This window comes from Sesamum indicum, unplaced genomic scaffold (assembly GCF_000512975.1).
Source record: "Sesamum indicum cultivar Zhongzhi No. 13 unplaced genomic scaffold, S_indicum_v1.0 scaffold00125, whole genome shotgun sequence".
Classification (NCBI taxonomy): Eukaryota; Viridiplantae; Streptophyta; class Magnoliopsida; order Lamiales; family Pedaliaceae; genus Sesamum; species Sesamum indicum.
In genome coordinates, this window is record NW_011628052.1 from 268,260 (window position 1) to 340,348 (window position 72,089).

General features: G+C 32.9%; 5 pseudogenes; all 5 read left to right on the top strand.

Annotated features, from left to right (window-relative positions):
• Positions 1-26,423: 26,423 nt before the first annotated feature.
• Positions 26,424-27,275, top strand: LOC105179167 (annotated as a pseudogene).
• A 9,418-nt stretch (positions 27,276-36,693) lies between these two features.
• LOC105179168 lies at positions 36,694-39,747 on the top strand (annotated as a pseudogene).
• Positions 39,748-43,793: 4,046 nt separating this feature from the next.
• On the top strand, positions 43,794-44,468 carry LOC105179170 (annotated as a pseudogene).
• Positions 44,469-54,649: 10,181 nt separating this feature from the next.
• On the top strand, positions 54,650-55,450 carry LOC105179171 (annotated as a pseudogene).
• Positions 55,451-55,476: 26 nt separating this feature from the next.
• LOC105179172 lies at positions 55,477-57,440 on the top strand (annotated as a pseudogene).
• Positions 57,441-72,089: the final 14,649 nt, after the last annotated feature.

The following is a 72,089-nucleotide window of genomic DNA, read 5'->3' on the forward strand; positions in this document are numbered from 1 at the left end:
GATGCGCTGGGGACAAGCTTCAGAGAACTAGGATACAAATTCGAAAAGCAATATGAACAGAAACGAAACAGAAAAAAAATGCTATCCAATAAAAACAATGGGAAAAGAAACAGAAAAAAATATAAAGCGATATCCACAAAAAAAAAAAGAAAAAAAAAGTAGCAGAAAAAAACAATATCCCTAAAGCAAAAAGAGAAACAAATAGAAAACAAAAGCAATATTTACAAGAAAAAATAAGAAAGAAGCCATATCCACTCACCAACATATTTGTTGCTCGCAAGACATAACACACAACAGCCAATATTACTGTGTGTTAGGTACGTGGTGTTGTAGTTTGTTGTTTAATTGTGATGATTATTAGTTAATTTATTTTGGTTAAAGGAAATTCTTTCCATCTAAAACGTGGTTGTTGCAAGCAGCTAGTTACCTCACACAAGCTCAAATACCCCATAATGCTTGAACCAAAATAGCTTTTCAAACATAAATGGAATCAATTTCTCTATTTGTGTGTTTATCCATGGGAATTGCTATGTGAGTTGCTTTACCTACCTATATAATCCATTATGATTTATTATTCCCCTAAGTGTTGTTCTTAACATCTTAATTTGTTCTTTGAGTTTTGGTCCTTGGCCATGTAGATTATATATTATTATTGTTTGCACTTATGCTTGATCACTAGCATTGCTAAGCAATGAAGTAACTCACGGTTGCCTCAAAGCCAAACAGATCATTGAGGTTGTTCAAAATCTTTCGCTTGTTAGACTAGTTAGGAACTTGAGTGAATTTTAATTGTAATTTTTTTTAAGTTTTCGCTCTGCATTTTCTATTTACACTTATAATCATACACGGTAGACATGTGACTATATTTTTGGTTTTCGTTGTATATTTTATTTGTTGCAACTAGCTTATTCAAAATCTGTTGGATTGTTTGGACTATGATTGATTGTTTTTGGATGCCAATATGCAATTGGTTTAATCAACTTCATGTTGTTTTTTTGTTTCTTTTGTAGCTTTAACTATAAGATAGGCATCTTGGAAGATTCATGGGCTCTCAAGGATCCAAGGTCTAAACTTGACTGTGAATCGACAGAAGGTCAGGATGTTTGTGTCATCTATTGTTGTGAATTATTGTTAACTTTTTGTACTTTCGGAGTCCAAACATTTCTAGATAATAGCTTTCGAATGAAGAGAATTGTGAATTGCAGAAGTTCAATTGATTGGAAACCATGTATTACCCATGTATAGGATTTTATGCTTCTTCGTATCGACACCTACATAAAATCTAACGTCAAGCATAGCTATAAACATAATTGTTGTAAACTCGTAAATAGTGGCAATTTACATGCTGTTAAGAATCAAAAATTAATTTTCCAAATAACTGTAAAATCATTAGTGATTCTTGTAAATTTCTATAGGATTTGATTTTGAGATATTTCCTTATCCATTAGTCATATCATATTATAGTACTTAAAATCAATACTATCGTATGCTTCTATCTCTTTCCAGTTTGTTTTAATTATATTTACTCATATGTGGATATATCCCTATTTATACTATAGTTATTGATTGATTTAGTATTATTGATGTAGTTAGTTACTAATTAATATTATTTACTAGTATGGTCCCACAATTTGTTAAAATCATTGATATGACTTGATTATTATATTTTGCAGTTCTTGTACTATTTTAATTTATATGGACCATGAGATTGAGGGAATTCATTTGTTAACCGATGCTATTAATTGAATTTGATATTTCATTTGCATTTGTAGTAATCTTTTGTTTTCTATTGATGTGTTGAGAGAATTCTTGTAACGAAATGTTTCTAAGTAATTTTCTTAAACTTACTGAAAATTTCTTATAGTTATGTGCAATCAAGGGAATGTGGTTGTTTTAAGGTTTTCAACGCCTCATCTTGTTTAAAAGGTGATACTTCTATCCATACTCTTTTTCTGCTCTTATATCTATCTACGTAAAATTTCCCACAGCCACAGCCTGCCGCTGTCGCTTGCCACAGCCACAGCACACCAAATCAGTTTGTCCCCTTTCTCTTATTCTTATTCGTCCTCCCTATTCTTTAATCTCGTTTCCTTTTTTTCTTCTTTTTTATTCTATTTCTTCTTATCCTACTGTGTTTCTGTTTATTTTTGTTTTAATATGTCTGTTTCTTCATTCCTTATATTGTGTCCAATTTTGATACTATATAATGTAACAATGTAGGTATGTAGTTTATGTTTATAATTTTTTAAGTATAAACTTGGTCTATTATGTCAATCTTTTTTGTCAAACTCATGTGCCTGAAATTCTGAACACCAAAAGCACATACAGAAGTTCTGGGATCATTTTGTCTTGGTAAGGTTGGTATATACGAGTTAGTGATCTATGTTAAAGCTTTTGTTTTCTACTCATGCGTTGAGGGGGAACTAATATACCATCAATACATTGTTTTGTAAATAATAATTATTTGCATCTAAAATATTATTTATCAAATTTGAAGAGTAAAGATAATTACACAACCCTTCAAAAAAATTAATTAGTAACTAACCACATTATAAATTAGCAAAATAAATATATATTAGCATAATACCTTAACAAATGGTAAATAGATAGACACATTCACTGGAAATTCAAGTTAAGTGACCATTAAATCCAAAACATAATTCATCATTAAATATTTAAGACTACAATCAAAGTGGGTAAATGACGAACTAAGTTGCCTACTTATGTATTCATTTTAAAAGACACTATTAATGGAAGGTATACTAAAATTTAATAAATATAAAAAGTAAGTATAACAACTAATTTATTATAAAGTTATTTTAGTCAAACTAAAAATATTGCAAGAAACTTTAGAGCTATTCACAAATTTTATAATTGCAGATATATAGATAGTAAAGCCTTTATTCTATTTGAAATTAACTATAAGTTAACTTTTCAGAATCCAACTTGTATGATTCTACAAATTGTCAAAACAAAGATTTTCAAATCATATGAGGCGTTTGTAATAACATTAAGTTGCAAGAAGGGTTGTGTAATTATCTTTACTCTTAAAATTTGATAATTATTACCTTAGATGCAAATTATTATTATTTACAAAACAATGTGTTGATGGTATATTAGTTCTATCTCTTGGTCAAAGTTTATTACCTTTTCTAATCATGTTTCTAATTTATTATTAATTTATTTAAGATTAAAGAGTCCGGTGGAAAGGGGGCAAGGCTCTCCGTTCTTGGTAGAACCTCCGGAACCATAAGAATTCTTAGTTAGAATGGGATTCCAACTCAGCACCTTTTGAGTGAGATTTTGAAAAGAGTTGCTTTTTGGAGAGCACAATACGATGAAAGTTGTAAGATATGTTGGGGGCGGGGGGTTGGGGGGGGTTACAAAGAGAGTTCGAAAAGGTCAAATCTTGGATGATTCCATCATCTATGATTGAGTTGCGAAACCTTCTGGATAGGTATCCTACATCTGCACTAAATTCTTTCTGGTTAAAGAATTTCTTTCGAGTTGCTCTGGAACAATTAGGAGATTATCTTCAAATTATTAATTTATTTTGGATCGAACGTTTTTAAGTTCCACAATTTTTTCAATTTGATTATAGTCTTGTATATTTAATAATTTAATGGTTAATTATTATTTTGCTATTGATAAATGGTCCGGGAACAAAGTCGGAGGCATAATAGCATAAGGGCTGACCTATCGTAAAAGGCACTGGTGAGTTCTTTGTTTAATTATCTTCATGTGAATGGGTAATTTATTCCAAAAAATAACAAAAAAAAAGAAGGATGGTGGAATTATCCGAATTATAATTATAACTTAAAATTAATAATTTATTATATATAAAAATAAAATTTTCCTAGTTTTATTTCAAAAATTGGACTTCTCTACATTTTGATAAAATCTATATCAAATTCATTCAGGCAAGACCGAAAAACCCCAAAAGATTTGATTCCTGAAGCAACTATCTTGTCCTCAATTTTCCTTCTCCCTACTTCCTCTTGTCTAACTTTTTTCTTGTTATTTACCTACGATAGCATGAGAGGCAGAGGTTTTCGTTCGTCACTCAACGAGCTGGCACAAAAGCATAACACGGGAGTTTGTTGTGAAGAGCGCTATATCGTTTGAAATCTAATTGAATAAGCTAATTATATGTGATTTAAACTCAAATACACATAGATAAATCAAATTAAGTCTTGTCAGGTCTACATGACAATTTGAGATGATTCCTTGATCATTTGCCTTTAATCTACTATGTGTAAAGCAATTAAAAACTAACAAAAGAGGATAAGAGGATAAGACAATAAGAAAGAACAAGGGTGCTACCTGATCACGAAAACATCAAAATTGCATTACTCACAAGAATACAGCATCAACTAGCGGTGGAAACGAGCCGAGCTCGAAATTTTGATTCAAACTCAAGCTAGAGCTTTTTATTTTTTATTTATAATAAAATAAAAATTAATTTAGAATATTTATTTATTATGCTAGATTGACAAGTCCAAATTATTTTTAACAAAAATATATTCCAAACTTTCTTAAACTATTAGATGATTCAAAAAATAATAATTAATATAAAATAAAAAAAACCATAGTAACAAATATGAATTTACTAACTTGTTGAGTAAGATTATTGTTGTATAGAGATTTATAGATAACCATATTTTACTATAGAACATAGAGTTAACTATAAAAAAATTTAGAAATAAAAAATATTGAAAAATTTTGAAAAGCTCGCAAGAGCATATAATTCTTCTAGTCTTCAAGGCTTTTCACTTTGGGGGCTAGTATGATACTTGGGCTTCCGGAAGGAGAGATGTAAGAAAAATTACCAACTTGATCCTTAGCCCAAGTATTAAATTTGGTTATCTACTAAAATCTCGAGCTAGCTCGACTTTAGCTTGAGTCGAGCTCCAAACAAGCCAGCTCCACTCATCTGCCATCCATAGTATCAAAAGTACCATTGGAAGAGTATAAAGCAAATTAAACCCGATCTTGCAAAGAAAAGTGGAAAAATATGGAAAAAACGAACCTAATCGAAGTGTCATTTGCGGGAATTAGATGCATTCCAATACCATGCATGCGTTCAATTTTCAATGGCTCATAATACCCGATCATTGCACACAAGGAATCCATGGATATTGGACATTTGCATCCCCACTGTACCTTTTAGTAATTTTAATCTGTATCTCAAAAAGCACCGATGCAGTTTCCATTGCAATGCTTGTACAATGATGTATATCAACAACTTTTGCAACAGATGAGCTAAAAAATCTAAAAAAACATTTGTTTATAATCTAAAGAGTCGTGTCGTGCTTATGATCAATAGCCAGTGTAGAATGGATATCACCAAGATAACCTAATCAAATATTACAATAGTGGAGTACGAAACTCCTTAGGATACAAACCAATATTATAGATTTAAGGAATAATGACAATAAATAAAAGAATGAACAGAAATAACAAACGTGGTATGAAGTAGGCTCAAATTAAGCCAGGTTCGCACGAGGGAACACGGTCACAGTAAGTACTGTACCCAAATAACCGACCCATGGTAACACAACAAAACTAAAAACTTGACCACAAACTCCGATCATTGAGATCTCTTTACCACACTATCACAAAGACCCCAACTCATGTTTTCACAAAGACTGTAAGAATGCTTTAGGGAGATGAGCACTTTTTCTATATCTCAGGAAAAAGGGAATAAACTCCTATTTAAAGGATCGACAGAAGAGGTGGGGATGGAAGGCCTATATAGCTTTCCTTAAACCATTAAGTTGGTTTAGGAAAGGAGCCATGACTGCTGGTGAAACAAGTGAAGGAAAATTACAGAGGAGATTTGTAGAAATAGAAGGAGCAGTCGACGTATAAGAGAGGGAAGAATGAGGTTTAGGGTTAGGTGAGAGATATAAGTAGTTAGGAGAATGGGTCGGGTTACTGGGTCGGTTTTTGGGCTGTCAAGTGGGCTGGATAAGTGGGCTGCCAGGTGGACCTTTTCAATAAAGTCATTGTGCCACAAATATATAACACACTGCACCTTAGACCAAGACCTTTGTAAAGGAGGAACAAGGTTCGAAGTTTAAAGTTGGATCTGATATTCTCATCATAGCCTAAATACCCGCCTCAGTGTACCTGCACTTGAAAAATGGTATCCAACCTATAGTAGAGTTAGTCAAGAGTAAGATTTAAGATTTTCAAACAATTAACGAGTTTCTCAACAGGCAAACACTTAGTACCCATATCGGCTAGGTTTTCTCAGTTTTAATCTTTTCCAATTTTATAATATCTTTACCAAGAATGTCACGAATGAAGTGATATCTAACATCTATGTGTTTAGTCCTATCATGAAATACGTGATTTTTACAAAGTTGGATCGAGGATTAGTTGTTAGAAAAAATAGTAAGTTTATTCTGAGGAAAACCGATTTCTTTGACTAATCCTTCTAACCTTATTGCCTCTTTAAAGGCTTTAGTAGTAGCAATATATTCGCTTCAGTAGTAGATAAACTAACAATATGTTGTAGTTGGGATTTCCAACTTATGCATGAGCCAAACAAAGTGAAAATGTAAGATGTAGTGGATTTTCTACTATCTTTTTCATTTTCATAGTTAGAATCAACATACCCAACAACATGAATATAATCAGAGAATTTAGACAAGGTTATACCAATATCGTCGGAACCACATACGTACCTAAGAAGCCATTTTAAAGCCTCCCAATGTGGAGGTCCAGGGTTGGACATATATCTGCTAAGACAACTTATAGCATAAGTAATATCGAGTCTAGTGCAAACCATGAGAAACATTATAGAACCAATGACATTTGAATAAGGTATTTTGCTCATTTTCTCTTTGTTAAAATCTGTTTTTGGGTGATCTTTGCATAACTGGAAATGAGCAGCTAAAGGCACAGAAGTGGGTTTTGAATTTTTCATTGAAAACTTTTTCAAAATAGACTGTGTATAATTTTTTTGGTTTAAAAGTATTGAAAAATTTTCTCTTTTTCTAGTGATGTCCATACCAAGAATTTTTTTTGCATCACCAATATTTTTCATTTCAAAACTTTTAGAAAGATCCTTTTGCAGAAATTCAATCAGTTTTATACTAGGGCTTGCAATGAGCATGTCATCAACATATAACACAAGAAAGATAGGAATATCATTCATATACTTAAAATAGAGGCAATGATCATAACGAGTTCTTTTGAAGTTTAGAGAAAGTATAAACAAATCAAACTTCTTATTCCATTGCCTAGGGGATTGTTTCAAGTCATATAAAGATTTCTTCAGCAGGCAACATGGTCAGATTTGTTTTTATCAATAAAACCGGAAGGTTGATGCATATAAATTTTTTCGTCTAAGTCACCATGCGAAAAGGCAATTTTTAATCCATTTGCTTTAACTCGCAATCATAATGTGTAGTGAGAGCAAGAATTATATGAACAATAGTATATTTGACTATAGGTGAAAATATTTCGTTATAAGCTATCCCTTCTTTTTGAGTGAACCCCTTGGCCACTAATCTCTTTGTATTTTATGGGGTTTACCTGTTTGATTTTAAAAATGCATTTACATTCCACTATGAAACAGTTTTTGGGTTTAGGCACTAGATCCCAATTGTTATTATCCTTCAAAGATTTTATCTAATCGTTCATGGCACTAAGCTATTCTTTAGATTTTAAGGCTTCATCTACATTTGTAGGTTCAGAAATTTCAGCATTAGAGCTATATGGAAATCTTTAAGGTTAGAGGGGATCCTAGTTCTCTTGTACTTTCCCTTGCTAGTTGGTAATTATCTAGAGTAGTTTCAGTATTTTCAGGGATTTCTGTGTCTTGTTCTTCATAATTTTCTTCTATAGTTCCTCCCCAATGTTGGTTATCCTCCACCTTTTTAAAGGTTTGGTTCTTTTTGGTCTACTTCTATTGTGGTAAGACAAGGCATTTCGTTTTCATTGAAAGTGACATCTCTAAATAGGATGACTTTGAAACCAGGTTGACATGGAGGTTTTAGAGGAAGGTACGAAAGGAAAATGCACACGATGTTCTTTACTTATTACACATTCATCACAGAATTTAATTTTATCAACTTTGCCACTAAGTATTGCTTCTTTATTCAGTAGTTCCAGCCCCTTTTGACTAATATGACCAAGTTGTTTGTGCCACAAGGAAGTTCTATCATGTTCATTCTTAGATGTGGCAACGGAATCATATGTAACAAAACATAAATACAAGTTGCGTTTTTTTTCTGCTTTGAAAACAATTATTGAGCCTTTCATGATTTTCATTACACCTTTGCCCCATTTACCTTCTAATCCTTCCACTTTCAGGACAACACATGAAATAAGGTTATGGCTAAGGCCAGGAACGTACCTAACGTTTTTAATGGTTAACCTATAGCCATCTTTGAAATTTAAAGAAATGTCACCAAAACCTTTAATCTCACAGTGTTTTTCGTTTGCCATTGAAACAAAACCAGAATTTTCAATTTTAAGATTTGAGAAAATTTCTTTAAAGGGGCTCATATGGAAAGTGCAACCAGAATCAATTAACCATTCATACATATTCATAGAATGCACTATTAGTGTACAAGCATTATGTGATGCTTTTACTAACAAAATATATATGTACCTTTGTCCATATGAACAATTATTATGATCAACAAAATTATGTAGTCCTACTGATATATTGAGTAAAAATTCATGGCGGTACAAATAGTACGAAAGCATTAATATTCAATGCTTTGATCAATGAAATATATATATAATCCTATTTATACCTATTAAAACTGTTGTTCGTGCGATTAGCATGATCAACAAGAAATATATATAATCCTATTTCAAACTAGTTAAAACTTGCCGATGCATTTAGTAAGGTCAACAAAAGATGTAATCCCTACTCTAAATTAAACTCACTTCCATATTAGTATGATCAACGAAGGATGTAATCCGTACTTAAACTAAATTAATACTTACTTCCATATGATCCTTCAACATATGTATGAAAGAAATTTATTATCTCTACTTATACCAATTAAACTCGTGTCCGAGCTGTTAGTGTGATAATTAAAATGTTAAATCGTACTTATGAGTATAGGGATAAAAATACAGTATCTGTCTTGTAATTTATGGGGGGGTGTCATTATTTATCCTATACAAATTATGAAAATTAGTTTTTACAAGATCAAAATTATCAAAATTATAAAATTATAGAATTAAAATTACTAAAATAATTAGTATTATAAATAAAATATAAGTAAAAATACAACGGGCGTGTAGGTGTGTATATATTTGGAGTTATTGTTTCTTGTACTCTCTACGAATTATGTGATCTAGTGGATAGTTTTTGTTTGCGGCAAGATTTTGGTTATTCTCGATCTTCTCTTTAGTAGTAGTTTTTCAGAGATTGTTATGACTATATGACTACTTCTCCATGTTTTCGGAACATACTGGAAGGTGCAGATCTCAAATTTGCACCTTCTACCTACATGATACTTGTTGTTATCACAAGCTAAGCTTGTGAAAACAGCTGAAGGGAATAAAATAAGGTATATATAATATTGGTGCTATATGAAAGGAAATTATAAAATGAAAAGATTGCCATCTGACATATGTGACACAATGATTTCATCTTATTCTAAATGCATCATATCTTTCATTGAATTTGTAAAACAGCTTTAGAAGCTCGAGGTTATTTATGATTTGACATGGAACTTCAAAAATTTTGAGTTATTGTTGCTATGAGATCTTACAGCGAATGGTTAGTTACTCGATAGAAAATCTTTCTTGTAATAAGGAACAAGAGATTGGAGTCTAAGATTAATTGTGACAATGGAATAAGAACATAAAGAGCTGCAAGCCCTGTTGAACGTAGTTACAAATATTCTACTTGGATGATTAAAGGTTACCGGAAAGGAATTGAAGCTTTTCTTTCAAATGTATGGGTACTAAATGGTGAATTCAAGGTTAGGATTTCCCTGTTTTTTAATAAACATCTTTGCTGCAAGATTTTGTCTATTCTCGATGCTTATCTTTAGTAGTTCTTTGAATATTGTTATAATTATGATTACTTCTCCATCTTCTTCAAACATACTAGAAGGTGAGGATCTGAAATCTACACTTTCTTCCTACTTGATACTTTGCTACTATGGCAAGCTAAGCATGTAAGACAGCATAAGGCGATAAAATAAGGCATATAAAATTTTAGTGTAATACAAAAGAAAATAATAAAACGACAAGATTGGCTCTAACATATGTGACAGCATCGTTTCATCTTATTTTGAATGCATCAGATCGTCCATTGGATTTGAGAAATACCTTTAGAAGCTCAAGGTTGCTTGTGACTGGTATGTGATGAAAACTTTTAGTGATGACCTTTTCATATGTTCTTCAAAAGATATTATGTTAGCATGTCAAGTTCCTGCATGTTAATTCACCTTCCAGTGGGTCAAAAAATATAAGAAAGGGTGACAAATCTTGTGTCTGTTCACAACTTCCTACCGATCACTTCCAAATGTGTTGATGAAAGTACAGGCATGGTATCAACTTTTGCAGGAGTTTTATCTTGGTGTGCTTTCAATAGCAAATCTTTATCCCTGCTGTTTTTCTTGATTTTCATTGAACCCACATATCCATGTTTTCTTAATTTTCTTTCCTCCATTATATTGGTGAGAAGTGAAGAGGAAAGGGGAAACAGAGGTGGGACTGGAGGTGGGAATTTGATGGTGGAACAAGGAGAAATGCAGGTTATTTATAAAATGATGATAAAGTATATAAAATTACTATTATTTACTCTCAACTTCGTCTTGTGCATGCCAATAGAGGAAGACACCTCCGGTACACAGTCAAGGACGCCATGGGGTTCGCCACCTAGTTCACCTTATTTTTCGTGGACTCCTACTAGATGTTGTCCTGTGGTGGGGGGACTAATGGTGCTGGTGGTGGTAGAGTAGCCGCTAGTGTGGCAGGCTATTGCATCGTCTCATCAGTTACTGGTGCAGCTCTAGATGTTCCAGCATCATCTAGAGTCTAAGGGGTAAGGGACGGTGAGGTCGTGTCAGGCGGTGTGAGTGGTCGAAGGACTGCTTACCCAGCCTGGGAAGCATCCGACGACGCTGCTGGAAGTGGCAGGCCACGAGCACGTGCTACAGGAAGCGTACCACTAGAGATGATCTAAACAAATTATTGAGAAGTATTAGTATAAATTTTGAGATTATTGACATTAATAAGTAAATAAAAAAGAATATAATAATTCTTACACATCGAAAATATTATTATTAAGTTATGATAATTGTACTAATTAATTATTTAAAAATATATAATTCTCTTATACACATGTACAAACGGGCCAAGCATTGCTTTAAGCTTGTTTAGCCTTTCACGTTACCTTTTTGTTGTAGTTATTCATTTTTTTTTCTATTAGCATTATCTTTTGTTGACAGAAGGTTACAAAGGAACTATATATTTTTAAATAATTATTAATTACTGAAAATATTGTCCTCAATATATTTTCTATTTTTAATGATTGTCTAATTGTATTTTAATTTGAAATATTACTTTAATATTGTTATTGTTAACATTATTTTGTCAATAATATTATTATTGGGATTATTGGTCTAATTTTCTGATTATTGACATTATTGAGTAAAAATGGTATTGTTGGAAATTTTTCTAATTTTGTGATTATTGACATTGTTGTGTAAAAACGTTATTATTAGGAATATTAGCCTAATTTTTTTTTATTATTGACATTATTCTATAAAAATGTTATTATTGGAAAAATTGGTCTAATTTTTGTGATTGTTAATGTTACTATGTAAACCTGTTATTATTAGGAATATTGGTGTAATTTTTGTGATTATTTACATTACTATTTAAAAATATTATTATTAAAAATCGGTCTAATTTTTTTGATTATTTATATTATTATTTATATAATGTTATTATTGGGATTATATATTGATCTAATTTTTTTGATTATTTACATTATGATGTAAAAATTATTTTATTGGGAATATTGGCTATTTTTTTATTATTAACATTATTATTTAAATAATATTACTATTAGGATTATACATTGGTCTAATTTTTGTGATTATTTACATTATGATGTAAAAATTAACCTATTTATACAATAAACTTGACAAAAAAAATTAAGCAAATGATACAATACACACAAGAATTGCATAAATTACAAAATTATACAGTAAATTGCAGAAAAGATTACACTATACAATTACTAAATTACACAATAATTGCATAAATTACACAACTATTCAATTAATTCCAAAAAATTACATAAAATTCTATAATTGCAGAAATTACATAAAATAAATTTCTATAATTGCAGAAATTCTTAGACAACTATATATTTCTATAATTGCAGAAATTACATAAAATAATTGTTTTACAGAAATTTTTTAAAAATCACAAAAAATTGAAAGAAAATTTTTGAAAATCACCAAAAATTTATAGAATATTTTTAAAAATTATAGAAAAATATTAAAATCACCAAAAATTATGAAATGTTTTTATAATTTATTTTTTTTAAATTACAGCAAAATTAAGAAAAAAATTTTAAATTGCCGAAATGTTTTGAAAATATTTTATTTTACATTTTTTGTGGAAAATATGAAAACATTTATATAAATTACCTAAAATTTTTAGAAAAATATATTCTGAAAATACTTTTAGAAAAATATTTTCTGAAAATACTTTTAGAAATATATTCTGAAAATATTTTTTCCAAAACATTCGTTCAAAAATTTTCAGAAAATGTGGAAATTTTTTTTATGAAAATGGTGGGTAATTGAAGTAAAGTTGGAGGAAAAAAGGAAAGAGAAATGGGGAAGCAAAAAAAAGAAAAAAGGGGCAGGGGGGGGGGGAAGGATCACAAAAATAGCGGGGAAATGGGGGAACACTCACCTCTAGTGCCATTTTATGGCGACGAGGAGTTGGCCTAAGAGAGTAAGGGAGAGTGAAGGGAGTAGGAAAGAAAAAATATTTATCAAGTGTTGTATATATATTGATTTTTGGAATGGATATTTTTTAAAAAATCGTTTCAAATAACCAAGATGACGTCAATTCTGTTGACGAGCATTCTTTAAAAAACCGTACCTATTTTTTAACAGTTCCAAAAAAAAAGCCGTTGTTTTGGTATGTTTTTAACGGAACTATTCCTATTTCATAAAAACCGTTCCTAATTGTGTACCAAAACTATTTTCCCAAAAAAATCAGAAAAATTAAAAAAAAAATATAGGAAAACCCATGTCAAATATGTTAATAATCAGAAAACAGTAGAACATAAATTAATTAAAGGGATTGGAAACAAATAATGCTATGAATTAAATTGATATATGTTCAGAAGATCAAGTATATTTGTATATATAAAATTGTTAGTCTTACGTAGATGTATGTAGCATCTTATACTGTTGTATTGGATATCCTAATTAGACCGTTAAAATTTTAATCAGACTATTGGATATTATTAAATCGATAAAATAATATATTTGATGAAGTTTTGGACGTTTTTGTTATACGGATATTGAGATATCATATCTTATACATAATCAACGAGGTTAAAAACGATGCAACTTTCCTTTAAACCATTTGATTTTAGATGAGGCCGCTAGATATGTTCACATATGGAATTCTTATGAACTTAAGTTTGAAATTAATCAGAGTCCCAAATGTTAAGATATCTTAATCGGGATGTGAATGAGCAATCTGTGGACATATTTAGGAACGGTATTTAGAACTCAATCAGGAACGATTTTTTCGTAATCATTTTAGGACTAGATATTTTATACATTTAGGAACGATTTATTTAAATTCATCTTTTGGAATGGTCAAATATTAAAAAATTGTTCCGAAGTTTGATTCCCCTCCAGTTTTCATTTGGCGCGAAATTAAATTTTTTGGAACTTATTTTTGAACGGTCAAAATAAATTGGCCATTCTTATATTTTGATTTTTCCTTCTTCTTTATTTAGGATATTGTAATAGGAACGTTCTATTTTATTAATATTTGTTCAAAGTTGGAAAGGACTTTGGAACGACTTCTGAATTTTTTGACAGTTTCTAAATAAAAAGATATTGTGTTTTGTTTTTTTAAAAAAATATTGATATGGACAATTATTTTGCAAATTGTACTTTTAAATTAACTGATCAACTATTTTTATAAATTATTATGGGTAATTTTTTAATTTACACTACTTTTTATGGGAAAATACACAAACACTTGTTATAGAAACACTAACTGTCAATTATAATTATTGTCTTCTTCAGTCTCGTAATCCTCGTTAAAGCTATATGCGTCAGACTCATCATCAAATTCACTATTTCCCAATCAGGATGTACCTGCTCCTTGTCGATTAGCAACAAAAAGCTCAACTATTAATTGTATACCATTTAGATCATGCAGGTCACAATTATGGTTTATCTGTTGAAATTTGTGGAGTAGGTATTGTCTCATTCACTTCAAACGCAACTTCGGTCTATCGAGAGCATCAATGACTCTTTTGCTCTTGTTTTGCAGACAACCATCCAGTCCACTTTGTCTCTTTTCATACTAAGGTACTTCGTGTAGTAGACTTGTACTGCTGCTTGTGCCACGATAAATGGTTCGTTCGTTTGGTATACTTTCTTAAAGTTTACATCAACAAGGTGAGAACGAGAATGTGCCTTCATATCTCTCATGGGATCGACCCAATGATATTTAAACAAAACGATCTGCATATTTGGCATAAGTGGGTAATCCTGAAAGGTACCGCAAAGTGCAAGTGGATCTGCCCTGGAACGTGTAAGCGGAAGTGGCGATAATAAAATGTGTAAATTAAAAATGAGATCGCAATAACACTATAGTTCCAAGGGGTGTACCCTTGGAGTTTCGGGCATTTGATATAGTTAATAATAATAAACGACAATAAAATTAATGGGGCTATTGGTTGAATGAAATACGTGAGGTCTTGTACTCACACGCGTTTGCCTTTTACTGGAGATTGGGATTTTATTATTCTTTACGCTTTCTTTAGCTCAGTTCTTCTATAAGTCATTAACGACTTTCTTTAGTGAAGAAAGAAGAAGCGTGTTGGTTATGGCAGTTAGAGTATAAACGTGTATATATATCTGCACCTTCTTGTTCTTCAAAACAGAAAAGAACAGAGCATTCCTTTATAGAAATTTGTGAGCTAAGTTCTTTTACTTTCACCTCTGATTCATTTTGCTATCTCTCCAAATGAGTTCCTACTCTATCATTGCATCCGCTTGAAATTTTACACAGACAAAAAATGTTTCAATCAAAAAAAGAAAGTACTTAAACAAAAGGTGGATTCCTCCCATCTTTCTTCTTGCCCTTGTCTCCCTTGTCCTTCGATTGTGATAACACATTGTTCAATCGTGATAATGTAACATACTTCTTTCCATCCTTCTCCAAAAATGTACATGTTGACATATGAGATTTGGTCTCTGGTTGTAAAGGCTGTTTTGAAAATACCTCCTATCTCCTTGTTCATCGTGGTGGAGCTCTAATATTAACTTTTGGGATTGGTGGCTGCAGATGACATGGTTTATTTTGTGGAGGAGGCTTAGAGCTTTGAGCTGCATCTTGTTTCTGAGATGTGGAAGACTTGTATGATGGCTTCCATGGTTGTTTGTATGCAACTTTTTGTTTATACCAGGGTGGCTTCAATGGTTTGGGTATTACCTATAAGGAAAATGAAATAAACCTAATAAGTAAATGATAAACAAAATTCTTGAAATTACTTGAGAATTACTTACTGAAGCTGCACTTTGTTCGTTTGTATGATGGACTGCAGTACTTGAAAGCTCTTGTTCCTTCATGCCCTGAAAAAACAGTCAATATCAAGTATTAGAACATGTAAAATTAAAATGGAATGAATGGGTGCTGAAGTTTCTTACCACAAACTTGTTCTCCTCAAATGCTAAAATTTGTTCTTGCATCCCTTGCAAAAAAGTTATTAAGTAATAATGAATGGCAACTTAAAATTGAATGGGTACTGATGTTTTTTACCATAGAGTTGTCTCCCTGAAACGCATCATTTTTAGTCAAAATATCCTTGTCACCGACCTCCTTTTCAACCTGCAGCAAAATCAGATTTAGATAAGTATGAAATCAACACACCAAAATCAGATTTAGATATTCAGTCGTACCCTTCTTTTCTTGCTTGCATGAGCCTCTTTTTCTTTGATTTTTTGTATCACTTGACTAAATGCATTAGTGAATTGTGTATCTTCTTGCAGGTTCTTCAATGGACATAGTCGGGCATTGCGTTTCTCCTCACCGCATTGGCTGCTCTTGACAGTCTTCTGCACTATTTTCAACCTATTCTGCGGTTTCCCTTTACCATTTTTCTTCTACTTTGACACTATCTGATCAGGTTCCCTCCTTCTAGATTTTAGAGGCCTACCAGCCCCCCTACCAAAGTTTGGTTGCAAATGAGGGATGAATTATGTAGCAGTCCACAATTCTCTACCAACCATAGGCATAATTGCAGTTTTATAAACATTCTTATAAGATGTCCCACTATAGCACTCATTCACATGTTCACATGGGATGCCATTCAAATCCTATTTCCTGCAAGAACAGCTTCTCTTGTCCAAATAACCTGAATGTTGTGAACCATCAAAATTGCTTAACTGATAATGAGATGAATCAGCCTTTATGGGAATGCAATCTGCGGACTTTTCAATTTTAAGAATCCTAGGACATATAACACCAGTTCATTTCAGTTCTGCCCTATCCCTGTTCTCCTGTAATCATCTCATTAAATACTCTGTGATCTATTCAAGCATAGTGACAATAGGCTTCTCCCTAGCCTCCAAAATGTTCGTGTTAAATATTTCACAACAATTATTCAATAAAACATCACACTTAATATCAATTTTGAAGTGTGATCTACTCCACTGTGTAGGGGGTTTATCATCAAACCATTCTACAGCAGGTTTATCAAGTACTGACATTTGTTTCATATACAATCTGAATTCATTAAGGGTAGCAACCCTTGCAGCCTTCCACAAATAGTTTTTAAATGCCAAACCCCTGAAGCCTGCATTCTTCAAGTTAGAATCTAGATGTCTTACACAAAACTTATGATCTGGAGCAGGAAACACTTCCTCAAATGCTTAAACTAACCTCTTTTGCTTATCAGATATGAAACACCACTGATCATCTCTACCCACCCCCAAATCAGATATCAGAAGCCTTAAAAACCACTTCCACGTAACCCTCATTTCTTTTCCAACAACAGCATATGCAACAGGATAAGTATTGTTATTCGGATCAATGCCTACTGCTGTTAATAGAACACCCCAAAAAGGACCTTTTAGATGACATCCATCAACACCTACCACCTGTCTACACCCCCCATTAAACCCATTTTTCAAGGCAACAAAACACACATAATGAATTTCAGATCAGTATCTACCCCTACCACCCCTGTGGAGCCTTGGTTAGATTTCAGCAATTCATGTGCATAATCTTGCATCATGGAATATTGTACCTCAGGAGCACCCTCTATTGATTTTAGTGCGTTTCTTTTGGCTCTATACGCTTGATCTCGTGATACATTGACTCTTAAATCCTGAATGACATCAACCCTAAAACCCTTGATATTTCTTTTTGGATCACTTCTGAATTTTTTAATGTACTTTTCTACAAGCCACTTTGATTTTAAATTTTTAACATGATAGTCCCTTCCACAAGTGTGATTGGAATTGTATTCTCTTATCATAAATGTGCATTCATCAGTCATTTTGTGTGTATTTATCCTCCACTGACAATCTTCCTTAGCACATCTAGCATACATTCTGTTCTTATCATTCTTGGTGATTTTCAAATGCCTTCTTGATTTTATTGCATGGCTGTAAATGACATTTCTAAATTCAGATTTAGTGCTGAAGATCATATCTAATTCAAAGGTAGGATCATATTGTTCCACAGGATTGAAAACAATTTGACTATGTTGTTTCATAATCATCAGACCCCTTTTCACTCGGAAAGTCATCCTCACTCCCAAATAGGTCTTCTTCTCCCTTTTCATTGCTACCTTTGTCATGATCTTTATTTTTTTCTTTCTTTTCTTTCATATTAGTTTCTTCCGCAACTCTTTGTATTCGTTTTTCCAGAGCCTCTTCATCAATACACTCTCCTATTTTTTTAGTATTTATGTTATCATTTCTCAAATCATAGTCACTATGTTCAAATGATTCAGATTCTTTCAAATTTTCACCTTCTTTAGTTAACCCACCCTCCTGAGGTTGTGTACTACATTCACCAACCCTCTATCCATAATATTCCCATTAACTTCAACATATATATCGATTTCTTTTTGAAGAGCAATACCAATCACACATGAAACAAAATATCATAATTATTTACTTTCTAATACACATCTCCAAGCTTTGTGAAATATTTCCTATTACCAAAATAGCCCACCTCACTAGCCATTTCATTCAGTTTTCAAATAGATATTTCATAAACATCCTCATAATCAAATTTGTACATTACATTCCCCAAAAAATATAATGTAATGGTTGCTAACATAGTTTCATTACTATCTGAAAGAGAAAAAAAAGGAACATAAACAAACAAACGCAAAACAGAACAAGTTAAAATTCATACAAAATCATACATAAAAAAAAAACAGAACAAGTCAAAGCAGAACAAGTTAAAAAGTTTAATCAAAGAAAAATTCATAAAAAATAATACAAAAAAAAGAAAACATAATGGATACATTTACACATAATTTCAGAAAATGAACACATTTACACGCACATGGGCAACATAAAATATTCAACAGACAGACAGGGGAAAAAAATATCGTCCATTGTTACTTTCAAGACAATAATAACACAATGGGACCATAGTGTTGGAGATTTCGGAACAAAAACACAATGGACCACTTTCAATTTTTGGGACCACAAAAAACCCTACATGTCACGCTAAAAGAATTTTTTTTTGAAAATATAGAAATGTACAGTACGGAGGTGGAGGAAAATTGTTAAACTCAGGATCCCAAAGTGGCATTACTTCAATCGAGTTTCTTCCTCCTCAATCGATGATAAATTATTTGTGGGAGTTGAAAGAAAGGTTTTTAGGGTTCTTCGATTTGGGCGAATTGCGATTTGGGGGTGAATTTTTTTAACTGCTTCTATTTTACAACTTTCTTTTTTAACTCCTCAGTTTTTTACATTGTTGCCACGTCATTATTTTTTTTTCCCACGTGTCATGCCACGTATGCTGCTGACTGTGTAATTTTTTCCCAATTATCCTAATTTTCCCGCCTAAAGCCACGTCATTCGCCACGCAAGCTCCAACGTGTTTAAGTTGCCCACGTGGACGTCGGAATCCTAAGCCCCAAATCTCTCCGCTGTGTTTTTGGGCAATTTTGGTCGGAAGGACAAAAATTGCCAAAAAATCAATAATTACAGGACTGAAATTGTCAGTCATGTAGTTACAGTCCCAATTCTACCACCCCCCGTACTTTTGGGACAAATTTCGCAATTTTGCCTTAGAATTATTGTGAAATATAAACAAACTCATATCAATTTAAGGCTCATAAACACTACAATTAATATGATCAAGAATAGATAAAAATTATCTTAATTATAAATGTGAATATATTTATGATGTTTGTATCAATAAAGTATAATATAGTATTGTGCGATCCTATCTATACCAAGTAAAAATTAATGTCCCATCTATTTATTATGATCATCAAGTGAAAAATCGTGTACGTGCAATTAGTGTGGTCTACAAAAAAAGTTATTATGTTGATCAAGTCTAAAACCAATGTCCGTACAATTAGTGTACAAGGATTATGTGATGCTATAAACTAACAAATTATGTAGTCCTAATGATATACTGAGTTAAAATTCAAGGTTGTACAATTTGTATGAAATCCATTAATATTCTATACTTTGACAAACCAAATATATAAGTAATCCTATTTATACCAATTAAAACTCATGTCCATGCGATTAGTATGATCAACAAGAAATATATATAATCCTATTTGCAACTAGTTAAAACTTGCCGATACATTTAGTACGATCAACAAAAGATGTTATCCTTATTCAAACTAAATTAATACTCACATCCATATGAGTACGAACAACAAAGGATGTAATCCGTACTCAAACTAAATTAATACTTACTTCCATATGATGCATCTACATATGAACGAACAAAATTTATTATCTCTACTTATACCGATTAAACTCGTGTTCGAGCAGTTAGTGTGATCATTAAAATGATGAATTCTACTTATATGTATAAGGATAAAAATACAGTTTCTGTCGTGTAATTTATGAGGGAGTGTCCTTTTTCATCCTACACGAATTATGAAAATTAGTTGTTAAAAGACAAAAATTATCAAAATTATAAAATTATAGAATTAAAATTACTATAATAATTATATCAATAAAATATAAGTAAAAATAGGATGGGTGTGTAGGTGTGTATATATGTACACATATATATCCGGAGTTCTTGAATAAAGTTGAAATTAAATCAAATTATTCTCGATTGCATTTGAAGTTGATGAATAAATGTATAATATGAATATATTAGTGTAAGACTACTAACACGAATTGTGATCACATTTTAACATTTATGATACCTATAGAAGTGTATTAATCTTTGCTATATTCTTGAATATGAATGAGGAATAAGTTGTGTGATTAATTCTTGTACCATTTATCTAAGTTAATAAAACTCATATACGTACATTTATGGTGTTTCCATCAACGAAATATTTAGTCCTAGTTACAAATTAAAACTTTGTTTGTAGAATTTTTGTTAAATATAATCCAACTCATATCAATTTATAGCTCATGTCAGTACAACTAATATGATCAAGAATGGTTGCAAATTATGATAATTATAAATGTGAATATATCAATAAAGTATAATATAGTCTTTTGCGATCCTCTCTATGGCAAGTAAAATTCATGTGTCGTGTATTTATTATGTTCATCAAGTGAAAAATCATGTACATGCAATTATTGTGGTCTACAAAGAAGTTATTATGTTGATCCATTAAAAAACCAATGTCCGTACAATTAGTATACAAGCATTGTCTGATGCTTTTACTAACAAAATATATATGTACTTTTGTGCATATGAACAATTAGTATGATCAACAAAATTAGGTAGTCCTACTGATATATTGAGTTAAAGTCCATGGTGGTAAAATTAGTATGAAAGCATTAATATTCAATGCTTTGATGAACAAAATATATGTGTACTCCTTTTTATACCAATTAAAACTCATGTTTGTGCGATTAGCAAGATCAACAAGCAATATATATAATCCTATTTACAACTAGTTAAAACTTGCCGATACATATGTATATATATATATCCGAAGTTGTTGAGTAAAGTTGAAAATTAAATCAAATTGTTTGCATCACATTTGAGGTTGATGAATAAATGTATAATACGAATATATAAGTATAAGATGACTAACACAAACTTTGATTGCATGTTAACATTTATGATATCTATAGAAGCGTATTAATCATTTCTATATTCTTGAATACGAACGAGGAATAATTTGTGTGATTAATTCTTGTAATATTTATCTAAGTTAATAAAAATCGTATACGTACATTTATAGTGCTTACATCAATGAAATATTTAGTCGTTGTTACCAATTAAAACTTTGATTCTAGAATTATTGTGAAATAGGGAAAAGTATCATTTCAGTACGCTAAGTATGCATAATTTTAATTTTAGTCCAAAGCAATGTCCATATTTGTTTAGGTCCAATAACTTACGAAATTGCTTACTTTTAGTCCTCTGGTAGATTTTAGGACAATATACCCCTATGCAACTTTTGAAAGGCAGTTTAAGTCTATATGCACTCACTTCACAGATTTTTGTAGATTTTTGTTAATGCTCGCCTAGAATGGTATAAGAGCCTAGGTTTATTGAAGAAATATATAATTATATTATATTTTAATATTATTTATCCACTAATTGAGGAGACTCTTCAAGAGAAAATAGAACCGAACGAAAGTTCGAGTTACTCTGAAAACATAGAATATTTTCAGATTCTGGAAATACAAAGAAGAGAATTTCTCATTGAAATTCTTGACAAGTGTGACAACGGTCCCAAGAGGATTGATCGAAAACGTCTCAAGCCGGAAGAAGAACATGAGTGGCTGAGAAATTTTAGGGTTCGACAAGTACTACCAAGAAATGCAGTGAGACGTCTACACTCCACTGAAATCCATGGTAGAATCCCTGCTAGGAGAAACGGAACGGGTAAATTCCTACATAATTTCAGTTCTAAAAATTATGACTGACTGGAAAGAACTCAAGCCAGATACATCAAAGATCTCCTAAGATCTGAGGGAGATACAAATGAAGGTTCAAGACTATAGATATAGGTTAATCCATATACCTACGAAAATAGAATCTTTAAGCCAAAAGGTGGACGAGGTCCTTAAGATCCATCCCGATCTACACAAGGGCCTTACAGATCTGAGGGTAGAAATTACAGATCTAAACAGAAACCAAAGGAATAACGCTGAGACTTCAAGATCCAAACACGAGGGAATCATGGACGCCCTTGGAACAGTACCTCTTCTACACAAGAAGGGGAAGGCTATGAAGATTCCAAAGCCAAAGTCCAGAGAAGATCTTATTATAGCATCTTTCATATCTATAAAATAATGGAGGTAGCGAGAGCGGATCTATCAGATTTACAGGAATTGGCAGAATCCTTGGGCGATAGAATACACCTTAGGCGAGGAGAAACCCAAAAAGAGTGCCAGAAAATACACCTTGGGCGAGGATAGTGCTCCATCCCATATATCCATATGGCGCTATACTGAACCTGGATATTATCGATTTCTGAAATATCGAGAAGCTGATAGATGAATGGATTGTAGCAATCAAGATAGCAACAAATACCCTAGAGCTCGACAAAGAAAACTTCATAAAGCTTGTGGTGTTGAGTTTGGAGGGATCTGTGAAGATCGGATGGGATAATACCTTAGAAGATAGCAAAGCTAGCATCCTTGCGGAAGACTCGAAAGGTGCGATAGCAAACCGGCTGGGAAGGCTTATCAAGATACACTTCATCGGAGATGGATACTTCGAAGGAAGTAGAGTATCCACAAGCTCTCTTCAGCAATGAGTTAAGAAGTATTTGCGTAGTAGATGAATATATCTATTGGTTCCGTAAGTATTTCTTTAGAGTGGAGTAGCAACAGAAGTAGCAGCTCCAATGTTCTTCGCAATGATATGCAGTCCATAGAGGGAAATGTTGATCCAGTCATACAAAGTACCTGAAGGTCAACTAGATTCAGTGGCCTGAAGAATGTCTTTCCTTTAAGACAAACTGAAGGATTGGTGTTATCAAAAATCGATCCAGAAGAATATGAAAAGACTGAGAGGTAAAATCAAACGAACTCCTCTTTGTTGTGATAACAATGATTGTCCAACTATTATAGGAGAATCAAGCAAGCCAAGGAGTTCAAGGAGAACCTTTTCCCGATGAAGATCAGGTGGTCCAAGTCTAAATCTAGAATATATAAATCTGGACAAAGAAGAGGACCAACAAGGGTTGAATCCCAAGGATCTAAACAAATAGATACAAGATCCACTGGAAGAACCCCTACAAGAACTTTTAGACGGGCCCATACCCGAGCCAATCAAAGTTTCAAAGACTGCAATTGCTGGACTTGCAGAGCAAAAAGGACATATATCTCCTGATTGCTCGCAGAAACATGGTGAATTGTGAAAATTTGAAGCCACGAATGATATTTTTTATACAGTTTACTATGGTGATTTGGTACCCATCTACCAATTCGAAGATCTTCCTTCAGACAAAAACGTCTATAAGGAGGAAATAGAGATTGCTTTAGATTGATCTTCAACAAAGTCAGAATAATTACAACGAGAGAGATAGGCTTCAAACTTCCAAAAGCCTATCAAGATTTGTTTCCAGAATGCCGGTGTCAAACAAAACTATGGAAAGAATCATGGGACAAGATTCCAACCTCAGCCCATACGACGGATTTAGGATTGGAGGAATTGGGAAAGTCTTGAACCAAATAGGACTGAACCAAAGGAAGCATCACATAATCTATAAAGTCAGTTCAGGTGAGTTTGCTATACCTATGAAGCTTACTGGTAATGTGATGGAAAGACAACTAATTCCTAAAGAAGAAATTGTTGAAGAATTAAGTAAGCTTATAGAAAAAGTAGCTGTCACTATGAAATGGATCCACTTAGGAAATATTGAAGTAGTAATAAAAGCGCCTTTTTTAAGGAAGGAATTGATTCAGAAATACATTTATAAATAATAGGTAGAAGAATGAATAACGATGGTTGTCTTGGAATAATGATAGGTAATCTGTATGCAGGAAAATTGATGTTTGACATTAATCCTAGGATTGTATACAATCTAGTAGACCAAGATTTTAGTAGAGTCTTAACCCTTCATCAAGATTTCAAAAGAAAAGATCTAATGAAAGAAGGTAATAGACCATATTCTATAACTTATAGAATAGTTTATGCCCTTTCGAATACGCATCATTCAGATTTGTTTCTTACGAAAGAGTATTTTGAGATTCCTAGAATTTTCAAGGAATTCGCCAAGGTAATGACATCAGATCCTATTAGGATACTCAGAATAGTTGGTGTTGATATCATCATAAAAGATCACCCAGTTTTAGATAAAACACTTAGCTCTAGAACTGAGTTTAGTAGTTGAATGTCCTTTTCGGAACATAGAATTGCAGGCTATAAAGGACAGAAGAAAGAGTTATTAAAAGCTATGGATGCCTTGAAGGATGGAATGAAATACAAGTTATATTTGACATCACTAAGAAAAAGAATTTTTTCCCTTGTGATGATTTATATCATCTGCAGCAACCAGTTGTTGGAAAATGTGAAGGCATGTTAGAAATAGCAGGCCATGAAATTTTAGTTGCAGGTGTTGCAGGATGAGTAAACGGGAGTATGACTTTGGGGTTAAGTTTCATTGAAGATCATAAACCATGGTGACGAAAAGGTAACGGAATGGAATTCAGTCTTGATGGTGTTACCATAAGGATTGAATGACGTGCCCCTTTTCTATATACATATCTGTTAGTATGTTGTATGATCAATATAAGACAGAGTATTTTGGAGCTTATATTGATTCAGGTTCAGGAATTTGCACAGCAAAACCTGGAGTTATTCCCAAGGAAGCAAGGAAAACCTTACCCGTTATTGCACGAAGGGATTTTTCACAAAAAATCCTGATACTCAATAAGGGAATACGAGAAGCCAAGATCATAACTGGAGGAGCATTTGGATCACCTTGGTTTAGGGTAAAAACACCTCATATTTACTTTCATGATACTGGTGTCAATATCTTGTTGGGTAACAATTTTATTCAAATATTTGCAAGATATATGCAGGATAATCAAAGGAATTTGTTAATCAAATATTTGTCGATACCTTCAGTCGGTTCATTGTGGAAAAAGTGCCTTGTGAGTGTAATCCTTTATTGAGATATTGGATCAGGCTACTCTGAGCCTGTTAATCACTATACTGTTGATTTAATTATTTCACTATTTCTTTCATTTGTTATTATCTTTTAAGTTGTATATTGGCCTATAATAATATTACGGAGTTTCGTAATCCTATTTTTGTATTAGATAGGATTTTTTGATGATTTCCGCTCTACACTACTCAAACTAAATTTATGCTCTACACTACATCCCAAGAATAATTTTTTTTAAAAAAATAATTATCAATGGATTTATTGCATCTCTTATGGTACCTGCACGGTGTAGATTTTGACATCTTAATTATGATTAGTATTTGTATTATCTTTTTACGACAACTTTGCAATAATTAATGATTCTTTTCCTATTTCGTAAATACTAAATACAGTAATTTGGACAAAGCCTTACTCATGATTCATTTGAATTGTTATTTAGTAAGTGGATAGGGATAGGGGTGAAGTTATGAATGGCTTGATTTGTTCCACATTGTGTGTACGTACGTATGTATAAATACCCCCCTACACATCCAATGTTTCTTCATTTTTCAAACAATTGTCTAGGTAATTTCTTTCACATCAATGAAACTTTTTCGTGATTCTCTCTAGAGCCCAAAAATGTTTGAAGTTTTTCTTCAAACAAATCCTTTTCAAGAAGAGCAGTTCAACCAAGAATTGAGAAGAGCTTGTCACTCTATGATAGATAGATATTCTAAAGTAGTAGATTGTATTTGGTACATGTTTTGTTTGTTTTGTTTCAGAGTATTCTAACATGGGCCCCTTTTTCTTTTTTAATTTGTATGATGAAATTGACAGGTGTTAAAAAAAGTAAATGTAATTACCTAGAATCTCGATCTCCGCCTAGAAGCTAACACAATCTAGCACGACGAACTTTTCAGTTCGGGGCATGATGAACAAGCACCATGGGAAGGATAAGGTGGTGGTAGTATTAGGTGCCACTGGCATAGGCAAATCGCGCCTGGCACTAGACCTGGCCACCCATTTCGAGGCAGAGGTCATCAACTCGGACAAAATTGAGGTCTACAAGGGCCTAGACATAGTAACCAATAAGGTGAGCAATGAGGAATGTTGCGGCGCGCCACACCATTTGCTCGGAATCATTGATCCCGAGGTGCATGATTTTGTGCATCATGCATTGCTGGCTGCTGATGCCATCGTACAAAAGAATCGGTTGCCAATCATTGCTGGAGGGTCTAATTCCTTCATATAGGCATTTGTTAGTGACGACACTGAATTTCCCTCCAAGTACGCGTGTTGCTTTCTCTGAATGGATGTGGCGATCCCAGTCTTGCATTCATACGTGTCGAAAAGGGTTGATCAGATGGTGGATAGCGGGTTGGTGGAGGAGGGTAAGGTATTTTTTGACCCAAAAATTCGTGACTATGATTATGGGATTAGGAGTGCCATTAGGATCCCCGAGATGGATGTGTTCTTCAGGAGTGACGGTATTGTCGATGGTGCAACTTGGGCTATGCTTCTTAAGGCAGCTATTAATGAAATTAAGATGAACACTTGCAAATTAGCTTGCTGTCAAGTTGAACAAATTTTGAGGATGAGGGAGGAATTCCGGTGGCAGATCCATCGGTTGAACGCCACAGAGGTATTCCTTCGATGTGGTGGAGATAGCAATGAAGCATGGGAGAAATTGGTGCTGGAGCCTAGTACGAAAATTGTGGCTCGTTTCATTTGCAAAGAAAACATAGATCTGAAACCGACTGCATACGAACAATTAGTATGATCAATTATGTACCTTCATGCATATGAACAATTACTATGATCAGAAAAATTTTGTAGTCCTACTGATATACTGAGTTAAAATTCATGGCAGTACAATTAGTGTGAAAGCATTAATATTCAATGCTTTGATTAGCGAAATACATATGTAATCCAATTTATACCAAATTAAACTCATGTCCGTGTGATTAGCATTATAAAGAAGAAATATTTATAATCCTATTTGCATCTGGTTAAAACTTGTCGAACCATTTAGTGCGATCAACAAAAGATGTAATCCCTACTCACACTAAATTAAGAACACTTCCGTATGAGTATGATCAAAGAAGGATGTAATCCGTAGTCAAACTAAATTAATACTTACTTCAATTAATGTTTCTACATATGTACGAACAAAATTTATTATCTCTACTTATACCAATTAAACTAGTGTTCGAGCAGTTAGTGTGATCATTTAAATATTAAATCCTATTTATTTGTATCGGTATAAAAATACATTTTTTGTCTTGTAATTTATGAGGGGGTGCAATTTTTTGTCCTACGCAAATTATGAAATTAGTTTTTACAAGTCCAAAATTGTGAAAATTATAGAATTAATAGAATTAAAATTACTAAAATAATTAGTGTTATCATTAAAATATAATTAAAAATACTATGGGCATGTAGGTGGATATATATGTACACATATATATCCGGAGTTCTTGAATAATGTTGAAAATTAATTCAAATTATTCGCTATTACATTTGAGGTTGATAATTAAATGTGTAATACGAATATATTGGTATAAGACGAGTAACACGAATTGTGATCGCATGTTAACATTTATGATATCTATAGAAGCATATTAATCATCGCTATATTCTTGAATATGAACGAGGAATAAGATGTGTGATTAATTCTTGTAGCATTTATCTAAGTTAATAAAACTCATATATGTACATTTATGGTGCTTCCATCAACGAAATATTTAGTCCTAGTTACCAAATTAAATTTTGTTTATAGAATTATTTTGAAATATAATCCTACTCATATTAATCTAAAGCTTATGTCAGTACAATTAATATGATCCAGAATAGTTCCAAATTATCTTAATTGTATATGTGAATATATTAATGATATTTATATCAATAAAGTATAATATAGTCTTGTGCGAGCCTATTTATACCAAGTAAAAATTCATGTTCCGTGTATTTATTATGATCATCAAGTGAAAAATCGTGTACATGCAATTACTTTGGTCTACCAAAGAAGTTATTATGTTGATCCAGTCTAAAACCAATGTCTGTATAATTAGTGTACAAGCATTATGTGATGCTTTTACTAACAATATATATATGTACCTTCTTGCGTATGAACAATTAGTATGATCAACAAAATTATGTAGTCCTACTGATATACTGAGTTAAAATTCATGGTCATACAATTAATATGAAAGCATGAATATTCAACGCTTTGATTAACGAAATATATATGTAATCCTATTTATACATATTAAAACTCATGTCCATGCTATTAGCATGATCTACAAAAAATATATTTAATCCTATTTGCAGCTAGTTAAAACTTGCCGATATATTTAGTACGATGAACAAAAGATGTAAGCCCTACTTGGTATAATTGGTAGCCAAATGACTGATTAAAATGCTGACCTTGGCAGCCCAATTACCTGACCCACTTGGCAGCCCACACCCGACCCGTTAACCCGACCCATCCTATCTAACTACTTTATAACATTCATAAACCTTAATCTTCGTTTCCCTCCTCTCTGTTTTTTCTGCACCGTCTACTTCCTCTCCTCTCCAAATCCTCTCTGTGATTTTCTGCTTTCTCTTCTACGATAGCCATGGCCACTTTCCTAAACCAATCTAATGGTTTTAGGAAAGCCACCAAGGTTTTCCTTATCTACCACTGTTTTCACTCCTTTAAATAGGGGATTCTCCCTTTCGGCTAAAACATGAATCAGGCTGTTTATCTCCTTCACCATTCACCAAAGTTCTTTGTGAAATATTGAGTTTGGGTCTTTGTGACCGTGTGATACTGAAATCTAAGTCATCGGAGTTGTGGTCAGGTTCTTGGTATGTGGAGTTACCTTGAGTCAGTTCATTGTGGAAATGGTGCCTTGTGACCGTATTCCTTTACCGAGATATTGGATCTGGCTACTCTAAGCCTGTTACTCACTATACTGTTGATTTAATTATTTCATTATCTCTTGCATTTGTTATTATCATTTAAGTTGTATATTGGCTTGTAACAATCTTAAGGAGTTTCGTACTCCCATTTTTGTAATAGTTGGATAGGATTTTTTGGTGATTTCCGCTCTACACTACTCAAGCTAAATTTATAGTCACTTCCATATGAGTATGATCAAGGAAGGAGGTAATCCGTACTCAAACTAAATTTGTACTTACTTCCATATGATGCTTCTACATATGTAGGAATAGAATGTATAATTTTGATAATTTTAGTAGTTTATACTAACTGCTCGAACACTAGTTTTATTGGAGTAGAGATAATAAATTTTGTTGATATATATGTAGAAGTCTCATATGGAAGTAAGTATTAATTTAGTTTGAGTACGGATTACATCCTTCGTTGATCATACTGATATAGAAGTGAGTATTAATTTACTTTGAGTAGGGATTACATCTTTTATTGATCGTAATAAATGTATCGGCAAGTTTTAACTCGATGTAAATAGGATTATATAAATTTATTGTTGATGTGCGTAGGGATAAATTAAATCAAATTATTCGCGATTGCATTTGAGATTGATGAATAAATGTATAACGCAAATATATTAATATGAGACGACTAACACAAATTGTGATCGCATTTTAACGTTTATGATATTTATAAAAGCGTATTAATCATGGCTATATTCTTGAACATTAACGAGGAATAAGTTGTGTGATTAATTCCTGCAACTTATAATGAAGAATTGATGTAAAGTAATTCAGAAAACTAATTTACTACTGCATACAAAAGCGTTATTACAAAACTAAAACAAAATAAAATATGATAAATGGATGCAATCAGTATCATCAATGGATGTATACTGCAACTTAATTACTTTCATATTAATCTTGGACCACAAAATGTCCAAATACATGAATCAATTGCATATAGTACCAATTACAAGAACAGTATAATTAACATTCAGAATTTGCTCCATTTAAATTTCAGTAAATATAAATAAGAGATAAAATCTGTAGACCACATTTATTAACGTTCAATTAGTATAGATTTTTTCATTATAATATATGTTTTCACATATATAGTTGGTTGACGAATTAATGAGAATACTTTTTCGGATTCAAAATTCAATTTTGTAAACTCACTCGACTTTACTCAAAAGCAAATCCTACGTAAGATATGGATAATCACTAAGTACTTCGTCATTATCTTTTAACTTCTCATAATTTTTTTCTCATTCGATATGGAAGTGAGTATTAATTTACTTTGAGTAGGGATTACATCTTTTGTTGATCGTAATAAATGTATAGGCAAGTTTTAACTCGATGCAAATAGGATTATATATATTTATTGTTGATGTGCATAGGGATAAATTAAATCAAATTGTCCGCGATTGCATTTGAGATTGATGAATAAATGTATAACGCGAATATATTAATATGAGACGACTAACACAAATTGTGATCGCATGTTAACGTTTATGATATTTATAAAAGCGTATTAATCATTGCTATATTCTTGAATATTAACGAGGAATAAGTTGTGTGATTAATTCCTGCAACTTATAATGAAGAATTCATGTAAAATAATTCAGGAAACTAATTTACTACTGCATACAAAAGCGTTATTTCAAAACTAAAACAAAACAAAATATGATAAATGGATGCAATCAGTATCATAAACGGATGTATACTGCAACTTAATTACTTTAATATTAATCTTGGACCACAAAATGTCCAAATACATGAATCAATTGCATATAGTAACAATTACAAGAACAGTATAATTAACATTCAGAATTTGCTCGATTTAAATTTCAGTAAATATAAATAAGAGATAAAATCTGTAGACCACATCTATTAACGTTTCAATTAATCTATAGATTTGGTTGACGAATTAATGAGAATACTTTTTCGGATTCAAAATTCAATTTTGTAAACTCACTCGATTTTACTCAAAAGCAAATCCTACGTAAGATATGGATGATCACTAAGTACTTCGTCATTATCTTTTAACTTGTCATAATTTTTTTCTCATTTGATATAGTAAAATTACTCATTATACATCCCAAGAATAATCTTTTCACAAAAAATAATTATCGATGAATTTATTGCATCTCTTATGGTACCTGCACGGTGTAGATTTTGGCATCTTAATTATGATTAGTATTTGTATTATCTTTTTACGACAGCTTCGCAATAATTAATGATTCTTTTCCTATTTCATAAATACAATAAAAAATTTAGTAATTTGGACAGAGCCTTGCTCATGATTTATTTGAATTGTTATATAGTAAGTGGATAGGGATAGGGATGAAGTTATGAATGGCTTGATTTGTTCCATATTGTTTGTACGCATGTATGATCAATTATGTAACTTCGTGCGTATAAACAATATGTATGAGCAGAAAAATTTTGTAGTCCTACTGATATACTGAGTTAAAATTCATGGCGGTACAATAAGTGCTAAAGCATTAATATTCAATGCTTTGATCAGTGAAATATATATGTAATCCAATTTATACCAATTCATACTCATGTCCGTGTGATTAGCATTATCACCGAGAAATATATAAAATCCTATTTGCATATAGTTAAAACTTGCCGAATCATTTAGTACGATCAACAAAAGATGTAACCCCTAGTCAAACTAAATTAATACTCACTCCCATATGAGTATGATCAACAAAGGATGTAATCCGTAATCAAACTAAATTAATACTTACTTCAATATGATGCTTCTACATACGTACGAATAAAATTTATTATCTCTACATATACCAATTAAACTAGTGTTCGAGCAGTTAGTGTGATCGTTTAAATGTTAAATCCTACTTATTTGTATAGGTATAAAAATACAGTTTCTGTCTTGTAATTTTTTAGGGGGTATCATTTTTTGTGCTACACAAATTATGAAAATTAGTTTTTACAAGACTAAAATTGTCAAAATCATATTACTAAAATAATTAGTGTAATCAATAAAATATAAATCAAAATACAATGGGTCTGTACGTGGATATATATGTACACATATGTATCCGGAGTTCTTGAATAAAGTTGAAAATTAAATCAAATTATTCGTGATTGGATTTGAGGTTGATGAATAAATGTGTATATGAATATATCAGTATAAGATGACTAACACGAATTGTGATTGCATGTTAACATTTATGATATCTATAGAAACGTATTAATCATCGCTATATTCTTGAATACGAACGAGGAATAAGATGTGTGATTAATTCTTGTAACATTTACCTAAGTTAATAAAACTCATATATGTACATTTATGGTGCTTCCATCAACGAAATATTTAGTCCTAGTTAGCAAATTAAACTTTGTTTATAAAATTATTTTGAAATACAATCCTACTCATATCAATTTAAAGCTTATGTCAGTACAATCAATATGATCATGAATAGTTCCAAATTATCTTAATTATAAATGTGAATATATTAATGATGTTTGTATCAATAAAGTATAATATAGTCTTGTGCGATCTTATTTATACCAAGTAAAAATACATGTTCCCTGTATTTATTATGATAATCAAGTGTAAAATCGTGTACTCGCAATTACTGTGCTCTAGCAAAGAAGTTATTATGCTGATCCTGTCTAAACACCAATGTCCATACAATTAGGGTAGAGGAATGATGTGATGGGTTTACTAACAAATTATATGTATACCTTCCTCCATATGAACAATTAGTATGATCAACAAAATTATGTAGTCCTACTGATATACAGAGTTAAAATTTATGGCGGTACAATTAGTTTGAAAGCATGAATATTCATTGCTTTGATCAACGAAATATATATTTAATACAATTTATTCCAATTAAAACTCATGTCCGTGCGATTATCGTGATCAACAAAAAATATATATAATCCTATTTGCAACTAGTTAAAACTTGTTGATACATTTAGTATGATCAACAAAAGATGTAACCCTACTTGTTAAAATTTGTAGCCCAATGACTTCTTAAAATGCCAACCATGTCAGCCCAATTAGCTGACCCACTTGGCAGCCCATAACCGACCCGGTAACCCGACTTATCCTATCTACATAATTATATAAAATCCTTAACCCTAAATCTCACTTTCCATCTTCTCTGCTTCTTCTGCATCGTCTACTTCCTCTCCTCTCCAAATCCTCTCTGTGATTTTCTTCCTTCTTTTCCGCGTAAGCCATGGCCACTTTCCTAGACCAATCTAATGGTTTTAGGAGCCACCAAGGTTTTCCTCATCTACCACAGTTTTCAACCCTTTAAATAGGTGATTCTCCCTTTCGGCTAAAACATGAATCAAGTTGTTTTGTCCTTCACCATTCACAAAAGTTCTTTGTGAAATATTGAATTGGGGTCTTTGTGACCGTGTGATACTGAGATCTGAGTGATCAGAGTTGTAGTCGGTTTCTTTATTTGTGGAGTTACCTTGAGTCAGTTCATAGTGGAAACGGTGCCTTGTGACCATATTCCTTTATCGAGATATTGGATCTGGCTACTCTGAGCCTGTTAATCACTATACTTTTGATTTAATTATTTCCTTATATCTTTTATTTGTTATTATCATTTAAGTTGTATATTGGCCTGTAATAATCTTAAGGAATTTCGTACTCCAATTTTTGTAATTTTTGGATAGTGTTTTCTAGTGATTTCCACTCTACACTACTCAAACTAAATTAATACTCACTTCCATATGAGTATGATCAACAAAGGAGGTAATCCGTACACAAACTAAATTTATAATTACTTCCATATGATGTTTCAACATATGTAGGAACAAAATTTATAATTTGATAATTTTAGTAATTTATACTAACCGCTCGAACACTATTTTAATTGGTATAATTAGAGATAATAAATTTTGTTCGTATATATGTAGAAGAATCATATGGAAGTATGTATTAATTTAGTTTGAGTACGGATTACATCCTTCGTTGATCATACTCATATCGAAGTGAATATTAATTTAGTTTGTGTAGGGATTACATCTTTTGTTGATCGTACTAAATGTATCGGCAAGTTTTAACTAGTCACAAATAGGATTATATGTATTACTTGTTGATCTGCATAGGGATAAATTACATCAAATTTTTCGCGATTGCATTTGAGATTGATGAATAAATGTATAATGCGAATATATTATTATAAGACGACTAACATGAATTTTGATCGCATGAAAACGTTTATGATATCTATAAAAGCGTATTAATAATTGCAATATTCTTGTATATTAACGAGGAATAAGTTGTGTAATTAATTCCTGCAACATATAATAAAGAATTCATGAAGAATAATTCAGGAAACTAATTTACTACTGTTAGTATTATTTGGCACAAATCCGAAGCCCACAACCCAAGCCCACTATCACTTGGGAGGCCCTCTACCTGGTACCCGACCCACCGCCCAGAACCTGACCCGACTCGACTTGATATATAAGTCCCTCTTCTCTAAACCCTAATCAGCCTTCTCTCTTTCTCCCTACTTCCGCCGCTTCCTCTCTTCTCCCTCTCACACTCGACCATGGCAGTAGCAACCGCTCACCGGCGGTTTCCAAGAGCCAACCGATGGCTCTTCTGGAAACCGCCTAACGGTCCGGTACTCCGGCCGTTACTTCAACCCTTTAAATAGGAAGCCTATTTCCTTCTGTTGCGAGTGGCTTCGCGCGAGAGAAATCTGTTTTCTTCCTCTTCCCGTCCACTGAAATATTTCTGTGTGTTCCCTAACTTGAGTAGAGAGTTGTGGTGGTCAGTTCATTGTGAGTAAAAGATCTGTGTGGTTTGAGTTGGTGTTTTGGGTACTGCCGGTGTTGGTGCAACCGTGATGTTTGCTGGTTTGTTGGGTCCGGTATTTTGTGACCGTGTCCCTCGGAATATTGGATCTGGCTCTATCTCCTGAGCCATAATCAAACAGGTTTTGGTTTCCTTTTATTCTGTTGTAACTGTTCGATATCTCTGTAATATTTGTTCATATTCGGTCTGTAAATTCTTAAGGGGTTTCGTACTCCATTTCAAGTGTAATAGTTGGATAGGTTCTGTGTTAAAGCAATACCACTGGAAGGTTATCCCTACAACTACTGCATACAAAAGCATTATTACAAAACTAAAACAAAACAAAATATAATAAATGGATGCAATCAGTTTCATCAACGGATGGATACTGCAACTTAATTACTTTCATATTAATCTTGAACCACAAGATGTCCCAATTTTATATAGTAACAATTACAAGAAAAGTGTAATTAACATTCAAAATTTGCCCCATTTAAATTTCAGTAAATCTTAATAAGAGATAAAATCTGTAGACCACATTTGTTAACGTTCAATTAACATAGATTTTGTCATTATAATATATGTTTTCACATATATATAGTATGTTGACGAATTAATGAGAATACTTTTCCGGATTCAAAATTCAATTCTGTAAACTCACTCGACTTTACTCAAAAGCAAATCCGACGTAAGATATGGATAATCACTAAGTACTTCGTCATTATCTTTTAATTTCTCATAATTTTTTTCTCATTCAGTATAGTAAAATTACTCATTTTACATCCCAAGAATAATTTTTTTACAAAAAATAATTATCGATGAATTTATTGCATCTCTTATGGTACCTGCACGGTATAGATTTTGGCATCTTAATTGTGATTAGTATTTGTATTATCTTTTTACGACAGCTTCGCAATAATTAATGATTCTTTTCCTATTTCATAAATACAGTAAAAAATACAGTAATTTGGACAGAGCCTTGCTCAAGATTTATTTGAATTGTTATATAATAAGTGGATAGGGATAGGGGTGAAGTTATGAATGGCTTGATTTGTTCTATATTGTTTGTACGTATCTATGTATAAATATCCCCCTACACGTCCTATGTTTCTTCACGTTTCAAACAATTGTCTATGTAATTTCTTTCACATCAATGAAACTTGTTCGTGATACTCTCTAGAGCCCACAAATGTTTGAAGTTTTTCTTCAAACAAATCCTTTTGAAGAAGAGAAATTAATCCAAGAATTGAGAAGGGCTTGTCACTCTATAATAGATAGATATTCTAAAATAGTAGATTGTACTTGGTACATGTTTTGTTTGGTTTGTTTGAGAGTATTCTAACACGTGGCCTTTCTCTTTTTTTATTTCTGTGATGAAATTGACAAGTGTTAAAAAAAGTAAAAGTAATTACCAATTAGAATTTCGATATCCGCTTGGAAGCCAGCACAATCGAGCATGATGAACAAGCACCAAGGAAAGGATAAGGTGGTAGTGGTATTGGGTGCCACTGGCACAGGCAAATCGAGCTTGGCGATAGACCTGGCCACACGTTTCGGGGCAGAGGTCATCAACTCGGACAAAATTCAGGTCTACAAGGGCCTAGACATAGTAACAAATAAGGTGAGCAATGAGGAATGCCACGGTGTGCCACACCATTTGCTCGGAATCATTGATCCCGACGTGGATTTCACTGTACATGATTTTTTGCATCATGCATTACTGGCTGATGCCATCGTGCAGAAGAATCGGTTGCCAATCATTGCTGGAGGGTCCAATTATCTGAGCCTGATCTAAAGGAATTTCGTACACCAATTTTTGTAATAGTTGGATAGTATTTTCTGGTGATTTCCACTCTACACTACTCAAACTGAATTAATACTCACTTCCATATGAGTATGATCAACGAAGGAGGTAATCCGTACACAAACTAAATTTGTACTTACTTCCATATGATGCTTCAACATATGTATTAACAAAATTTATAATTTTGATAATTTTAGTAATTTATACTAACAGCTCGAACACTATTTTAATTGGTTGAAGTAGAGATAATGAATGTTGTTCGTATATAAGTAGAAGAATCATATGAAAGTAAGTATTAACATAGTTTGAGTACGGATTACATCCTTCGTTGATCATACTCATATGGAAGTGAGTATTAATTTAGTTTGTGTAGGGATTACATCTTTTGTCGATCGTACTAAATGTATCAGCAAGTTTTAACTAGTCGCAAATAGGATTATATGTATTTCTTGTTGATGTGCATAGGGATAAATTAAATCAAATTGTTCGCGATTGCATTTGAGATTGATGAATAAATGTATAACGCGAATATATTAGTATAAGACGACTAGCACGGATTGTGATCGCATGTTAACGTTTATGATATCTATAAAAGCGTATTAATACATGCAATATTCTTGAATATTAACGACGAAAAGGTTGTGTGATTAATTCCTGCAATATATAATGAAGAATTCATGTAAAATAATTAAGGAAACTAATTTGCTACTGCATACAAAAGCGTTATTGCAAAACTAAAACACAAAAAAAAAATATAATAAATGGATGCAATCAGTATCATCAACGGATGGATACTGCAACTTAATTACTTTCATATTAATCTTGGACCATAAGATGTCCCAATTCATGAATCAATTTTATATAGTAACAATTACAAGAAAAGTGTAATTAACATTCAAAATTTGCCCCATTTAACTTTCAGTAAATCTAACTAAGAGATAAAATCTGTAGAGCACATTTATTAACGTTCAACTAATATAGATTTTGTCATTATAATATATGTTTTTACGTATATAGTAGGTTGACGAATTAATGAGAATACTTTTTCAGATCCAAAATTCAATTTTGTAAACTCACTCGACTTTACTCAAAAGCAAATCCTATGTAAGATATGGATAATCACTATGTACTTCGTCATTATCTTTTAATTTCTCATAATTTTTTCTTATTTGATATAGTAAAATTACTCATTATACATCCCAAGAATAATTTTTTTACAAAAAATAATTATCGATGATTTTATTGCATCTCTTATGGTACCTGCACGGTGTAGATTTTGGCTTCTTAATTATGATTAGTATTTGTATTATCTTTTTACGACACCTTCGCGATAATTAATGATTCTTTTCCTATTTCATAAATACAGTAAAAAATACAGTATTTTGGACAGAGCCTTGCTCAAGATTTATTTGAATTGTTATATAATAAGTGGATAGGGATAGGGGTGAAGTTATGAATGGCTTGATTTGTTCCATATTGTTAGTACGTATCTATGTATAAATATCCCCCTAAACATCCTATGTTTCTTCACGTTTCAAACAATTGTCTAGGTAATTTCTTTCACATCAATGAAACTTGTTCGTGATTCTCTCTAGAGTCCACAAATGTTTGAAGTTTTTCTTCAAACAAATCCTTTTGAAGAAGAGAAATTAATCCAAGAATTGAGAAGGGCATATCACTCTATAATAGATAGATATTTTAAAATAGTAGATTGTACTTGGTACATGTTTTGTTTGTTTTGTTTGGGAGTATTCTAACACGTGGCCTTTTTTTTTTTAATTTCTGTGACGATATTGACAGGTGTTAAAAAATGTAAAAGTAATTACCAATTAGAATGTCGATATCCGCCTGGAAGCCAGCACAATCTAGCAAGATGAACTTTTCAGTTCGGGGCATGATGAACAAGCACCAAGGAAAGGATAAGGTGGTGGTGGTATTGGGTACCACTACCACAGGTGAATCGCGCCTGGCGATAGACCTGGCCACCCGTTTCGGGGAAGAGGTTATCAACTCGGACAAAATTCAGGTCTACAAGGGCCTAGACATAGTAACCAATAAGGTGAGAAATGAGGAATACCGCGGCATGCCACACCATTGTGCATCATGCATTGTTGGCTGCTGATGCCATCGTGCAAAAGAATCGATTGCCAATCATTACTGGAGGGTCCAATTCCTTCATACAGGCACTTGTCATTGAAGACACTAAGTTTCCCTCCAAGTACGAGTGTTGTTTTCTCTGGATGGACGTGGCGATCCCTGTCTTGCATTCGTACGTGTCGAAAAGGGTTGATCAGATGGTGGATAGTTGGTGGAGGAGGGTAAGTCATTTTTTGACCCAAAAATTCGTGACTATGATTATGGGATTATGCGTGCCGTTGGGGTCCCCGAGATGGATGAGTTCTTCAGGAGTGAGGGTGTTGTCGATAGTGGAACTAGGGCTAAGATTCTTAAGACGGTATTGATGAAATTAAGATGAACACTTGCAAATTAGCTTGCCGTCAAGTTGAAAAGATTTTGAGGATGATGGAGGAATTCGGGTGGCGGATCCACCGGTTGAACGCCACATAGGTATTCCTTCGATGTCGTGGAGATGCCAATCAAGCATGGGAGAAATTGGTGCTGGAGCCTAGTACGAACATTGTGGCTCCTTTCATTTGCAAAGAAAACTTAAATCCAAAATTGACTGGATATGAACAATTAGTATGATCAATTATGTACCTTCGTGCATATAAACAATATGTATGAGCAGCAAAATTTTGTAGTCCTACTGATATACTGAGTTTAATATCATGGCGGTACAATCATGTTAAAGCATTAATATTCAATGCTTTGATCAGTGAAATATATATGTAATCCAATTTATACTAATTCATACTCATGTCCGTGTGATTATCATTATTACCAAGAAATATATATAATCTTATTTGCATTTAGTTAAAACTTGCCGAATCATTTACTACGATCAACAAAAGATGTAACCCCTACTAAAACAAAATTAATACTCACTCCCTTATGAGTATGATCAACAAAGGATGTAATCCGTAATCAAACTATTTTAATACTTACTTCAATATGATGCTTCTACATACGTACGAACAAAATTTATTATCTCTACTTATATCAATTAAACTAGTGTTCGAGCAGTTAGTATGATCGTTTAAATGTTAAATCCTACTTATTTGTATACGTACAAAAATACAGTTTCTGTCTTGTAATTTATGAGGGGGTATCATTTTTTGTGCTACACAAATTATGAAAATTAGTTTTTACAAGACTAAAATTGTCAAAATTATATTACTCAATAAAATATAAATAAAAATACTATGGGTGTGTAGGTGGATATATATGTACACATATGTATCCGGAGTTCTTGAATAAAGTTGAAAATTAAATAAAATTATTCGTGATTGGATTTGGGGTTGATGAATAAATGTGTATACAAATATATTAGTATAAGATGTCTAACACGAATTGTGATTGCATGTTAACATTTATGATATATATAGAAGCGTATTAATAATCGCTATATTCTTGAATACAAACGAGAAATTAGATGTGTGATTAATTCTTGTAACGTTTATCTAAGTTAATAAAACTCATATTTGTACATTTATGATGCTTCCATCAACGAAATATTTAGTCCTAGTTAGCAAATTAAACTTTGTTTATAAAATTATTTTGAAATATAATCCTACTTATATCAATTTAAAGCTTATGTCAGTACAATCAATATGATCAAGAATAGTTCCAAATTATCTTAATTATAAATGTGAATATATTAATGATGTTTGTATCAATAAAGTATAGTATAGTCTTGTGCAATCTTATTTATACCAAGTAAAAATTCATGTTCCCTGGATTTATTATGATCATCAAGTGTAAAATCGTGTACTCGCAATTACTATGCTCTACCAAAGAAGTTATTATGTTGATCCAGTCTAAAAACCAATGTCCGTACAATTAGGGTACAAGAATGATGTGATGCTTTTACTAACAAATAATATGTGTACCTTCCTCCATATGAACAATTAGTATGATCAACAAAATTATGTAGTCCTACAGATATACTGAGTTAAAATTTATGGCAGTACAATTAGTATGAAAGCATGAATATTCATTGCTTTGATCAACGAAATATATATGTAATACAATTTATACCAATTAAAACTCATGTCCGTGCGATTATCGTGATCAACAAGAAATATATATAATCCTATTTGCAACTAGTTAAAACTTGTTGATACATTTAGTATGATCAACAAAAGATGTAACCCTACTTGTTAAAATTTGTAGCCCAATGACTTCTTAAAACGCCTACCTTGTCAGCCCAATTACCTGACCCACTTGGCAACCCACAACTGACCCGGTAACCCGACTTATCCTATCTACCTAATTATATCAAATCCTTAATCGTAAATCTCACTTTCCGTCTTCTCTATTTCTTTTGCATCGTCTACTTCCTCTCCTCTCAAAATCCTCTCTGTGATTTTCTTCCTTCTTTTCCGCAAAAGCCATGGCCACTTTCCTAGACCAATCTAATGGTTTTAGGAGCCACCAAGATTTGCCTTATCTAGCACAGTTTTCAACCCTCTAAATAGGGGTTTCTCCCTTTCGGCTAAAACATGAATCAAGTTGTTTTCTCCTTTACCATTCACAAAAGTTCTTTGTGAAATATTGAATTGGGGACTTTGTGACCGTGTGATACTGAGATCTGAGTGATCGGAGTTGTAGTCGGTTTCTTTATTTGTGGAGTTACCGTGAATCGGTTCATAGCGAAAAAGGTGCCTTGTGACCATATCCCTTTATCGAGATATTGGATCCGGCTACTCTGAGCCTGTTAATCACTATACTTTTGATTTAATTATTTCCTTATTTCTTTCATTTGTTATTATCATTTAAGTTGTATATTGGCCTGTAATAATCTTAAGGAATTTTGTAATCCAATTTTAGTAATAGTTGGATAGTATTTTCGGGTGATTTCCACTCTACACTACTCAAACTAAATTAATACTCACTTCCATATGAGTATGATCAACGAAGGAGGTAATCCGTACACAAACTAATTTATACTTACTTCCATATGATGTTTCAACATATGTATAAACAAAATTTATTATTTTGATAATTTTAATAATTTATACTAACTGCTCGAACACTATTTTAATTGGTATAAGTAGAGATAATAAATTTTGTTCGTATATAAGTACAAGAATCATATGGAAGTAAGTATTAACTTAGTTTGAGTACGGATTACATACTTCGTTGATTATACTCATATGGAAGTGAGTATTAATTTAGTTTGTTAGGGATTACATCTTTTGTTGATCGTACTAAATGTATCGACAAGTTTTAACTAGTCGCAAATAGGATTATATGTATTTCTTGTTGATGTGGATAGGGATAAATTAAATCAAATTGTTCGCGATTGCATTTGAGATTGATGAATAAATGTATAATGCGAATATATTAATATAAGACGACTAGCACGAATTGTGATCGCATGTTAACATTTATGATATCTATAAAAGCGTATTAATAATTGCAATATCTTGAATATTAAAGAGGAATAATTTATGTGTTTAATTCCTACAACATATGATGAAGAATTCATGTAAAATAATTCAGGATACTAATTTACTACTGCATACAAAAGCGTTATTACAAAACTAAAACAAAAAAAAAATATAATAAATGGATGCAATCAGTTTCATCAACGGATGGATACTGCAACTTAATTACTTTCATATTAATCATGGACCACAAGATGTCCCAATACATGAATCAATTTTATATAGTAACAATTACAAGAAAAGTGTAATTAACATTCAGAATTTGCCCCATTTAAATTTAAGTAAATCTAAATAAGAGATAAAATCTGTAGACCACATCTATTAACGTTTCAATTAATAAAGATTTTGTCATTATAATATATGTTTTCACATATATAGTAGGTTGATGAATTAATGAGAATAATTTTTTGGATTCAAAATTCAATTTTGTAAACTCACTCGACTTTACTCAAAAGCAAATCCTACGTAAGATATGGATAATCACTAAGTACTTCGTCATTATCTTTTAATTTCTCATAATTTTTTTCTTATTCGATATAGTAAAATTACTCATTATACATCCCAAGAATAAGTTTTTTACAAAAAATAATTATCGATGAATTTATTGTCTCTTATGGTACCTGCACGGTGTAGATTTTGACATCTTAATTATGATTGGTATTTGTATTATCTTTTTACGACAGCTTCACAATAATTAATGATTCTTTTTCTATTTCATAAATACAGTAATTTGGACCAAGCCTTGCTCATGATTTATTTGGATTGTTATATAGTAAGTGGATAGGGATAGGGGTGATGTTTTGAATGGCTTGATTTGTTCCATATTGTTTGTACGTATGGATGTATAAATACCCCCTACACATCCTATGTTTCTTCACGTTTCAAACAATAGTCTAGGTAATTTCGTTCACATCAATGAAACTTGTTCGTGATTCTCTCTAGAGCCCAAAAATGTTTGAAGTTTTTCTTCAAACAAATCCTTTTGAAGAAGAGAAATTAATCCAAGAATTGAGAAGGGCTTGTCACTCTATAATAGATAGATATTCTAAAATAGTAGATTGTACTTGGTACATGTTTTATTTGTTTTGTTTGAGTGTATTCTAACATGTGGCCTTTTTCCTTTTTTATTTCTGTGATGAAATTGACAAGTGTTAAAAAAAGTAAAAGTAATTACCAATTAGAATGTCGATATCCGCCTGGAAGCTAGCACAATCTAGCATGATGAATTTTTCAGTTTGGGGAATGATGAACAAGCACCAAGGAAAGGATAAGGTGGTGGTGGTATTAGGTGCCACTGGCACAGGCAAATCGCACCTGGCGATAGACCTAGCCACCCGTTTCGGGGCAGAGGTCATCAACTTGGACAAAATTCAGGTCTACAAGGGCCTAGACATAGTAACCAATAAGGTGAGAAATGAGGAATGTCGCAGCGTGCTACACCATTTGCTCGGAATCATTGATCCCGAGGTGGATTTGACTGTACATGATTTTGTGCATCATGCATTGCTGGCTGCTGATGCCATCGTGCAAAAGAATTGGTTGCCAATCATTGCTGAAGGGTCAAATTCCTTCATACAGACACTTGTCAGTGACGACCTGAGTTTCCCTCCAAGTACGAGTGTTTTTTTCTCTGGATGGATGTGGCGATCCCGGTCTTCCATTCGTACGTGTCGAAAAGGGTTGATCAGATGGTGGATAGCGGGTTGTTGGAGGAGGGTAAGTCATTTTTTAACCCAAAAATTTAGTCACTATCATTACGGGATTAGGCGTGCCATTGGCGCCCCTGAGATGGATGAGTTCTTCAGAAGTGAGGGTGTTGTCGATGGTGATATTAAGATATTGATGAAATTAAGATGAACATTTGCAAATTTGCTTGCCGTCAAGTTGAAAAGATTTTGAGGATGAGGGAGGAATTCGGGTGGCGGATCCATCGGTTGAACGCCACAGAGTTATTCCTTCGGTGTGGTGGAGATGCCAATGAAATAGCGTTATTATAAAGCTAAAACAAAAAAAAAATAAAATAAATGGATGCAATCAGTATCATCAACGCATGGATACTAGAACATAATTACTTTCATACTAATCATGGACCACAAAATGTCCAAATACATGAATCAATTGCATATAGTAACAATTGCAAGAATAGTATAATTAACATTCAGAATTTGCTCCAATTAAATTTTAGTATATCGAAAGAAGAGATAAAATCTGTAGACCAGATTTATTAACGTTCAATTAATATAGATTTTGAGTTTGAGTCTTGTCCGAATTTTTAATTTGGTGCTTTTCTTTATTTTCCATTTCATTTGTCCTAATGCTACAAAATGATATATAATTAGGAACATTTGGCCACAAAATTTGTCAAAATATGACATGAAATAAGCACAAAATGAGATCCTATCAAATATCTCCCCACTTAACCCTTTGCTCGTCCTCGATGCAAAGAAATAGAGATAAAATAGGTTAAAAAATTTCATTCCAAAGTTTATGGATATCAGATGAAAGTACCCAATCAAGAATCTAGTTAAGTGTTCAAAGAATGGTACACCATATGATAAAAGACAACTCAACAAGCTTCAAACATGTTTTCACAAGATGATTTCATCAAAAACTAAGCATGAAAAACAAGTGGACTGTGCTCTCATATCTCCCAATCTCTCAAGTATTTTTGGTTGAGTGTTTTGCTCAAATGCTTGCTATGAAAATGATTCACCATAGGCTTGATTATACACCAAAATGTCCACCACTTTTAAATATACACACATTTTAATCAAGAGGTCTTATATTTTGGTTGTAATGGGGCATTGGTTTAGGGGTAGGAAGAATAAGGAAAAATGAGGTGAAAATCCAATAAACTAAATTAGAGCACCAAGTAATAGATATAAGAATCCAAGCTTCTCAAAATTGATCTATCTTATACTCTAATTTCATGTCCCACTTTCCTCGACTTGAGTTGTGTCTTTTTTAAGAGAAAGAGTATTTTTTTTCTTTGACTTCCCCGATTTTTTTATTTTTCCTTTTTCTTTTGAAGGTATTCTTTTTTTTTTTCTCTTTCTTTGTCTATTAAGGCATAGACCCAAGTTGTCACGTGACATGTTAGCTCATAAACCTCCTATACAAAAATTGAAATATCCCCACATTTATTGTCAAAACACATACTTAGAATACATTTTTATTTTCTTGACGCTCTACTAATCCTTAGAAGGGCCAAATAAGGGTAATAAAGAGACGGTAGAGTTTGTTTATACTTGGGGTTTCATAACAAGAAATTAAGGCTTATAAGGCTCAAATGGGCTTACTAAGGGGAATTGCATGTGGGTGGTCTTTTAAACTAAAGGGATTTTTATCCTAGTGCCTTTATCATTTTGAAGTGTATGCATAGAGATGTGGTCTCGATTTGGTCCAAAGCAAGTTCTAGGAAGACAAAATCATGAAGCATTGTCTCTCAAGACAAGAAAAAATATAGATTTTCATGAGTGTATAGGCTAAAAATTCCTCTCTAGGTAGGTTATGTCCACCAATTTTCCACATTTAATTTTCAACTCAAATCACCATTTGCAAAATAAGTTCTTAACCGTAAGTTGTCAAGAGTCATTAGGTGCACACCCTTATCACACATTACCAAATTATTACTTGATTAGCCTGAGTCTTTGATCATAAAGCTAACATAAGGACAAGAAAAAAAAATATGTAAGGGGTAGCAAGCATCAATCAAAACAATTAATACACCAACACTCACTTTTCTATCAAAGCAATCATCAAAACACCCTCCCCCCACTTAATTCCACATTGTCCCCAATGTTGTAAGCATGCATATGTAGAACAATAAAATAAGAGAAAGGAGAAAGAGAACGTCCTTTAGTGATTTGGGGGTAACTGGTGGAACTGCGGCAGCTCAAGAATTGTGAGATTTCGAATGAGAGGGAGAGTTCCTTATGGATGCTCATACATCTTGAGAAATTAGTTGGCCGAATTACGCATGGGCACGCCTAACTGTAGGGTTGATGCATGTTCACCTTGACCGGAAAAAATCGATTGTAGTGGTATCACAACATTCACAAGAAGTTAGAGGGAAAAAAATTGAGAAAAAGAGAAGGACATGGGTTACCTCCCAAGAAGCGCCTTTCTTTAACGTCATTGGCTAGACGTTGTTGTGCCTCAACTTAAATGAGTTGGATACTCTAAATCCACTTCTTCTATGTAATGCACCCAGTGATGGTGTGGATTTAGGAGAACTTGACGGTCCATGGATGACTTCTTCCTTGAACTTATTTTGTCATGAAAGACTTTGTTCATGTAAGTTCTTGGACACAAGGTGAGGCATTTGGTAATTGTTGTCTTAAATGCTCCTCCACCATCGAACATAGCATTTTTTACACCAAAGGATCAATAAAAATCAATGAAAAAAATAGAATGCACATTATTAGAATATTTCATGGCACCACTAATTCTAAAACTCATAACCTCATTATCAAATTCCATAGAGGGAATTCCGACATCGACTTCAATTTTGGTTTTTGAGGTTTTAAGGAATGGTCTTTCTAGCAAGATGGATGTAGAATTGGGAGAAGTATCACCCCTCATATCAAGCACATAAAAATCAGCAGGAAAAATCAATTCATCAGCTTGTACAAGTACATCCTCAAGAACTCTTTCGGGGTAAACTACGGAATGATAAGCAAGTTGAAGAACGACCCTCATTTCTTTTAATGGGCCAACATTCAAAGATTCATAATCGGTAAGATGCATAATATTGATAGAAGCACCCAAATCAGACATTACTTTTTCTATTCCAATCTTTCCAATTTTGCAAGGGATAGAAAATGTACCTGGATCATTGCATTTAGGAGGTAGTTTCTTTGAAGAATGATAGATAGATTTTCTCCCATACTTACCCTTTCATTATCTCTCAATTTGGAGTTGTTGGTGCACAATTCCTTGAGAAATTTTGCATGGCGAGGTATTTGTTTAATTGCATTGAGTAGGAAAATATTTACCTCAACTTTGAGTAAAGTTTCAAGAATCTCTTTTTCCTCTTCCTCCTCTTTGGACTTGGCGAATCTCTCCGGGAAGGGAGGTTTGGGCACGAACACCTTGGGACTTTCCTTGCTGACTTGGTTGGATTTTTCAGCTTGTTTTCGGAGAATTTTGAGTGCATCCTCTATTTTGTCCTGCTGTGCGTGCCCACGCCTAGTGTTATTTTCGAGTTGTAGCTCTTTCCCACTGCACAAGGTAATAGCACTAAAGTTTTGTTTAGGCTTAATAATAGTTTCGGAGGGAAAGTTACCTTGAGACTCCAAGCGGCTGACAGAGGAGGCCAGTTAGCTCATTTGAGATTCCAAATTTTGTATGCTCAAGCAAGGTTTCTTGTTGGAATTTGTGAGTTTCTTATTGGAATTATTTGGTGCTCAAGGCGAGTGTTTTCACGATATCTTTCTAGGGGCATACCATTATTGGGAGGTGTTGGTAGTGGTGGTGGTTGGTGTGGAACCCTTTGAAAGTTTTGAGGTTGATTGTCATACCTCAAATTTGGGTAATCTCTCCAACCGCGGTTATAGGTATTGGAAAATGGGTCATATCTCCTTTGTTTTTGCTCAAAAAATCCACAGACAATGTCAGCATGTTCGGTTGATTTTTCGTGAAGTGTAGGACAACCGTCGGTACAATGTCCCAAAGATGTACATATGCCACAAGTCTTGACTTGTTGAATGCTTCCCCCCTATAAACGTTTCAACAAGAAAAGTAAGTTTATCTAACCGTTCATTAATAGAAGTACTTACCTCGTTTACCCTTCGTGAGGGGTTGTCGTTTCTACTACCGAATTGTTGAGAATTAGCCGCCATGGTTGTGATTAGTTTCGTGCTTTGGTTTGAGTTTTGTCATACAAAGCACCTCCACTTGCTGCATCCACCAAGCTTCTATTTGCCTTAGACAACCCTTCGTAAAAATATTGAATTAGAAGATGTTCGGGAATTTGGTGATGAGGGCAACTCTCCACAAATTGCTTGAATATGCCCTAATACTCAGAAACTTTCACCGGAGAATTGGCGTATTCCACTTATTTCCTTCCAGATGTTTTTAGTCCTTGAAGCGGGGAAGCAGTTGTCAAGAAATTGTTTATCGAGCTCGTGCCAACTAACAATAGATCCCGAAGGTAAGGAGTAGAGCCAATCTTTTGCTTCATCGCCCAATGAGAATGGAAAGGCTCTTAGCTTGACTTGTTTTTCAGTGACTCCTTGAGGTCTCATGCTGGAAAACATCACATGGAATTCTTTAAGGTGCTTGTGCGGGTCTTCACCTGCAAGGCCACGGAAAGAGCGAACCCAGTGGATGAGACCCGATTCAAGTTCAAAATCAACATTTAAATTAGAATATTCAGTGTAGAGTGGTTGTTGATTTAATTCAAGGGAAGTCATCTTTTTGATCATTCGTTCCGAATTTTGAGCCATGATTTCGTACTTAGAGTAGCTAGACGCGCGCACGTCTAGCTTAGAATCTGCTGCTGGTTTGGAAGAAGTAGAGGCCTCTTCCTTGTGTTGCTTGGTTTCTTTTTGGAGTCTATGAGCCTTCTTCTCGATCTCTGGTTCAAATTCAAGTTTACCTATATGAGAAGAACGCGGCATAAAACCAAGTAACAAAAAAAATTAATTTAAGAACACCAATCCCCGGCAATGGCGCCAAAATTTGATTGGTGTCGATTCCACCAAAAATAATTCCTACGAACACTTTCATAGAAGTGTGAGTAGGGTTGAATCCACAGGGATTGGTTTTAAATTAATTCATTCAAAAAATAAAAATAAAAATACTTGGGGGGGTTTATGATTGTGAAGAAGAATAAAAATAAAAACTAAATTAAACTAAAATCTTAATAAAATTAGAAGAGATAAATATAAGAGAAAAGTATTCCAGTTAAAGATAGGATCATGCTTAATTCCATGGTCGATCATAAATGCAAAGATAACAATCATTCATGATAGATAAATTGGTTATGGCCGCTGGTACGACCTAACGGCCTCACCTTTTCTTACCTTGTGGATAGTCAAGGAACGTCCGTTGACTAAATCTCTAATCAGTAAACAATCTTGGGAACGTCCTCAAGATTTAATTTACCAACAGCATGAAGAACTAGAAAGACCCATTTCTAACTAATAAATTTCTACGAGGATTTATTTAAGTTAGATTGTGCATTCCCCAAAACATAATCGAAAACTTCTACATAGTCAATTATGCTATGTTACCATTAGTTATTGAACTAAACAAACAATTACGGATTTACAAGTTTAATTGGCTAGGGAAATATTCTTGACAATAAATCAGATTATTTGTAGTGAAAGCATAGAGAACAACACAAATACCAATATGAATAAAAGTAGAAAGCATAAATTAGATCTTACAACCTGTTGCATTTAAGCATCACCAAATCTTCAACCGGAATAAGAGAACTAGCTAAACATGCTAATGGAAAAATGCATGAAATGCAAAGTAAGAAAATATTATAAAAACATAGAGAAATAAAAGTGTTCAAAAGTTGTCTCGTAAACCGAATTACATCACCTATTTATAATAGCTAGATACCTAATTCTATAAGGATTAAAAGTAAATTCCTAATTGAACTAAAGGACTTATGGAAATAAAATTATAATCCTAGTTAAACTCCTTATTCATCGAAAGGAAGTCCATGTAGCTCCAAATTCTTGCCAAAAATTGAGTTTGAGTCTTGTCCGAATATCCATTTTGGTGCTTTTCTTTATTTTTCATTTTATTTGTCCTAATGCTGCAAAATAATATTTAATTAGGAGCATTTGGTCACAAAATAGTTCAAAATATTACATGAAATACGCACAAAATGCGATCCTATGATATTCCTTCGACGTGGTGGAGATGTCAATGAAGTATGGGAGAAATGGGTGTTGCAGCCTAGTACGAACATTGTGGCTCGTTTCATTTGTAAAGAAAACATTGATCCGAAATCGACTGCATATGAACAATTAGTATGATCAATTATGTACTTTCGTGCATATGAACAATTAGTATGATCGACAAAATTTTGTAGTCCTACTGGTATATTAAAATTCATGGAGGTACAATTAGTGTGAAAGCATTAATATTCAATGCTTTGATCAGCGAAATATATATGTAGTCGTATTTCCATTTGTATAGAATTTTAAACATGAAATATATATAATACTATTTGCATGTAGTTAAAACTTGCCAATTCATTTAGTACGATCAACAAAAGGTGTAATTCCTACTCAAACAAAATTAATACTCACTTCCATATGAGTATGATCAACGAAGGATGTAATTCGTACTCAACCTAAATTAATACTTACTTCCATATGATGATTTTATGTACAAACAAAATTTATACCAATTAAAGTAGTGTTCGAGCAGTAGTGTGATCATTCAAATGTTAAATCCTACTTATTTCTATAGGTATTAAAATATAGTGTCTGTCTAGTAATTTATGAGTGGGTGTCATTTTTTGTCCTACATAAATTATGAAAATTAGTTTTTACAAGACCAAAAGTATCAAAATTATAAAACTAATAGAATTAAAATTACTAAAATAATTAGTGTTATCAATAAAATATAAGCAAAAATACTATGGGTGTGTAGGTGGACATATGTACACATATATATCCAGAGTTGTTGAATAATGTTGAAAATTAAATCAAATTATTCGCAATTGCATTTGAGGTTGATGAATAAATGTGTAATACGAATATATTAGTATAAGACAACTAACACGAATTGTGATCGCATGTTAACATTTATGATATCTATAGAAGCGTATTAATCATCGCTATATTCTTGAATATGAACGAGGAATAAGATGTGTGATCAATTCTTGTAACATTTATCTAAGTTAATAAAACTCATATAAGTACATCTATGGTGCTTCCATCAACAAAATATTTAGTCCTAATTACCAAATTAAACTTTGTTTATAGAATTATTTTGAAATATAATCCTACTCATATGAATTTAAAGCTCATGTCAGTACAATTAATATGATGAAGAATTGTTCCAAATTAACTTAATTATAAATTTGAATATATTAATGATGTTTCAATCAATAAAGTATATTATAGTCTTGAGCGATCCTATTTATACCAAGTAAAAATTTATGTTTCATGTATTTATTATGATCATCAAGTGAAAAATTGTGTACTTGCAATTACTGTGGTCTACCAAAGAAGTTATTATATTGATCCAGTCTAAAACCAATGTCCGTACAAATGGGATACAAGCATTATGTGATACTTTTAGTAACATAATATATATGTACCTTCCTGCATATGAACAATTAGTATGATCAACAAAATTATGTAGTCCTACTGATATACTGAGTTAAAATTCACAGCTATACAATTAGTATGAAAGCATGAATATTCAATGCTTTGATCAACGAAATATATATGTAATCCTATTTATACCAATTAAAACTCATGTCCGTGTGATTAGCATGATCAACAAGAAATATATATAATCCCTACTTGTTATCATCCGATACATTTAGTACGATTAACAAAAGATGTAATCCCTACTTGTAATAATTTGTAGCCCAATGACTTATTAAAAGGCCGATCTTGGCAGCCCAATTACCTGACCCACTTCGCAGCCCACAACCGACCCGGTAACCCAACCCATCCTGTCTACCTACTTATAAACCCTCCGTAACCCTAAATCTCACTTTCCCTCTTCTCTGGTTTTTCTACGCTGTCTACTTCCTCTCCTCTCCAAATCCTGTCTATGATTTTCTTCCTTCTCTTCTCCGGGAGCGTTGGCCACTTTTCTAAACCAATCTAATGATTTTAGGAAAGCCACTCAGGTTTTCCTTCTCTTCCATAACCCCTTTAAATAGGGGATTCTCCCTTTGAGCTAAAACATGAATCAAGCTGTTTATCTCCTTCACCATTCACCGATGTTCTTTGTGAAGTATTGAGTTGGGGTCTTTGTGACCGTGTGATACTGAGATTTGAGTAATCGGAGTTGTAGTCGGGTTCTTGGTTTGTGGAGTTACCATTAGTCGGTTCATTGTGGAAATGGTGCCTTGTGACCTTATTCCTTTATCGACATAAAGGATCTGGCTACTCTGAGTCTGTTAGTCATTATCCTGTTGATTTAATTATTTCATTATTTCTTTCATTTGTTATTATCATTTAAGTTGTATATTGGCCTGTAACAATCTTAAGGAGTTTCGTACTCCAATTTTTGTAATAGTTGGATAGGATTTTCTAGTGATTTCCACTCTACACTACTCAAACTAAATTAATACTCACTTCCATTTGAGTATGATCAATGAAGGAGGTAATCCATACTCAAACTAAATTTATACTTACTTCCATATGATGCTCCTACATATGTATGAACAAAATTTATAATTTTGATAATTTTAGTAATTTATACTAATAGCTCGAACACTAGTTTAATTGGTATAAGTAGAGAAAATAAATTTTGTTCATACATATGTAGAAGCATCATTTGGAAGTAAGTATTAACTTAGTTTGAGTACGGATTGCATCCTTCGTTGATCATACTCATATGGAAGTGAGTATTAATTTAGTTTGAGTAGGGATTACATGTTTTGTTCATCGTACTAAATGTATCGCAAATAGGATTATATATATATCTTGTTGTGTGCATAGGGATAAACTAAATCAAATTGTTCGCGATTATATTTGAGATTGATGAATAAATGTATAATACAAATATATTAATATAAGACGACTAACACAAATTGTGATTGCATGTTAACGTTTATGATATTTATAAAAGCCTATTAATCATTGCTATATTCTTGAATATTAACAAGGAATAAGTCGTGTGATTAATTTCTGTAACATATAATGAAGAATTCATGTAAAATAATTCAGGAAACTGATTTACTGCTGCATACAATAGCGTTATTACAAAACTAAAACAAAATAAAATAAAATATATGGATGCAATCAGTATCATCAACGGATGGATACTACAACTTAATTACTTTCATATTAATTATGGACCACAAAATGTCCAAACATGAATCAATTGCATATAGTAACAATTACAAGAATATTATAATTAACATTAAGCATTTGCTCCAATTAAATTTCAGTAAATCTAAAGAATAGATAAAATCTGTAGACCAGATTTATTAACATTTAATTAATAAAGATTTTGTCATTATAATATATGTTGTTTCATATATAGTAGGTTCACGAATTAATGATAATACTTAAACTCACTCGATTTTGCTCAAAAGCAAATCCTACGTAAGATATGGATAATTACTAATTACTTCGTCATTATCTTTTAAGTTTTCATAATTTTTTTCTCATTCGATATAGTAAAATTACTCATTATACATCCCAAGAATAATTTTTTTACAAAAACTAATTATCGATGGATTTATTGCATCTCTTGTGATACCTACACGGTGTAGATTTTGACATCTTAATTATGATTAGTATTTGTATTATGTTTTGACGCCACCTTCGCAATAATTACTAATTCTTTCCTATAAAGTAAATACAATAAAAAATACAGTAATTTGGACAGAGCCTTGCTCATGATTTATTTCAATTGTTATATAGTAAGTGGATAGGGTTAGGGGTGAAGTTATTACTATGCATGGCTTAATTTGTTCCACATTGTGTGTAAGTATGTATGTATCAATACTCCCCTACATATCCTATGTTTCTTCATGTTTCAAACAATTGTCTAGGTAATTTCTTTGACATCAATGAAGCTTTTTTGTGATTCTCTCTAGAGCCCACAAATGTTTGAAGTTTTTCTAGAAACAAATCCTTTTGAAAAAGAGAAATTAATCCAAGAATTAAAAAGGGCTTGTCTCTCTATGATAGATAGATATTCTAAAATTGTAGATTGTATTTGGTACATGTTTTGCTTGTTTTCTTTGAGAGAATTCTAACACGTGGCCTTTTTCTTTTTTTTTTTATTTGTGTGAGGAAATTGACTGGTGTTAAAAAAAGTAAAAGTAATTACCAATTAGAATAGCGATCTCCTCCTGGAAGTCAGCACAATCCAGCATGACGAACTTTTCAGTTGGGGGCATGATGATCAAGCACCAAGGGAAGGTTAAGGTGGTGGTGGTATTGGGTGTCACTCGCACAAGCAAATCTCGCCTGGCGATAGACCTGGCCACCCGTCTAGGGGCAGAGGTCATAAACTCGATTAAAATTTAGGTCTACAAGGGCTTAGACATAGTAACCAATAAGGTGAGCAATGAGGAATAATGCCGCGGTGTGCCACACCATTTGCTCGGAATCATTGATCCGGAGGTGGATTTCACTGTACATGATTTTGTGCATCATTCGTTGCTGGCTGTTGATGCCATCGTACAAAAGAATCGCTTGCCAATCATTGCTAGAGGGTCCAATTCCTTCATATAGGCACTTGTGAATGACGATACTGAGTTTCCCTTCAAGTAGTAGTGTTGCTTTCTCTTGATGGACGTGGCGATCCCGGTCTTGCATTCGTACGTGTCGAAAAGGGTTGATCAAATGGTGGATACCGGGTTTGTGGAGGAGGGTAAGGCCTTTTTTGACCCAAAAAATCATGACTACGATTATGGGATTAGGCATGCCATTGGGGTTCCCGAGATGGATGAGTTCTTCAGGAGTGAGGGTCTTGTCGACGGTGAAACTAGGGCTAAGCTTCTTAAGGCAGCTATTGATGAAATTAAGATGCACACTTGCAAATTAGCTTGCCGTTAAGTTCAAAAGATTTTGAGGATGAGGGAGGAATTCGGGTGGCAAATCCATCGATTGGACGCCACAAATGTATTCCTTCGACGTGGTGGAGATGCCAATGAAATAGCGTTATTATAAAGCTAAAACAAAATAAAATAAAATAAATGGATGCAATCAGTATCATAAATGCATGAATACTGCAACTTAATTACTTTCATATTAATCATGGACCACAAAATGTCCAAATACATGAATCAATTGGATATAGTAACAATTACAAGAATAGTATAATTAACATTCTGAATTTGCTCCAATTAAATTTCAGTATATCGAAAGAAGAGATAAAATCTGTAGACCAGATTTATTAACGTTCAATTAATATAGATTTTGTTATTATAATATATGTTTTTTTCCATATTAGTAGGTTGACGAATTAATGAGAATACTTAAACTCACTCGATTTTACTCAAAAGCAAATCCTACGTAAGATATGGAAAATCACTAAGTACTTCGTCATTATATTTTAATTTCTCATAATTTTTTTCTCATTTGATATAGTAAAATTACTTACTATCCATCCCAAGAATAATTTTTTTACAAAAAATAATTATGGATGGATTTATTGCATCTCTTATGGTACCTGAACGGTGTAGATTTTGACATCTTAATTATGATTAGTATTTTTATTATCTTTTGACGACAACTTCGCAATAATTAATGATTCTTTTCCTATTTTATAAATATAGGAAAAAATACAGTAATTTGGAAAGAGCTTTGCTCATGATTTATTTGATTTGTTATATAGTAAGTGGATAGGGTTAGGGGTGAAGTTATTACCATGCATGGCTTGATTTGTTCCACATAGTGTGTAAGTATGTATGTATAAATACCCCCCTACACATCCTATGTTTCTTCATGTTTCAAACAATTGTCTAGGTGATTTCTTTCACACCAGTGAAACTTGTTCGTAATTCTCTCTAGAGCCCACAAATGTTTGAAGTTTTTCTTGAAACAAATCCTTTTGAAGAATAGAACTTAATCCAAGAATTGAAAAGGGCTTGTCTCTCTATGATAGATAGATACTCTAAAATTGTAGATTGTATTTGGTCAATGTTTTGTTTATTTTGTTGGAGAGAATTCTAACACTTGGCCTTTTTCCTTTTTTTTTTTATTTTTGTGATAAAATTGACAGGTGTTAGAAAAAGTAAAAGTAATTACCAATTAGAATGTCGATCTCCTCCTGGAAGCCGACACAATCCAGCATGACGAACTTTTCAGTTGGGGGCATGACGAACAAGCACCAAGGGAAGGTAAGTGGTGGTGGTGTTGGATGCCACTGGAACAGGCAAATCAAGCCTGGCGACAGACCTAGCCACCCGTTTCGGGACAGAGGTCATTAACTCGAAAAAAATTCAGGTGTACAAGGGCCATTAAATAGTAACCAATAAGGTTAGCATTGAAGAATGTCGCGGCATGCCACACCATTTGCTTTGGATCATTGATCCCGACGTGGATTTCACTGTACATGATTTTGTGCATCATGCATTTTTGGCTGTCAGTCATTGCTGGAGGGTCCAATTCCTTCTTAGAGGCACTTCTCAATGACGACACTGAGTTTCTCTCCAAGTTCTAATGTTGCTTTATCTGGATGGATGTGGCGATCCCGATTTTGTATTCATACGTGTTGAAAAGGGTTGATCAGATGGTGGATAGTAGGTTGGTGGAGGAGGGTATGGCATTTTTTGACCCAAAAATTCGTGACTATGATTATGGGATTAGGCATGCCATTGGGGTCCCCGAGATGGAGGTGTTCTTTCGGAGCGAGGGTCTTGTCGATGGTGAAACTATGGCTGAGCTTCTTAAGGCAGCTATTGATGAAATTAAGACGAACTCTTGCAAATTAGCTTGCCCTCAATTTGAAAAGATTTTGAGGATGACGGAGGAATTCGAGTGGCAGATCCATCGATTAAACACCACAAAGGTATACCTTCGACGTGGTGGACATGCCAATGAAGCATGGGACAAATTGGTGCTGGAGCCTCGTATGAACATTGTGGCAAACATAGATCCGAAACCAACTGTAGGTACTCCATCCAATGCCATTGAAGTAGCTACTACAAACAACTAGTGGATCGGAAGGTGGCATCATGGTTTGTGTTGGTCGGTTTTTGGATGGGTAAACGGATGGTGGTCTTTGGATGAATCGTTCGATGAATTGTTCTAGGTTGCTAGATTTGTAAGAACTTACATTATGTTGTTAGATATGAGTAAACATAAGAAGGAGGAATTGTAATGGCATTTTGTGGTTTTGATAATGAAATTGAAAGCCTCAAATTTGAAGCTTTTGTGCATTTTGTGTTATGTTGATAAAGAATTCTGGTAATAAATTTTAAGAATGAAACTGAAAGCCTAAAATTGCAGTTGTTAATTAATTTAGTAATAGAATAAAAATGAAAATAAATTTTCAGCCATTTCTCCACCCTTTTCAACAATATAATGAATTTCCAGCAACATTTCCGCATCCTTTTCAGCCATATCTGCACCTTTTTCAACAATATAAGGAATTTTCAGCATTATAATGAAAATGAAAACATTTATTTCTGCACCATTTTCAACATGTCAATAAGGAACATTCATTTCATACTAACATCAACAATTTACAACATCCTGTCCACAATTTACAGCCTGTCTTCACAAAAAACATGAACATCCATTTACAACATTTCTTCAACAACAACCTGTCCACAGAACCCCCTAACTCATAACATATGCAATCACAACTTATTCCTCAAGTTTCTCAAGTACCTTGAGATTACAAACAAAAAATATTTCAATCAAAATACAAAAGTACTTAAACAAAAGGTGAATTCCTCCCATCTGTCTTCTTGCCTTTGTGTCCATTGTCCTTTGATTGTGATAACACATTGTTCGATCGTGATAATGTAACATACTTCTTTCCATCCTTCTCCAAAAATGTACATATTGACAGAAGAGATTTGGTCTCTGGTTGTAAAGGTTGTTTTGGAAATACCTCCTATCTCGCTATCCATCGTGGTAAAGCTCTAATATTAACTTTTGGGAATGATGGTTGCACATGACTTGGTTGAGTTAGTGGAGGTGGCCTAGAGCTTTGAGCTGCATCTTCTTGTTGGGATGTGGAAGACTTGTATGAGGACTTCCATGGTTTTTTGTGTGCAACTTTTTGTTTATACCTAGGTGGCTTGAATGGTTTGGGTATTACCTATAAGGAGAATGAAATAAACTGAATAAGTGAATGATAAACAAAATTCTTGAAATTACTTGAGAATTACTTACTGAAGCTGCAGTTTGTTGGCCTGTATGATGGACTACAGTACTTGAAAGCTCTTCTTCCTTCATGCCTTGAAAAGATAGTCCATATCAAGTATTAGATGATGTATAATTAAAATGGAATGTATGGGTGTTGAAGTTTTCTTACCACAGACTTGTTCTACTTAAATGCATCAGCTTTAGTCATCTCGTCAGCTGAAATTTATTCTTCGAATCCTGCAAAAAAGTTATTAAGTAATAATGAATGGCAACTTAAAATGGATTGGATACTGATGTTTCTTACCATAGAGTTGTCTCTCTGAAACGCAGCATTTTTAGTCAAAATGTCCTTGTCACCTGCTTTCTTTTCAACCTGCAACAAAATCAGATTTAGATAAGTATGAAATCAACATACACAAATCAGATTTATGTATTCAGTCTTACCCTTCTTTTCTTGCTTGCATGAGCCTCTTTTTCTTGACTAAATGCATCAGTGACTTGTGTATCTTCGTCCAGGTTCTTCAATGGAAATTTTTGGGCATTGTGTTTCTCCTTACCGCATTTGCTGCACTTGACAGTTTTCTGCACTCTTTTCAACCTGTTCTGCGGTTTCCCCTTACCATTTTTCTTCTACTTTGACACTATCTCATCAGGTTTCCTCTTTCTAGATTTTGGAGGCCTACCAGCCCCTCTACAAAAGATTGGTGGCAAAAGATGGATGAATTGTGTAGCAGTCCACAATTCTCTACCAACCATAAGTATAATTACAGTCTTGTAAACCTTCTTATAAGATGCCACACTATAGCACTCATTCACATACATAATAGGATCATCATCTTTACATAATATGGCACTACAAGCATGTTTACATAGGATGCCATTCAAATCCCATTTCCTACAAGAACAACTTCTCTTGTCCAAATCAACTCAATGTTGTGAACCATCAAAACAGTTTAATTGATGATGAGATGAATCAGCCTTTATGGGAATGCAATCTGTGGACTTTTCAATATTTTTCTCTACAATTTTCAGAATCCTAGGACATATAACACCAATCAACTTCAGTTTTGCCCTATCGCTGTTCTCCTGCAATCTTCTCATTAAATACTCTCTGATCCATTCAAGCATAGTGACAATAAGCTTCTCCCTAGCCTCCAAAATGTTCGAGTTAAATGTTTCACAAAAACTATTCAATAAAACATCACATCTAATATCAGTTGTGAAGTGTGATCTAGTCCACTGTGTTGGGGGTTTATCATCAAACCACTCTATAGCAGTTTTATCAAGTACTGACATTTGTTTCATACACAATCTAAATTCATTATGGGTAGTAGCCATTGCAGCCTTCCACAAACAGTTTTTAAATGCCAAACCCCTGAAACCTGCATTCTTCAAGTTAGAATGTAGATGTCTTACACAAAACCTATTATCTGAAGCAGGAAACACGTCCTCAAATGCTTGAACTAACCCCTTTTGCTTATCAAATATGAAGCACCACTGATCATCTCTAACCACCCCCAAATTAGATTTCAGAAGTCTTAAAAATCACTCCCAAATAGCCCTCATTTCTTTTCCATCAATAACATATGCAACAGGATAAATATTTTTATTCAGATCAATGCCTACTGTTGTTAACAGAACACCCCAAAAAAGACCATTTAAATGACATCCATCAACACCTACCACCTGTCTACACCCTCCATTAACCCCATTTTTCAAGGCACCAAAATACACATAAAATATATTGAATTTCTGATCAGTATCTAACCCTACCACACAATGGAGGCTGGGTTAGATTTCAGCAATTCATGTGCATAATCTTGCATCATTGAATACTGTACCTCAGGAGCACCCTCTATTGATTTTAGTGCCTTTCTTTTAGCTCTATACGCTTGTTCTAGTGATACGTTGACTCTTAAATCCTGAATGACATCAACCCTAAAACCCTTGACATTTATTTTTGAATCACTTCTGAATTTTTTAATGTACTTCTCTTCAAGCCAGTTTGACTTTAAATTTTAAACATGATAGTCCCTTCCACAAGTGTGATTGGAATTGCATTCTCTTATCTGAAATGTGCATTCATCAGCCACTTTGTTTGTATTTATCCTCCACTGACAATCTTCCTTAGCACATCTAGCATACATTTTGTTCTTATCATTCTTGGTGAATTTCAAATGCCTTCTTGATTTTATTGCATGACTGTGAATGGAATTTCTAAATTCAGATTTAGTCCTGAAGATCATACCTAATTCAAAGGTAGTAATCATATTGTTCCACAGGATTGAAAATAATATTTAGCTGTCTTGTTTCGTCATCATCATACCCTTTTTCACTTTGAAAGCCATCCTCGCTCCCAGACAGGTCTTCTTCTCCCTCTTCGTTGCTACCCTTGTCATGTTCATTGTTTGTTTCTTTCTTTTCTTTCATATTAGTTTCTTCAACCTCTCTATCTATTTGTTTTTCCAGAGCCTCTTCATCAATGCAGTCTCCTCTTTTTGGAGTATTCATCTCGTCATTTCTCAAATCATAGTCACTATCTTGAAAGAATTCAGATTCTTTCAAATTTTCACTCTCTTTAGTTAACCGACGCTCCTGAGTTTGTGTACTACATTCACCAACCTGACTACCCATAACATTTCCATCAACTTTGACATATATACGATTTCTTTTTTAGGAGCAATACAAATACACACATCAAACAAACATCATCATTATTTACTTTGTAATACACATCTCCAAGCTTTGTGAAATATGTCCTATTACCAAATAACCCACCTCACTAGCCATTTCATTCAGTTTTGAAATAGACATTTCATAAACATCCTCATAATCAAATTTGTACATTACATTCCCCCAAAAATGTAATGTAATGGTTGCTAACATAGTGTCATTAATATCTGAAAGAAAACAAAAGGAACACAAACAAACAAACATAAAACAGAATAAGTTAAAATTCATACAAAAAAACAAAACAGAACAAGTCATAGCAGAACAAGTTAATAAGTTAAAAAGTTTAACCACAGAAAAATTCATAAAAAATCATACAAAAAAAGAAAACATAATGGAGACATTTACACATAATTTCTGAAAATGAACACATTTACACGCACATGGACGACATAAAATATTCAGCAGACAGACAGGAAAAAAATCCGTCCATTGTTCCTTTCAAGACAATAACAACACAATGGGACCATAGTGTTGGAGATTTCGAAACAAAAACACTATGGACCACTTTTATTTTTTGGGACCACAAAAATCCAACATTTCACGCTAAAAGCGAAATTTTTTGAAAACATAGAAAATTTACCGTACGGAGGTTGAAGAAAATCGTTAGACTCAAGATTCTAAAGTGGCATTACTTCAATCGGGTTTCTTTCTCCTCAATCGACGATCAATTATTTGTGGGAGTTGAGAGAAAGGTTTTTAGGGTTCTTTCGATATTGGCGAATTGCAATTTGCGGGTGAATTTTTAGTGCATTTGTGTTCCAACTTTGTTTTTTAACTCCTCAGTTTTTTACATTGTTGCCACATCATTACTTTTTTCCACGTGTCAGGCCATGTGTGCTGCTGACTATGAAATTTTTGCCCAGTTGTCCTAATTTTCCCGCCTAAAACCACGTCATTTCCCACGCAAGCTCCTACGTGTTGAACTTGCGCACGGGGATGTCGGAACCCTAAGCCCCAAATCTCTCCGCCGCGTTTTTTGATAATTTTAGTCGGAAGGACCAAAATTACCAAAAAATCAATACTTACAGGAATAAAATTGCCACTCCTGTAGTTACAATCCCAATTCTGCCACACCCCCATACTTACGGGACCTATTTTGCAATTTTGCCTGAGAATTATTTTGAAATATAAACCAACTCATATAAACTTAAAGCTCATGTCAGTACAATTAATATGATCAAGAATAGTTGCAAATTATCTTACTTATAAATGTGAATATATTAATGATGTTTGTATCAATAAAGTTGAATATAGTATTGTGCGATCATATCTATACCAAGTAAAAATTCATGTCCAATCTATTTATTATGATCATCAAGTGAAAAATTGTGTACGTGCAATTAATGTGGTCTACCAAACAAGTTATTATGTTGATCCTGTCTAAAACCAATGTCCGTACAATTATTGTACAACCATTATGTGATGCTTTTAGTAGCAAAATATATATGTACCTCTTACATATGAACAATTAGTAGGATTAATAAAATTATATGTTCCTACTGATATTCTGAGTTAAAATTCATGGTGGTACAATTAGTATGAAAGCATGAATATTCAATGCTTTGATCAACGAAATATTTAAGTAATCCTATTTATACCAATTAAAGCTCATGTCCGTGTGATTAGCATGATCAACAAAAATAATCCTATTTGCAACTAGTTAAAGCTTGTCGATACATTTAGTACGATCAGCAAAAGATGTAATCCCTACTTGTTATAATTTGTAGCCCAATGACTTATTAAAAGGCCAACCTTGGCAGCACAGTTACCTGGCCCACTTGACAGCCCACAACCGACCCGGTGACCCGACCCATCCTATCTACCAACTCATATCACATCCGTAACCCTAAATCTCACTTTCCTTCTTCTTTGTTTTTTCTGCGCCATCTACTTCCTCTCCTCGCCAAATTCTCTCTGTGATTTTCTTCCTTCTCTACTCCGGGAGCCATGGCCACTTTCCTAAACCAATCTAATGGCTTTAGGAAAGCCACCAAGATTTTTCTTCTCTACCACAGTTTTCACCCCTTTAAATAGGGGATTCTCCCTTTCGGCTAAAACATGAATCAAGTTATTTACCTAATTCACCATACACCAAAGTTCTTTGCGAAATATTGAGTTGGGGTCTTTGTGACCATGTGATACTGCATTCTGAGTGATCGGAGTTGTGGTTGGGTTCTTGGTTTGTGGAGTTATCGTGAGTCAGTTCATTGTGGAAACGGTGCCTTGTGACCCTATTCCTTTATCGAGATATTGGATCTGGCTACTTTGAGCCTGTTAATCACTATACTGTTGATTTAATTATTTTATTTTTTCTTTCATTTTTTATTATCATTTAAGATGTATATTGGCCTGTAATAATCTTAAGTAGTTTGGTACTCCAATTTTTGTAACAGTTGGATAGGTTTTTCTTGTGATTTCCACTATACAGTACTCAAACTAAATTAATACTCACTTCCATATGAGTATGATCAACGAAGGAGGTAAACCGTACTCAAACTAAATTTATACTTACTTCCATATGATGCTTATACATATGTATGAACAAAATTTATAATTTTGATAATTTTAGTAATTTATACTAACTGCTCGAACACTAGTTTAATTGGTGTAAGAAGAGAAAATAAATTTTGTTCGTACATATGTAGAAGCATCATGTGGAAGTAAGTATTAATTTAGTTTGAGTACGGATTACATCCTTCGTTGATCATACTCATATGGAAGTGAGTATTAATTTTGTTTGAGTATGGATTACATCTTTTGTTGATCGTACTAAATGTATCGGCAAGTTTTAACTAGTCGCAAATAGGATTATATGTATTTCTTGTAGATGTGCATAGGGAAAAATTATATCAAATTGTTCGCGATTATATTTGAGATTGATGAATACATGTATAATGCGAATATATTAATATAAGACGACTAACACGAATTGTGATCGCATGTTAACGTTTATGATATCTATAAAAGCATATTAATCATTGTTATATTCTTGAATATTAACGAGGAATAAGTTGTGTGATTAATTCCTGTAACATATAATGAAGAATTCATGTGAAATAATTCAGGAAATTGATTTACTGTTGCATACAATAGCGTTATTACAAAACTAAAACAAAATAAAATAAAATAAATGGATGCAATGAGTATCATCAATGAATGGATACTGCAACTTAATTACTTTCATATTAATCATGGACCACAAAATGTCCAAATACATGAATCAATTGCATATAGTAACAATTACAAGAATAGTATAATTAACATTCAGAATTTGCTCCAATTAAATTTCAGTAAATCAAAATAAGAGATAAAATTTGTAGACAAGATTTATTAACGTTCAATTAATTTAGATTTTTTCATTATAAAATATGGTTTTTCATCTATAGTAGGTTAACGAATTAATGAGAATACTTAAACTCACTCGATTTTAATCAAAAGCAAATCCTACGTAGGATATGGATAACCACTAAGTACTTCGGCATTATCTTTTAATTTCTCATAATTGTTTACTCATTCGATATAGTAAAATTACTCATTATACATCCCAATAATAATTTTTTCACAAAAAATAGTTATCGATGGATTAATTGCATCTCTTATGTTACCTGCACGGTGTAGATTTTGGCATGTTAATTATGATTAGTATTTGTATTATCTTTTGACGACAGCTTCGCAATAATTAATGATTCTTTACCTATTTTTTAAATAGAGTAAAAAATACAATAATTTGGACAGAGCCTTGCTCATGATTTATTTGAATTTTTATATAGTAAGTGGATAGGGTTAGGCTAAATTTATTACTATGAATGGCTTGATTTGTTCCACATTGTGCGTAAGTATGTATGTATAAATACACCCCTACACATCCTATGTTTCTTCATGTTTCCAACAATTGTCTAGGTAATTTCATTCACATGAATGGAACTTGTTCGTGATTCTCTCTAGAGTCCACAAATGTTTGAAGTTTTTCTTCAAACAAATCCTTTTGAATAAGAAAATTTAATCCAAGAATGGAAAAGGGCTTGTCTCTCTATGATAGATAGATATTCTAAAATAGTAGATTGTATTTTGAACATGTCTTGTTTGTTTTGTTTGAGAGAATTTTAACACATGGCCTTTTTCTTTTTTTTATTTGTGTGGTGAAATTGACAGTTGTTAAAAACATTAAAAGTAATTACCAAATAGCATGTCGATCTCCTCATGGAAGCCAGCACAATCTAGCATGACGAACTTTTCAGTTGGGGGCATGATGAACAAGCACCAAGGGAAGGATAAGGTGGTGGTGGTATTCGGTGCCATTGGCACAAGCAAATCGCTCCTGGTGATAGACCTGGCCACCCGTTTCAGGGCAGAGGTCATCAACTCGGACAATATTCAGGTGTACAAGGGCCTAAGCATAGTAACCAATAACGTGAGCAATGAGGAATGCTTGTCAATGACGACACTGTGTTTCTCTCCAAGTACGAGTGTTGCTTTCTCTGGATGGAAGTGGCGATCCCGATCTTGCTTACGTACGTGTCGAAAAGGGTGGATAGTGGATTGGTGGAGGAGGGTAAGACATTTTTTTACCCAAAAATTCGTGAGTATGATTATGGCATTAGGCGTGCCATTGGGGTCCCCGAGATGGATGAGTTCTTCAGGAGTGAGGGTCTTGTCAATGGTGATGTTAGGGATAAGCTTCTTAAGGCAGCTAATGATGAAATTAAGATGAATACTTGCAAAGTTGAAAAGATTTTGAGGATGAGGGAGGAATTCGGTGGCAGATGCATCGGTTGAATGCCACAGAGGTATTCCTTCGACGTGGTGGAGATGCCAATGAAGCATGGGAGAAATTGGTGCTGGAGCCTAGTACGAACATTGTGGCTCGTTTCATTTGCAAAGAAAACATAGATCCAAAACCGACTGTCGGTACTCCATCCAATGCCATTGCACTAGCTAATACAAACAACTAGTGGATCAGAAGATTCTTGGTGAGCTTCGGAGTTTCAAAACTCTCAGTTTGGAATGATTACTACTCTTCATTTATGACGTATATGTTCGTGAATCCCATGTGAAACAAAGGAATATGATGTCACGAGAGCCGAACCCCAAAGCTCACCAAGGACTACATAGTGAGATTCTTCTCGATCATCTTACCAAAAACCCGCATCATATCATTTGAATTAATAATAATTATGCCTGTAATCTCCGTTTCACATTGTATGTTAGAGATATCATTAGTACTTTTTGGAAAATACATGTATTTTTAAGTTATTAATGAATGCCTGTACATTTATTTCTATTAAAGTCCCATGATGATTGCGTGCAATGACATATGCGCCCGGATCTAACTTATTATACTTCCCAATAAATTTGTCCGAAATTTCAAATCTTTTCCAAAAACATGACATGAACGTTGGATATATTTTGAAGTTTTTTAATCCTATGTGTCACAAGAAATGACTTGATAGTAATATTGGGCGTTTTTTGTGAGATGGCAAGGTGATATGGCAACAAATAAACAAACTTTCAAATATTTGCTAAAAAAATCATTAAACCCTAGTCCACCCACTTACTAATTACCAACTATTGCCATTTTAAACTACCTATGTCAATTGTTAATAATTTGCAAGAACTTTTACATATAATTCCTAATTTAAAATATAAAATATCTATTCATATATCTAACAAGTATGTAAAGAAAAATGTATTCTTTATATATTTTATGTTTTTATATGAGTATGGTCAACGATGGATGTAATCCGTACTCAAACTAAATTAATTCTCTACTTATACCAATTAAACTCGTGTTCGAGCTGTTAGTGTGATCATTAAAATGTTCAATCCTACTTATGTCTATAGGAAAAAATAAAGTTTCAGTCTTGTTATTTATGAGGGGGTGTCATTTTTTATCCTACACAAATTATGAAAATTAATTTTTACGAGACTAAAATTATCAAAATTATAAAATTATACAGTTCAAATTACTATCAATAAAATATAAGTGAAAATACTATGGGTGTTTGGTGTGTATATATGTACATATATATCCAGAGTTCTTGAATAAAGTTGAAAATAAAATCAAATTATTCGCGATTGCATTTGAGGTTGATGAATAAATGTGTGATACGAATATATTAGTATAAGATGACTAATACGAATTGTGATTGCATGTTAACATTTACAATATCTATAGAAACATATTAATAATGCTATATTCTTGAATACGAACAAGGAATTAGTTGTGTGATTAATTCTTGTAGAATTTATCAAAGTTAATAAAACTCATATACGTACATTTATGGTGTTTCCATCAACGAAATATTGAGTCCTAGTTACCAATTAAAACTTTGTTTTTAGAATCAGGCAATATTGCAAAATTGATCCTGTAACTATGGGGGGCTGGCAGAATTGAGATTGTAACTACAGGACTTGCAATTTTAGACCTTTAAGTACTTATTGTTTTAGCAATTTTGGTGAAAACGCGGTGGAGAGATTTGGGGCTTAGGGTTCCGACGTTCATGTGCGCAAGTTAAACACGTAGGAGCTTGCGCCGCGAATGATGTGGCTAATGACGTGGCTTTAGGCAGGAAAAAGAGCTCTTCTTCGCACTTTTTTCACCGTATGCAAGAGCTCTCTCTCTCTTTCATTTTTGCTGGTGCAAATGAAGTTGCAGGTAAAGAAAAACAGCGAAAATGTCTTCTTTATCGTCGCGCAATTACTTCACCACTGTGGTAAACTGATTTTGTGGCATTAGGACTCCATTGAGAACCTCTTGGTCCAATGACAATCTCGGAAGAAGGTTTTATTCTTGCGCAAATTATAAGGTAAGAATTAAAGTTTAAGTTTAAGTTCTGTAAATGTTGGCTTATTTTTTGTTCAATTACAGAGTGTAGGATGTCCATTTTTTACATGGGATGATCCACCTATGTGTGCTAGAGTTTTGTGTGTCATACCCAGTTTGCATCGCAAGCTTCAAACAATGGAAACCAAAGCAAAACCACTGAAGAAGAAGATATTTTGGCTTAAAGTTTGCTTGGTGACATCATGGCTTGTGTTGGTCGGTTTTGGATGGGTCAACGGATGGTAGTCTTTGGACGAATCGTTCCAGGTTGCTAGATTTGTAGGGACTTACATTATGTTGTTAGATATGGGTAAAGATAAGATGGAGGAATTATAATGGCATTTTGTGGTTTTGATAATGAAATTGGAATCCTCCAATTTGAAGCTTTTGTGAATTAATTAATTGAGTAATGGAAAAAAAATGAAAATAAATTTTCACTTATTTCTGCATCATTTTCAACAATATAAGGAATCTTCAGCAATATTTCTGCACCCATTTAAACAATATAAGGAATTTTCAGCAATATAATAAAAATGAAAATATTGATTTCTACACCATTTTCAACATTCATTTCATACTAACATCAACAATTTACTACATCCTATCCACAATTTACAGCCCGTCTTCACAAAAAACATGAACATCCATTTACAACATTTCTTCAACAACAACTTGTCCACAAAATCCCCCTAATTCATAACATATGCAATCAGAACTGATTCCTCAAGTTTCAAACTAAATTAATACTCACATCTATAATAGTACGATCAACGAAGGATGTAATCCGTACCCAAACTAAATTAATACTTACTTCCGTATCATACATCTAAATACGTACGAACAAAATTTATTATCTCTAGTTATACCAATTAAACTCGTGCTCGAGCAATTAGTGTGATCATTAAAATGTTAAATCGTACATATGTGTATAAGGATAAAAATACAATTTCTGTCTTGTAATTTATGAGGGTGTGCCATTTTTTATCCTACACGGATTATGAAATTAGTTATTACAAGACCAAATTATCAAAATTATAAAATTATAGAATTAAAATTACTAAAATAATTACTGTTATCAATAAAATATATGTAAAAATAATATGGGTGTGTAGGTGTGTATGTATGTACACATATATATCCGGAGTTCTTGAATAAAGTTGAAAATTAGATCAAATTATTCGCGATTGCATTTCAGGTTGATGAATAAATGTATAATATAAATATATTAGTATAAGACGACTAACACGAATTGTGATTGCATGTTAACATTTATGATACCTATAGAAGCGTATTAATCATTGCTATATTCTTGAATATGAATGAGGAATAAGTTGTGTGATTAATTCTTCTAACATTTATCTAAGTTAATAAAAGTCATATACGTACATTTATGGTGCTCCCATCAATGAAATATTAAGTCCTAGTTACAAATTAAAACTTTGTTTCTAGAATTTTTGTGAAATATAATCCAACTCATATTAATTTACAGCTCTTATCAGTACAATTAATATGATCAAGAATAGTTGCAAATTATCATAATAATAAATGTGAATATATTAATGATGTTTGTATCAAAAAAGTATAATATAGTCTTTTGCGATCCTATCTATGGAAAGTAAAAATTCATGTCTCATGTATTTATTATGATCATCAAGTGAAAAATCGTGTACGTGCAATTACTGTGGTCTATAAAAGATGTTATTATGTTGATCCAGTCTAAAACCAATGTCCGTACAATTAGTGTACAAGCATTATGTGATGCTTTTACTAACGAAATATATATGTAGCTTTGTGTATATGAACAATTAGTATGATCAACAAAATGATGTACTCCTATTGATATATTGAGTTAAAATTCATGGCGGTACAATTAGTATGAAAGCATTAATATTGAATGCTTTCATCAACGAAATATATATGTGATCCTATTTATACCAATTATAACTCATGTTCGTGTGATTAGCATGATCAAAAGGAAATATATATAATCCTATTTGCAACTAGTTAAAACTTGCTGATACATTTAGTATGATCAACAAAAGATGTAATCCCCACTCAAACTAAATTAATACTCACTTCCATATGAGTATGATCAACGAAGGATGTAATCCGTACTCAAACTAAATTAATACTTACTTCCATATGATGCTTCTACGTATGTACTAACAAAATTTATTATCTCTACTTATACCAATTAAACTAGTGTTCGAGTTGTTAATGTGATCATTAAAATGTTAAATCCTACTTATGTTTATAGGTATAAAAATACAGTTTCTGTCTTGTAATTTATGAGGGGGTGTCATTTTTTTTCTACACAAATTATGAAAATTAGTTTTTACAACACTAAAATTATTAAAATTATAAAATTAACAGAATTGAAATTACTAAAATAATTAACTTTATCAATAAAATATAAGTAAAAATACTATGGGAGTGTAGGTGGATATATATGTACACATATATATCCGGAGTTCTTGAATAAAGTGGAAAATTAAATCAAATTATTCGCGATTGGATTTGAGGTTAATGAATAAATGTGTAACACGAATATATTAGTATAAGACGATTAACACGGATTGTGATTGCATGTTAACATTTATGATATCTATAGACGCGTATGTATCATCGCTATATTCTTGAATATGAACGAGGGATAAAATGTGTGAATAATTCTTGTAACATTTATCTAAGTTAATAAACCTCATATATGTACCTTTATGATGCTCCCATCAAAGAAATATTTAGTTGTAGTTACCAATTAAAACTTTGTTTTTAGAATTAGGAAAAATTTCAAAATTGGTCCCGTAAGTATGGGGGTGGTAGAATTGGGATTGTAACTACAGTATTGGCAATTTTAGTCCTGTAAGTATTGAATTTTTTGCAATTTTTGTCCTTCTGACCAAAATTTCCGAAAAACGCGGTGGACAGATTTGGGACTTAGGGTTCCGAAGTCCATGTGCGCAACTTAAACAAGTAGTGGCGAATGACGTGGCTTTAGGCGGGAAAAAGAGCCCCTCTTCCCACTATTTTCACCATATGTAAGAGCTCTCTCTCTCTCTTTCATTTTTGCTACTGCAAATGAAGTTGCAGGTGAAGAAAAATAGCGAAAAATGTCTTTTTTTTCGTCGAGCAATTACTCCACCATTGTGGTAAACTACTTTTGTGGTATTAGGGCTCCATTGAGAACTTCTTGGACCAATGACAACCCCAGAATAAGGTTTTTATTCTTGCGCAAATTATAAGGTAAAAATTGGAGTTTCAGTTTAAGTTTTGTAGATGTTGGCTTATTTTTTGTTCAATTGCAGAGTGGAGTATGTCGATTTTTACATGGGACGACCCACCTATGTGTGCTAGAGCTTTGTGTGTCATACCCAGTTTGCATAGCAAGCTTCAAGCAACGGAAACCGAAGTAAAACTGCTGAAGAAGAAGATATTTTGGCTTAAAGTTTGCAACGGATGGTGGTCTTTGATGAATCGTTCGATTTATCGTTTCAGGTTGCTAGATATATAGGGACATACATTATGTTTTTAGATATGGGTAAACGTAACATGGAGGAATTGTAATGGCATTTTGTGATTTTGATAATCAAATTGAACGCCTCAAATTTGAAGATTTTTTGAATTATGTGCTATGTTGTTAAAGAATTCTGTCAATGAATTTTAAGAATGAAACTAAAAGCCTAAAATTGCAGTTGTTAATTAATTTAGTAATAAAATAAAAATAAAAATGAATTTTCAGCCATTTCTGCACCCTTTTCAACAATATAAGGAATTTTTAGCAACATTACTGCACCATTTTCAGCCATTTCTGCACCCTTTTCAACAATATAAGGAATTTTCAGCAGTATAATGAAAATGAAAACATTCATTTCTACACCATTTTCAACATCTTAATCAGAAACATTCATTTCATACTAACATCAACAATTTACA